This window comes from Littorina saxatilis, linkage group LG13 (assembly GCF_037325665.1).
Source record: "Littorina saxatilis isolate snail1 linkage group LG13, US_GU_Lsax_2.0, whole genome shotgun sequence".
Lineage (NCBI taxonomy): Eukaryota > Metazoa > Mollusca > Gastropoda > Littorinimorpha > Littorinidae > Littorina > Littorina saxatilis.
The window spans coordinates 37665112-37717611 of record NC_090257.1 but is presented as its reverse complement, the minus strand read 5'-3'; the positions used below and the strand labels follow the sequence as shown (position 1 = coordinate 37717611).

General features: G+C 47.6%; 2 protein-coding genes across 3 annotated transcripts; one reads left to right on the top strand and one right to left on the bottom strand.

The window, feature by feature from the left end:
• The first annotated feature begins 15009 nt into the window (after positions 1 to 15009).
• Positions 15010 to 27908, top strand: LOC138945655 (uncharacterized). The gene is made up of 4 exons (XM_070317137.1): positions 15010 to 15128; positions 21106 to 21899; positions 22954 to 23199; positions 27446 to 27908. The coding sequence occupies exons 2-4, from the start codon at positions 21584 to 21586 to the stop codon at positions 27670 to 27672; spliced, it is 789 nt and encodes a 262-aa protein (XP_070173238.1). The 5' UTR covers positions 15010 to 15128; positions 21106 to 21583; the 3' UTR covers positions 27673 to 27908.
• A 6384-nt stretch (positions 27909 to 34292) lies between these two features.
• On the bottom strand, positions 34293 to 41273 carry LOC138945654 (putative polypeptide N-acetylgalactosaminyltransferase 9). Of its 2 annotated transcripts, XR_011449061.1 has the most exons (3): positions 41135 to 41273; positions 38855 to 40477; positions 34293 to 38562 (listed from the first exon to the last, which is right to left on the bottom strand). XR_011449061.1 is itself a non-coding variant. In XM_070317136.1 (2 exons), exons 1-2 carry the CDS (start codon positions 41270 to 41272, stop codon positions 40289 to 40291), a joined length of 327 nt encoding a protein of 108 aa, XP_070173237.1. In that variant the 5' UTR covers position 41273; the 3' UTR covers positions 34293 to 40288. The 2 variants fall into 2 exon arrangements, 1 of the variants encoding a protein (XP_070173237.1); XM_070317136.1 differs by having other exon boundaries at positions 34293 to 40477.
• Between the last annotated feature and the right edge of the window lie 11227 nt (positions 41274 to 52500).

Sequence of the window (52500 nt, the reverse complement as noted above, 5' to 3'; positions counted from 1 at the left end):
TCGTCTCGATTCCCCCCTCGATGTTAAAACATTTAGTCATAACTTGACTAAATGTAAAAAGAAACAAATTCCTCTTCTGTAAGGTACCGAGTTCAATATCGCGTGCCTGTGGCTCTGCCCTTTGTTGGATCTCTTGTTTAGGCCAAAAAAAAAAAATTGTCTGTTTAGGGTAACCCGACCGACCCTATCGATTTGGCGCCGACCCAAAACTTTTTTTTTATTTCAAAAAAAAAAAAGAAAAAAAAAGGTAAAAATGCTAAAAAGAGACATTTGGCGTTTCTTTCTCTCCCTTTCTCTCTGTTTTATTTATACGTTAGTTTTGAAACATGTATTCATCAAATATAAGAAGTGAATGTTCAGCCAACATAGCATTTACACATACACACACACAAAAAAAAAAAAAAAAAAAAAAAAAAAAAAACCTACCTACCTACCGACCCTACTTTTTTTGGTTATGTTACCCTAAACAGACAATTTTTTTTTTGGCCTTAGTTTTACCCTCTAAGGAAGAATGTGTCTGTAGCGCAATGGTTAGCATACAGAGTTTCCATACGGTAGGTCGTAGGTTCGAGCCCCGTCAGCACTATTTTTTTGTTAATGTTATTTCATTGTTTCTTTACTCTGCTTTGTTTTGTTTTATTTTACTTTATTCATTTTTATTCCAATGCACTATTGGTGATCAATTGCAATACTGACCAACGCTCGCCAGGTACTGATTTGGTATTGATCACTGCGGAAATCGTTGCGGCCAACCACTGAAGCAACATGAATCACTCGACCCCATTTTTAAGACCTCCATACATCTGAGAAGTCATAAAAAGGAGGGAGTCTTAAAAGGAGGTTATGTTTACAGAAGGTATGAACAGAAAGTCTACAAAAGCAAGCCTTTAAAGGGGAGGACCTTAAATTGGGGGTGGGGTGGGGTGTCTTAAAAGGGAGGTTTAATTGTACACAAAAACATGGAAACAAACACAAAATAATGTGTTTTAAATGTTGCAAAACATAAGTCTACAGGGTTAGCATCGAATTAGTGCAGCCAGGCTGTGTATCAAATCAAATAGTAGCAATTGTACTTAATTATCTCAAATACGTACAGGTATTGAAGCTGCTGTGTATTAACATAAATACAAACGAAACAAGAACATTAGTATTACATTACCGTAAACTACATTGTATACGTCCCTACCATCGCCCCCCCCCCCCCACCCCCCCCCCACCCACCCCTCCCCGTTCCTCTCTCTCTCACACACACACACGCACACACACAGAATCTGCAAGCAAACCACGAAGGAAATATTGTTGTTTTATGGTATGTTAACAAGTTTATAACTTAAATAGTTAGTGATCTGTTGGACAGATTAATTCAGGTCTGCGTAGAACAAACCCATATCAACATTTTAACGTTAAGCAGATAAACACATTGTCACAATTACTTGTAGAATGATAAGTCACGTTTGTCTCGGAAACTAAATAAATATTTGTTGTCAGTGTGTCACCCAATGAGGGGAAAACTGTGTACGAGGGACAACGTCTTGCCTTCAAAGGCCGCGATAGAGGGTAAACAAACACAAGTCTGTTCATTCGTTATGTTCTAACTCCTTGAAGTCGACTTATCTATTCACTTCCAAATCTCAAACCAACTTTTTGTTTTTTACATTCTTCGGACAATGATTGTTTTTAATCTGCACTTTAAATCGCTGTATTTTAAGTTGAAACATTCACTGAAATAAAGAGAAATTATGGCCCTTGTGTATTATTTGCATTTTTGTTTTAAAGCACAGGTTAGTACAAGTGCACCATGAAAACAGTGTTTGCTCAAAACAGGGAACGCGCCTATTTGAAGAAAAAAATAAGTACACTTTATGAAAGAAATTTATTAAGAAAGTTGCACACATTGATTCGTAATAAAAAAAAATGATAATAATTGTGTGCAGCAAATTTCTTTTAAAGTGTCTAGTATTTCAGTTTTGATGTATAATGTTGAACATTTCTGCAAGATTTTGAACCAGACTATAGCTGTTCATCTGACTTCTTATGCCTCTTGTTAGTACCAACATAGCTCATGACAGTAACACAGCGAGCAGATTGTTTGAATCCAAGTAAAAGACAAGATGTTTACGCAAACATGGTACCTGTTTGTCATGAAACATTTGATTATCAGCATAGTCCATCAAAAATGTCTGTTTATTCACAACCGACCAAATATAACAATCAGCTTAGTACTGGCAAGACTATTACTGCAGGCAGTGAACACAAAAAGATGAACAGAACATGAAAACAACGTACCAAATCTGTTCAATGTGTATCTATTAATTGTGACCATGACAAGACACTGTTTGTCTCACATGTGCTTCTAATGTCAACAGTGATCATTCTTACTTTTCTTCACAACTTCAATGGCTTAAAGAACCGAATCATCTTTATAAATGCCTACACTTAGGTTTAGTAGGTTCTAAACTGAACAAGGTAATAGTTCTGACATAAGCTTTAAAACCAGTTTTGACAAAACTTGGCATGAAGTGATGGTGCCTGTATGTAATTCTGGTCTTCAGTCAAATTAAGCATCGCACTGCATGTTCCTTCTGGAAGAACGCTGTTTGTGCAAAAATCCCTGCATGTCCCTTTGTATATTTCTGTAACTGAAAATGAAGAGGAAATAGCATTTTCTTGGCTTTTCCCTGATGACTAGAATGCTTTTAATCATCTAAGGCCTACAGACATTTCACTGTCAATGTATTTGCATAAAAGACGGTTCAACATAGATAGAAGTCGAACTTACAGATACGATGTATTTCCTTCAGTCCACTGTAGCGTTTGATGCATTTCAGCTAAACTAAGTTGCTTCATTTTACATGCAGGTGAAATCTCCATTGGCTTCAGGAAATTTGAACAGAGTGTGTGCATAAGATCTCAGGAATGCTGGTGTCAACCCCGGTGTCTATGACACCTTATACTTGTCAGTAAAAAAAACACCAAGAGAACTGCCGCTTGTTTTTGTTATGCACTGTACGATGTACTTGCAAGGTTTAAGTCTCATGGACCACCTACCCTGTTCTACTACCTGATAAAGACATGCCCTGTACTGCAAAAGATCGCTAACAATAATTTCTTATTTTAACGCTTCATCACAAAGCTCGTTTTCTACAACAGTAATACCAAATCCGTTTAAAAGTGCAGCCAGGCCGTGTATCAAATCAAATAATATTAATTGTGCTTAATTATCTCAAATACAGGTATTGAAGCTTATGTGTAATAACATAAAGACGAATGAAACACTACAACATTAGCATTACCTTAAAATATACCGTAAAGTACCTTGTATACGCCCCCTCCTCCCCCCCCACCCCCCAATTTTGTTCAAAAGTTGGGGGTGGGCGTTTAATTGGTACTAAACTCTTTGCATGAGCGGTTCCTTTACTATAAATTAAATAAATAAGGATATTATGGTCAGTGTTCAAAGGATGCGTTATTGCACAAAACGTCCATCTCTCTCTCACACACACAAGCACACGCACAAACAGAATTCTGCAAGCAAACCACGAAGGAAATATTGTTGTTTTATTGTATGTCATTGTCAACAAGTTTATAACTGAAAAAAGCTGTCAATTTATTATTTAGATTTTGAAAAGTTAAGTCTAGCACCAAAACGAGGCGCCTGATTGTCCGTTCGGATAGTCCACGAAAATAAATTCTTTGAAAATGTCTCACGCTCGACAGAAAGCAGCCAGGATGTTCCCGTTCGGTGAGCGTTCAAATGGAAGTATCCTTGCACTGTATGTAGAGGCTAGGGAAGCTCAGTGATGGTTTCCGGGAGGCTTACTGTGCCTTTAATTGAACAATTTTATAAAGTGAGTCAAGAAAATGCTGCACGTAATTTTTTTCGAGATCTGTCATTGTGCTACGCCGCTGTCTATTTCTCGAATGCAAAGCGGTTTGAAAAATGAGGACACCTGTGTTAGACTAACGGTGAACGCCCTGTTTTTTGGGTGACGTTTGAAGAGATTTTCTTTTCTTTTTTTTCCACTTCTTTTCCTCTTCTGTTTCTGTACATTCGTCTTCGCTTCTCTTTTCTTCTCATCTGTTTTTTTCTCGTTTTTGTTATGTGGGTTTTTTCCGCTTTGTTGATTCTTCTCTTTACGGTTCATTTGAAAAATGTTCACGCATTTTTCTCACTTGACATTATAGCATTAAGCGTTTGAAAATAGCGGTTTCTTTGAGAACAAACATTCACACTTTAGAAATGTGTCAAGAGAAACACTAAATCACTGAAACTGATTCATATATGATGCTTATGATGTTGGTCTATATACGAGCCAACCTTCTTGATAAGATACGGGGTGTTACACCACAAGAACATCATAAATTGTATAAAGCGTATATAAAAAAAAAAGTCGCGTGAAGCGATATAAAAACATTCAGTCAATATGTCGGCATGAAACTAAAAGATAAACACCACAAGGAACTTAGTCGATAAATATCGACAGGGGGCGGACAAATGGTTTACATGTGAAACGTGTGTATATGGGTGTGGGTCTGAAACAAACAAACAAACAAACAAACCATGTGAACCCCCCCCCCCCCCCCCCCCCGGGCCGCAGGCCTTCGATGTAGTGATTGAAAAAAAAGGATGTTCTCAAATGGTTCTTCTTCTTCTTTTTCTTTGTTCACGGGCTGAAACTCCCACGTTCACTCATGTTTTTTCACGAGTGGATTTGTACGTGTATGACAGTTTTTACCCCGCCATTCAGGCAGCATACGCCGATTTCGGGGGAGTCAAATGGTTCAATTCTCATTTGGTCTGATTCTCAAATGGCCGCAGGCCTAGGATTGAAAAAAAATTAATTAATTAATTATGTATTTTAAACATTAAAAAAACTAATTAGAGTAAAACAAAACATTAAAACGTTCATAATAAATAATAATAATAAACAAGAATTTAACACACAAAAAACCAAAAGAATAGATATTCCGCCAATGCTTTTGTTTTGTTTTTGTTTTCTGAAGTAGCGATTTCTTCCAGGAGAGCTTAGCTACTTGGCAATCACGATAATAACGAACAACCACGCTAGTAAGCCGTCTCCAGAAGAACAAAAACACTCACATGTATTCGATTCACTGACACTTATTCTTATATCATGCTCATGGAGTTGATCTCTATCGTATGACAGAACACTAAAATAGCATCACACAACAAACATTCATTTATATTTGTGTTTTGAAGTAGCGTTCTCTTCGAGAAGAACGTAGCTCCTGACCAACCCAAAAAAAACCATCAGCGCCAAAAGAAGTTGTGTCCACAGAAACACGTTTGACACTGATTTTAGAGCTTAGATGAAACTAGAATAGTATCACACAGCACTTATATCTTTATTTGTGTTTTGAAGTTGTGATGTCTTAGAAAAGAACCGACCAATCACAAATACCTACACCAAAGGAGTTGTGTCCAGAGAAAGACGTTTGACACTGATTCATGTAGCAGGCTTATGAAGCAAGTCTATAAGAGAGACTTAAATAGCATCACACAACAAAAATATATTTATTTGTACTTGGAAGTAGCGATCTGTTCGAGAAGAACTTAGCTCCTGACCAATACCAAACACCCACACCAAACGAGTTGCGTCCAGAGAAACGCTTTTGTCACTTATTCATGTATCATACTTATATAGCTAGTATGTATGCTTATAGAGTTATTCTATAGTACCACACAGTTCAAATGTCTTTATTTGTGTTTTGAAGTAGCGATTTCTTCATAAAGAACCCACCAATCCCGAACACCCACACCGGAGACACACTCTTGAAACTAATTCATGTATCATGCTTTTAGAGATTAGGGGGAACTAAAATAGCTTCACACAGGACGTCTGTCTTTATTTAAAGTTGTGTCCAGAGAACCACTTTTGACACTGATTCATGCAGCATGCATATGGATCGATTTTATAAGCGAATTGTTCAGAGCATCACACAACACAAATATCTTTATTTGTGTTTTGAAGTGGCGATTTCTTCGAAAAGAACCGAACACCCACACCAAACGAGTTGTGTCCGGAGAAACACACATTTTTTACACTGATTCATGTAACATGCTCACGGAGCAATTTAATAATCGAAACGTAAGTAGCATCACAAAACAAAAATAATAAATGTTGTTTTGGAGGAGTGATTTCTTCAAAAAGAACATCCACGGTAAAAGGGTTGTGTCCATAAACAAATAGTTGATACTGATTCTTAGGTCGTGCTTGTTCTATATATTACTATCATGAAAAAATAAACATGTTATACATATTCAGAAATAGCTATTTCTTTGAGAAGAACACCAAAAGGAGTTGTGTCCAGAAAAAAACACTTGTCACACTGATTCATAAATCTAGCGAGCTATGACGCGTGCGTGCCTTTATTACAATAAAGAGCCACTATCTTTAGCTTTCCGGAGCCCTAAAAAATTGACCACGGTTGGTGAAAAAAAGACGCTTTGAACATTCTGGGACGACAGGATATATCAGTGCGAAACTGTTTTAAGAGAACCGGTGTACCGCCGTGACCTGTTGGATAATTGGATATGAACATATTTTTCTTTCTTTTTATCGCGCTGTTAGCTTTCACACAATTGAAAAAAATACTCTCTCTCTCTCTCTCTCTCTCTCTCTCTCTCTCTCTCTCTCTCTCTCTCTCTCTCTCTCTCTCTCTCTCTCTCTCTTTCTCTCTCTTTCTCTCTTTTATTTTCCAGCTTTTATTTAGTGAGCTGTTTCAAAACTTTGTTAAAGGACCCCGGCAATGTTATATGCTGTGAACAAGCTTGTTCTCTCGCGAAGACGTGTTGTTTTCTGCTTGGTAGTTGGCCTCTCTTCAGTTAGCTGTTAGGCCAAATTTGAGCGAATGAGCTTTGATGGACATGATTGTATTTAATAAACAATAAAATAATCCAGAATAATTCACAACTGGCCAATATTAGGAGCAATGAAACAGTTAAGAGACTATCACGTATCATCTTAATGTCACCCATTTGTAAAGCGCTATGAGTGATGGAGAGAGCGACAGGGAGAGTGAGAGAGGAAGTTACTTTCTTTAGCGCCATGAGATTGTTATATGGTGGTGAACAGTGCTATAGAAGAATGTTTTATTGTAATTATTTGTATTAAAATAGCATGATACAACTCGAATAAAAACAATTCAAATATGATTCAGATTTATCTATTTCAGTTAGATGAGATTAATATTTGAAGCACAAGAAGAGAAATACACACAAAATACAAAGAGAAAATAAAATCCCCTACTTGAAGTTATGTGTGCAGATCAAGGACCGAGCGAACAAGCAATTACAATTCTAAATGCACACACGCACACACACACACACACACACACGCGCGCGCGCGCACCCCCCCCCCCCCCCGACACACACACACACACTCTCTCTCTCTCTCTCTCTCTCTCTCTCTCTCTCTCTCTCTCTCTCTCTCTCTCTCTCACTCTCTTGTTGTTTAACTTCCTCTCTCACTTAGTCTCTCTGTCGCTCTGTCTCTCACACATATTTAAACGTTACCCATCACAGGACCTGACGGAAATGATCTCAGCTTTCTTGTCCGAGACGTGAGAAGTGTGAGCAAAAGAACGCATTAGCTCAGAGATCTTTCAGGTCAACTGTCTTATTACCGAGCAGGGGCAGGCCAACGGTTGGACGTTAAAGGCCAACTCCACCTCGCGTAAGCAGTTTAATCAATCAATATGAAGCTTATATAGCGCGTATTCCGTGGGTACAGTTCTAAGCGCTTGTCGAAGAGTTGTCAACACAGGACTAGCAAAGAAACTAACATCTACAGACGGACACAAACCCTATCACACACAAGCAAACCCTGATAAACATACAACAAACAACTGTTTAACAACAATGTACACATCAATAGCTAAGTCCAAACAAAATAATATCAAACACAAAGAAAACACCTCTCACAAGAATGTCTTTTGGGGCACAACACATCACTGTCGAACATGAAAGTCGCAGCCAGCTACGGGAAGAACTGAGTCTTCAACCTACTCTTTCCCCCCGCGGGTTAGGGGGAGTCCCATATTGGTTGGGACTAGAAAGAATTTACCCGATGCTACCCAGCATGTCGTAAGAGGCGACTAACGGTTCTGTTTCTTCTCTTTTTTTGTCTTATTTCTGCCTTACCAGTCCTTTCACCTAATATTTCCTTCCAAGAAAACTCTCCCTACTATTCCCTGCAGTTTTCCCATTCTTTTCTTGTTGTCTTATTTCTACCTGACTGGATCCATCACCTTTATTTCACTTACCAAAAGTCTTCTTTTCCACATCCTTATTTCTCTGCACCCCGCATGTCGTAAGAGGCGACTAACGGATTCTGTTTCTCCTTTTACCCTTGTTAAGTGGTTCTTGTATAGAATATAGTCAATGTTTGTAAAGATTTTAGTCAAGCAGTATGTAAGAAATGTTTAGTCCTTTGTACTGGAAACTTGCATTCTCCCAGTAAGGTCATATATTGTACTACGTTGCAAGCCCCTGGAGCAATTTTTTTATTAGTGCTTTTGTGAACAAGAAACACTTAACAAGTGGCTCTATCCCATCTCCCACCCACCCCCCCCCCCCCCCTTTCCCCTATCCCATCTCCCCCTTTCCCTCGTCGCGATATAACCTTCGTGGTTGAAAACGACGTTAAACACCAAATAAAGAAAGAAATAAAGAAAGAAAGAAACCTACTCTTGAACGCGTCAAGAGAGGGGCTCTGGCGAAGCTCAAGCGGCAGGGAGTTCCAGTTCGCCCCACTGTTTCAGATCTGACCAGGCTTTTTCATGGTATAAGACCATCCATACACTTTTTTTCTTTTTTTTTTAACAAACACGTCTTTAATTGCTTCAGTGTTAGTACGTTTCACGAGACAATTTTTGAAATTGTACATGATTGAAGATGATTGTTGAAGTTTCAAAAGAGAGTGTGTTTGTGTGTATGTGTGTGCTTGTTTGGGTGTGTGGGTGTCAGTAGAGGGGTAGAGAATCAGTAGAGGGGTATCTGACAGATGTAGCGGTACCGGGTGGCGCACTTTCCGTTACTGGTGTACCCGGGGTGTATGATCAGTAGAGGGGTATCTGGTAGATGTAGCGGTCCCGAGTGGCGCACTTGCCATCACTGGTGTACCCGGGGTGTATGGTCAGTAGAGGGGTATAGTATCTGGCAGATGTAGCGGTCCCGAGTGGCGCACTTTCCGTCACTAGTGTACCCGGGGTGGCCCCGGGTGTTCTCCATGCAGTGCTGGTCGCCATCCCTGTTGTCCGGCTGTCCGCTGTACCACGCGACCACCTGGGACCCGTCCAGCCAGCAGAACCATCCATACACTTGGTCACATACCAAAACTCAACACCCTCACTGCATGCTGTGGTAAGTTTGATTTTTGTATGAATTAATTTTCGAAAAAAGGTACCAGTGCTTTTAACGAAATCAATTTCTACAGCAACAACAGATAGCAGTGTGCACAGAGAACACCCAGGCTGTTTAGTTCTGATATGTGACCCTCCACCACGAAATGAGTCGCATGTCACCTTTGCATAATTTTCATATTTTTACATTTTCCTAAAGAATTTGTTATGCTCTATCCAGTGGAGTTATAAGCCTGTTACTAAGGTGACCCTCACACTGTTATCAGACACTCCCCGGACTTATATTAAGCCTAGCGCAGAACCGCGCGAGGTGACATGCGACTCATTTCGTGGTGGAGGGTCACATAATGTGACCAAGTGGCTTGATGGTCTTCTCCCATGTAAAAGCCTGGTCAGATCTGAAACAGTGATATCTATGCATATCTTAATTGTTTCTTGTTTGTTTTGGTTTGAAGAAATATGTGTCAAAGCCTCGTCGCAAGATATTGTAATCCGTATGATAAATTCTCCTGCTAGGGTCACCACCATAAGCTTGAGCTTGTTGTTGATCCTTAAACATGTATAATGTTGAATTATCTATGAATTGTTGAATAAACACTGTTTAACCCAAACAGTGAGGCAACCTGCTTTCGCGAGGCGGATAGGGCCTTTAATGAGGAAGTTAGGAGGGCGTAGGGGGAAGTGCCGGTGATAAAATCGTGTGAGTGAGAGCGAGGGCGAGGGACAGAGAGGGACACCTACATGGCTTTACAGTTGTCATCTCAACACACAAGTCGTCGCTTTGAGCGGGGTCAAGAGGATGAGCTTGAGCACTTGAGGTCAGCTGTCATGATAAAGACCAGGTAGATTGGCGGACGACGAAATATCTACCGGTGACGAAACTTAAGGAGAGAGAGAGAGAGAGAGAGAAAGAGAGAGAGAGAGAGAGAGAGAGAGAGAGAGAGAGAGAGAGAGAGAGTGAGTGAGAGAGAGAGAGGGTGAGAGGGAGAGAGAGGGTGAGAGGGAGAATTGAATTGAATTGAACTTTATTTAACAAGGATTAAGATTTAAGGCTACGCCTTTTCTTACAATCTGTCCTTGGGACGCATAGACACACAATTATATATTAAAAAATTAAAAAGTTAACCAACAAAAGGAGGTCGCAAAAATTCAGCACATGATAATAAAGATGACGATGATGATGATAATGATGACGATGATGGTGATGATAATGATGATGATGATGATGATGAAGATGAGGCATGAAGAGCATACATATGTGGTTATTCATAAAATCAAATGCATACTATGCAGGTAATTATAAGTACAAGCTGGTAGCAATCGAACATGTAGCAATAGTACAACAAAAATATGTTCAGAATATACAATGCACAGCATATCTTTGACGTAATACTAAATGTGGTAAATCAAAAGGCGTTAAACTACTCAGACATTAAGTGGTTTTTAACACATTTTTAAAAACTTTTTAATGACTTTAAGTGCTTAAAGGATGATGGAAGTGAATTCCAAACTGAAGTACCCGAAAAAGCAAGACTGGTCTTATACAGGTCAATTCGTGGAATCGGTGGGATCAAGTTGACCGACCCATATCTGTGGGTAGCTTTATTAAATAATGATGTAATGTAAATCGGCACTTTACCGTAATACAATTTATGCATGAAAATGGCTTTGTTTAACTTGAGATGCTTTTCCAGTGGAAGAAAGTTAAGCATTTTTAATTTCATATCTGTTGGGGCATTATCCTTTACGATGAGTTTGGCCGAACGACGATAGAGAGAGTCTAACATTTTCAAGTGGACATCAATGCTGCCATCCCAGAGCGCCGAAACATAATTAATGTGAGGCATTACATGAGCATGGTGGAACATTTCCAGAGTCCTTCTGTCCGTAAATTGCTTTAACTTGGATAGGAGGAAAACGTTCTTGGCTACTTTCTTGCAAATATGCTGTAATTGTGCCTGCCACTTGAATTCACAATCAATAATTACCCCTAAAACGCGATGCTGTTGAACTTGTTCAATTGATTGCGTACCAATAGTAAGATTTAGTTTGAGTGGAGAAATCTGGTGTTTTTGTCTGGTTGCAATTACCATACTTTTAGTTTTTATTGGATGGACAAGCATAGCATTAGCACTACACCAGTTATTTACATCGTTTAAAGCTGTTTGAAGGGAGGACTCTATTACTGGAACAGACTTTCCACTTGCATGAAGAGAAGAATCGTCAGCAAAAAAATCACTTCTTACATTACTATCAGAAATGTGCGCAGTGGCAGATCATTGATATGCAGAGAGAACAAGATCGGCACAAGCACTGAACCTTGAGGCACCCCGCATTTCACAGTCTCCTCAGTAGATATTTTACAGTTTAGGGCAGTATATTGAGATCTGTCATGTAAATAGGAAGCAAAGAAGTTACACACTGAACTGTTTCTGACATACAACTGTAATTTCTTCAATAGAATTGAATGATCAACAAGATCAAACGCTTTTTTAAAGTCGAGAAACACAGCACCACTGATTTCAGATCGGTTTGTTGCAGACAACCAGGTGTCGCATAGCGTGGTGAGGGCGCTGTGACGTTGACAAGAGTGATTTGTTCGAAAACCAGACTGAAATTGATGGAAAAGGTTTCTGCTTTCTATGTACGCGAGCAAATGTTTGTGAATATGTTTTTCCAATGGTTTGGATAAAATGGGTAATAAGGAAATTATTTGGGTCGGATAAATTTCCGCCTATATGGAGTGGAATTGCTTTTGCTCTCTTTAACAACCTAGGTACAGTATTTTGCTTTATGCAGAGATTATACACATAGGTGAGTGGCTCCACAATATATGGTAGAGCTAGTTTGGTCAAGTAAGGAGGAATCTTATCAGGGCCCATGAACTTTTTATTCTCAAGGCCTTCTAGCACCTTACCTACCTCATGCACTGCCATGTCTGGAATAGTAAAAAAATCGTCTGGTTTACATTTCTGATTACAAAAATCATGTAATTTTGAGAAAGAGACTTCAATGTCAGAATCAGGACTGTCGCATTTTGCAGATTCATTTAGCCTATTGGCAAGGGACAAAAAATGGTTATTAAAATCTTCAGGGGAGATGGTTGTGGCAGACCGATTTGAGTTCTGTTTAGATTTACCTAATAAATTATGTTATTAACAGCACGCCAATCAGTTGCAATATCTTTCTTGTCCTCGATTAATGTATTAAAATAATTTGCTTTTGCTTGACGTGTTAATTCTGTCACTTTATTCCTTTGTTTCTTAAAATCAGACTGCATGTTGTTTGCTTTGTAAATATCACGCAGGGACATGGCTTCTATAATCTGTTTCGTCAACCATGAGGGAAGAGATGGATATTTCACTCTGTGGTGACGTAGTGGGGCATGCTTATCCACTATAGGATAAAATATATCTAAAAGGGCGCCCAACGCCTCGTCAGCAACAACATGATTAAACACAGAGGAACATGGTGCTGAACTGAGATCAAAGAAGAACTTGGTTTCATCAAACGTTTTAAAGCTTCTATATTCAATAGTTGTATGGCCCTTGTGCACCGGCTTAGGTAACTTGAACGACCAAGAACAAAACATTGAACAATAGTCACTGATGCTTGAAGGTACAGTTTTCACGTTTGATACCATGGAGGTATTATTAGTGTAAATGTGGTCAATCAACGTTGATGTTGTATCAGTCAATCTGGTTGAGGTGTTCACAAGTTGATGGAATCCAAAGAGAGATGTTACTGAGAGAGAGAGAGAGACAGAGACAGAGACAGAGACAGAGACAGAGACAGACAGACAGACAGACAGACAGACAGACAGACAGACAGACAGACAGAGACAGAGAGAGACAGACAGAGAGAGAGAGACAGAGGCAGAGAGAGAGAGAGAGAGAGAGAGAGAGAGACAGAGGCAGAGAGAGAGAGAGAGAGAGAGAGAGACAGAGAGACAGAGAGACAGAGAGATAGACAGAGACAGACATACAGGCAGCGAGAGAAATAAAGAGAGAGGTAGACAAATAGTCACAGAACCAGAGAAAGAGAGAGTCAGATACAAATGGACAGAGAGACAGTGAGAGAGAGAAACACACACACACACACACACACACACACACAAACACACACACAAACACGCACGCACGCACACACACACACACACACACACACACACACACACACACACACACACACACACAGCTTAGCTGTACACGTCACAGGTAACCCGCCCACAGTGGTACAAGAATACACCTACAGTGACGCGAACAAGACTTCTCAGACCATCTCCATGAAAACGAGTCGTTTGGTACAAGAAACGCATAGGTGTTTTTTTCTTCACATTGTGAATTTTGTTGGCCATCTTAAAGAAGATCTGTTCTAGTTTAGAAAAGATTGAAAGTTACACGATATATGAAGATGGGTTAGTTAAGCGGTTCTTTTGGTAGAACATACCAGTACGTGTTAATTATAAATCGCTGGACTTATCCGGAGAATGCTATTTTGTTTAAAGGCTTACCAATGCAAGAATCTTAGATCTTCATCTTACCAAATTTAGGCAGAGCTCTATTTGAAGAAGTAATAATAATATCTATTGTTTTATTCTGATCACAAACATGATGTTAGCTTAGTGACAGGGAGCAGCTAGATAATGAAAATCATCTGACTGAACTTGCAGACATAAACAGATTGGAGTTGTGCGCCGGCTGAAACAGAATTTATATCATATGTATTACATATTCGTTACCTAACCTGTTACATTTTTCTTGACATAAAGTACACTCAGTGAGGAACAATCTCTTGCTCGTGGAGATACGAGACAGACGGGAAACACAATGCATTCTGGATAAAATGAGCAAAATAATGGCCTCGCAGTGAAACTTCAAAAACACATTGCATGTTACGATGTATGCTCGCCGACAGCCAGCTGTCTGCATTAATCTCCGCCTCTCCCCCCCCCCCCTCACCCCCCCCCCCCCCGACCCCCAACCCTTACCCCCACATTCCCGCATTTTTATTTTCATTTTTGTTTTCTTTATAAATACAAAGCTGGGTTTTCAAGTCTCACATGCCCATTTTGGCTTTGCATGTAAAGCTTAAACTTTCTTCTCACGATTTATGTTGCCGGAGATGGTCAAGGCAGTACACGTCAGGGCTTTTTTTAACACTGCTCCTTTCAGCGCGCGCGGTGCTCATAGGAAACGGACCTTAGGGGCTCCGCTCACCTATGTAACTTCAGCAGGACCGACGACGCACTGCAGATTATCCCAGCCGGCTACACGTTGCATGAAAGGAAAACAGGCCAAGTACTCGTCATAATCCCTATCGCGGCATAAATATTATGTAGTGCGTCATCTGTGCCGCTGAAACTGCGCAGGTATATTCTGCCTATTAGGGACAAATTATACCTGCGCAGAGTCAGCGGCACAGACGACGCACTGCAGAATATTGCGGTAATTCTTCTTTTTTCCCCAGCCCGCTACACGTTGCGTGAAAAGAAAACAGGCCAAGTACTCGTCAGAATCCCTATCGCAGCATGCAGCGCCGCTGACTCTGCGCAGGTATAATTTGCCCTTTATTAGCCCTTTTGGGGAAGTTAGGGTTGAGCTTCACAGTCGTCAAAATCTGGTGGTCCGGTGATGAGTAGCTTATATTGCTATCAGCGGTAGACGAGCGAAGTACGGTTATACATAGCCGTATGGATCAGGACTGCTCCCTGCTCGAGAGTGCTGCCAAACTGTCGGCTTGTCGTAAGTTGTTTTTTTAATGTTTTTTTTTTATTGGAAGCAATGTTCAATCCAGCCTTTGGTTCTTGCGAGCTTTGTTTGTTTGTTTTGGGGTTTGGGGGTTTGTTCGTTTGTTAGTTAGTTTGTTAGTTAGTTTGTTAGTTACTTCGTTTTGCTTGCTTGTTCGTTCGTTCGTTCGCTCGCTCGCTCGCTCGTTCGTTCGTTTGTTCGTTCGTTACGTTAGGCCGTGTGTTTGTTAGTTTGTTAGTTAACTAAGTTAGTTTGTAACTTAGTTTATTTATTTATTTGTTTGTTTGTTTTTGTTTTTTGTTTGTGTGCGTGTGTGTTTGTTTGTAATTGTTTTTTCATTGTCGTTTTTTCTGTCTTAGATCGGTTTAGTCTCTTGTTTGAATTCGCTTATTTCCTTCCTTATTACTTAACTCACAAATGACTTTGCTTACTAGCTGTAATTTATGTGTTTGGGTTATGTTGTTTTCTTCTTATGTATTTGTTTGTTGCTTTGTTCTTTGATTATTTCCTGTTCAGTCTGTACTTCTTTCCCTTTCTCTCTCTCTCTCTCTCTCTCTCTCTCTCTCTCTCTCTCTCTCTCTCTCTCTCTCTCTCTCTCTCTCTTTCTCTCTCTCTCCACCCTCTCTCTCTCTCTCTCTCTCTCTTTCTCTCTCTCTCTCTCTCTTTCTCTCTCTCTCTCTCTCTCTCTCTTATCTCTCTCTCTCTCTCTCTCTCTCTCTCTTATCTCTCTCTCTTTCTTCCTTTCTTCCTTTCTTTGTTCCATGTAAACTCCTTTTTTTCCTGTTAAACAAGCCAAAAACACTATGTTTATTAAAACTATCTTTGTTTAAATCTTCGTTCTCTGTGTCAGTCATTTTGTCTTTTTCTACCATGTAGCATGCATGGTGACGACGAAAGAATGTGACATGTTTTCCTCCATGGAGCATAGTGTGCACATGCTGCGATAGGCATGGATTTCTCAAGTTCAGGAACATTGTTTGTGTGAAACGCATATGTATCATCACAAAAAACACAATTACACTTTCTTGCAACAAAGCTGGATCTATGATATAACAGTACGTTTAGATGACTGTGTACAGGGGCGGATCCAGGGGGGGTTTCCGGGGGTTTTGAATCTGTTTGCGAACATTTTATTTTAATGACAACTTTAATGAGCAAACTCATTAATTATTTGTTAAGCCTCCAAGCTGAAATGCAATACCAAAGTCCAGCCTTTGTCGAAGATTACTTGACCTTTATGTCAACAAAATTGGTTGGAAAATGAGAGCGTGACAGTGCTGCCTCAACTTTCACAAAAAGCCGGGAATGACATCATCAAAGACATTAATCGTGCGATCATAGTTCGAGTCTTAGTCATCATCTTACGTATGTTTCTGTGTTGTACACTGACGTAATGCGTCACTGTCAAAACTGTTCAACGCTGTGCTGTTTCAAATGCCACAGAGAGATGGATATTGGTATTAAACTGCCCAACGCTGAACCACATCCATCATGTATTTCCTTGGCGTATGACTTGTGTGCACTTCAAGCTTGCTACTCAATCATTCTTTCCTGTTTTGTCTTGTATTTTGACGCTTTGGTTGAGCTAAACGATTAAAGACGAGCGCTTACTTTCCTCAACGTGTAAATTAAGTCTCTTGCAAAGCACCACAGATTTGTTCAAGATTTTACCCGGAATCAGAGCATCCTTGCACTGTATATATAATCCTACAACAAAACCAACAACACAATAACAGCCTGACTGCATGCTTTCTGTGCAGAATTTGAAAGTTTTGCTGAAGGGCTTTCGTGATTGACATATCTATGTCAATATGCTAAATTAATTAAGCAAAACAAATCCCACTCTGCCGAGCACTGACCAAGCTCCTATTTTTGGTGTATGATCTAGTGGAACGATGCTCTTATAAACAAAAAACACCTGTCTAAAGAGACCACTTTGGCTCAGTCACTTGGTTGGTCTCTTTAGACAGGTTCGACTTTACTGATGGCCGCAGGAGCGGTCATCTATTGGAATGCATTCGGAGAGGTGACATGTCACTGTTCTCACGAGATCAGTTACAGTTTTATCTCTCTCTCTCTCTCTCTCTCTCTCTCTCTCTCTCTCTCTCTCTCTCTCTCTCTCTCTCTCTCTCTCTCTCTCTCTCTCTCTCTCTCTCTCTCTCTCTCTCTCTCTCTCTCTCTGTATGTATGTCTTTGTCTGTGTCTCCCTCTGAGTCTCTCCGCTTCTGTCTTTCTATGTCTGTCTCTGTCTATGTGTGTGTGTGTCTCTCTCTCTCTCTCGCTCTCGCTCTCTCTCTCATCCGACTCCTGGCACACAGGTCAAAGCAGAGATTTACTTGAGTGCACGTGTACCTAGCAGGAGGGGGGTGATTCGGGTCAGAAGTGGGGTAAAAGCACTTTGGTCTTCAGTCTTTGGGTTATAGCTTTCAGTGGAGAAGATGCCAACATGGAATTGCACTATGCTCTACTATTTATTGTCCTTGTCTATCGGACACGAAGAAGGGAAGCTACAATCGCACCAGGCCATATATACTCTTTGTTTCCTGAGCCTGGACCATTGAGACGGTTACCTCATAGATCTGTTCATTCTTCAGTTTGTCGGTGTCAAAAGTTATACCCCCGTTCCACACAACCGTTCTTTGTCCCGTTCCCGTACCAACCAAGGAATGCTGTCACAATGTGTGCAATACTGGTTTCGGCTGTTAAAACAACCATGCTCTCGACTCTCAAAGATGGCTTACCTGTCTCTTTTGAATAATCACGACAGAGGGTCACACATGTCAAAGACCTTTTGTGCAAGTCTGGATATGGTTTCGTTTGGTTGTGTGCTGGGGTGGCAGATGAAAAGTTGTTTCTGGGAGACCTGAAGGAGACAATGAGGCACCAGTTTTCACAGGAATGGTTTACACGTCTGTCAGAAAGTACACGCCTTGAATTTTACCACAGTTTCAAAAGTTGTATTGGGCATGAAGAATACCTGTACATGATTCATGTGAGCCTTTGTAAAGTTGCTTTGTCCAGATTTAGACTGGGGGTCTCCCCATTCAATGCCCATCGACATCGATACTCTCACTCTGACACCAGTCGTGACTGTCCTTTCTGCCCGGATACTGCTGAAGACGAAAGCCATGTTGTTTTTTATTGCCCCACTTACGATGGCATCAGGCAGAGATATATTGGCAGAATACAGTATTTTTCAGACGAAGACTGTTTACGATATTTGCTCACTTGTACGGTGGAGGATCAGCTTGCATCCTTTGCAAAGTACCTGTTCTTGGCCTCACGAATGCAACAAAAAAAGACTTGCAGAAAACGAACCGCTCACGTGATTCTCGCGTTCCCTGTACGAACATATATCATGCTCTGGAATCATTGATGCATTCCCCGTAACAAGAGATTGACTTGAAGGTGCCGTAAACGTGAACTCCCTGGCATGTTACAACCTCTTCTTATTATGCATTTCATCTCGGAAAATATGTGCGTTAATTGGTGTGTGTGTGTGTGTGCGTGCGCGTGTGTGTGTGTGCGTGTGTGTGTGTGTGTGTGTGTGTCCGTGTCTGTACGTGTATATCTGTGTATATGTGTCTTGGTGTCGTTTGACAATGTTTGCTTAAGTTATATCATCTTTCCAAGCTATGTTTTCATGATTATGTCTCAACATTTGGCAGGCTCTTTCTTTATTTTGCCTCACTTATTTGCATGTGTAGGCTATGTTTTAAGCCCAATGTATATCACCCTTATTAATTTCGTTTTATGCACCAATTTCATTTGTCTAAAAATTGTCAAAATCAACTCATTGATTAGAACAATAAAACATCCATCCATCCATCTCTCTCTCTGTATGTATGTCTTTGTCTGTGTCTACCTCTGAGTCTCTCCGCTTCTGTCTTTCTATGTCTGTCTCTGTCTATGTGTATGTGTGTGTGTCTCTCTCTCTCGCTCTCGGTCTCTCTCTCTCATCCGACTCCTCGCACACAGGTCAAAGCAGAGGTTAACTTGAGTGCACGTTTACCTAGCATTCGGGTCAGAAGTGGGGTAAAAGCACTTTGGTCTTCAGTCTTTGGGTTATAGCTTTCAGTGGAGAAGATGCCAACATGGAATTGCACTATGCTCTACTATTTATCGTCCTTGTCTATCGGACACAAAGAAGGGAAGCTACAATCGCACCAGGCCATATATACTCTTTGTTTCCTGAGCCTGGACCGTTGAGACGGTTACCTCATAGATCTGTTCATTCTTCAGTTTGTCGGTGTCAAAAGTTATACCCCCGTTCCACACAACCGTTCTTTGTCCCGTTCCCGTACCAACCAAGGAATGCTGGCACAACAATGGAACGCTGCGCAAACGGCCGTTTTTTTGCATCTTTCAGCAGCGTCTGACCATAGTGGCAGCTGTCCTTGGTCGGTAAGGGAACGGGACCTAGAACGGTTGTGTGGAATGCGGGTATCAACTCAGTGTGTGAGAGCGCTACCGTTGTTTTAAGTTCCTTTAACGATCCAAGCGTTCCGTTACCGATGGGTTGAGGTTCCATTACCGTTCATTCTGACCGGGAGGGGAACGGCTAAAAATTTGAACATGCAGCCCAAACTCAGCCGTCCCTACCGACCCTTCCGTTCAAAGCAGTTCCGTTAACGATCAGTTACGTTCATTGCGGTTCTGTCCCGATCCCTCCCAAGCCCGCACCGTTCCTTGGTCGGTACGGGAACGGGACCTAGAACGGTTGTGTGGAAAGGGGGTATAAGACTCGACCACTTGGCTTATGGTGGAGACAGCTGGAAGATCTCTGGATATAATTGAAGAGGAGTAGTCTTCCTTTTAGAAAATGTGTACTCTGCCTTGCAGATTACAAATTTATGCTGTCGGGCTGGGTAAAGGGAGTGGAGGGTAAGGGGGTGAGGGGGTGGGTAAGCGAGGGGTAAGAGAGACGAAAGAAAAACTGGACAGGGAAAAGTCACTGCCTGAAGTATTCAATAAAGCCACACACACACACAAATAAATTACCACATATGCAGGTTTTCAATTCATATTGCAAAGTATCTGCACAAGCATGTGTGCCTCTGTGACTATGTTCGTGGCTGCTTTCATGGGGTGCCTGTATCCTCAGTAATTTGAGGATTTCTTTTATCTCTCTTTTTCTGACACCGTTGATTTAACGTCATTTTTACAGGACTGTTTTTTTCCTTTCAGTTATAAGTTGTAGTAGTTTGACGTTATTGTTTTAGGACAAGTAGAGCTCGTTCACCAGTAGCAAAAGACTCACTCAGTCCGTCAGTGTGCCTGAGTGTCGGTGTGATGGGGGGGGGGGGGGGGGGCTCTCCCGTGACCAGCCACCTGCAATGTACGGACTGGTTTGCACTGGCCCAAGGTGTCCGTTCATGAGAGGGACTGCTGTAACAGCAAAACTAGTGTGAAACATAAGTAATCAATTTATCCACTTGACTATCTTCACAAAAGGGACCTATCACTCTTCTTTGCATGTTTTTATGCCTACGGATTCTCAAATACTCTGCAACACATGTAACCCAAATTCAACATGTGCCCGTACAATACCGCTTCTTTTATGAAAACATTGCTTCGGCCATGTTGATTTTAATCAACCAATTTTCTTGTCTTTAACTGAAAGGAGGAGGGTACTTGTAAGTGTGTGCTCTTACTAATCCTAGCATACAAGTCTGAGCGCCAGAGCTTATTACTCACTCACTGTTCCGATCTGAAGTATAAACTGACGCTTACACCGAACTGAGACTTTAGCGGAAATAAAAAGGGCATAAAAGCTTAACTGAAACATTAACGGCAACATAAAAGAGACGTAAAACCTGAGCCTGAAACATCAGTAGAAACGAAAAAAGTAATAAAAACTGAATCGTGAAACTTTTCTGAAAAAGAATGGAATAAAGCAATGAAAGCGTACCCTCATAAATCTGATGTTACAGCAGATGCGGATGATACATTGCTTTGTTTTTGTTTTCAGACAAGATGAAAGGACATCTGCGTAGCTAGAAACTGTTTAACAAGAAGAAGACAGAACACGAGGAGGACACATCAAAATGCTTTGCCTGAAAGAGTGAGCGTGGAAATCCCAAAGGAACAAAAACAAGCCACTACCCTGACTATCACACAACAGCAACTGTTCAGGCCGGCGAATTCAGAGGCTACACCAACGGGCGGTGGCAACAGGAGTAGCAGTAAGATCAACAACCACAACAACAACAACATCAACAACAACAGCAACAGCAACAACAGCAACAGCAGCAACAACAACAACAACAACAACACCACCACCAACAAAAAAGGCAACATCAACGATACCAACGACAACAATTTCAGCAACAACCACCACCACCACAAAACGACGAGGAAAGTAACAACGACGACAGCGACAATTACAAAGCCAGCACGAACAACAACAACTACCGCAACTCAACCGCCAGTGCCGTTAGTCATCCAAAATGTCGTCAAATCAATCCAAAGCTTCATCTCTCTTCTCCCTTCTTCTCATCTGTATCCTCCATCTTGTAACGGAAGTGACATCAAAATCGTATTACCACAGTGACCTCGTTCTGGACTTCCTGTGCGAATCTCGCTCAATCCCAATCTTCGTACGAGATGTGCCGTGGGACTGTACGTCATACGTTGTGTGTGTCCAAGGGCAAGCCATACACACTCAGTGTCCGGCCACCAAACTGTTCAGCTGGACTGGTCAAGTCAGTAAGTGTATGCCTTCCGCTGAAGTGGACACTTCAAGATGCAAGGGGCAGATATGCGGTAAGTATCCACTTTTGAAATCAAGTCTATCAAACTTGAGTAAAATGTTCATAATTAAAGATGAGACTAATGTTCATGAAATCAAGATAATACATTTTCAGTTTCATGGAATGCCACTGTATCTGTGAATTTAGCTGCTAAAACAAACATACTGTTGGTTTTGATTGCGTAAATGGAAGAGAGCACAAAAGGAGTTTCTATAGATCTATAAAGCTTTGAAGAGAAAAGAACTGAAGATCATTTTGGCTTTCAAAAGTTAATTAACAAACCGTTAAAAGACAAATGAAGAGGCGAATGAATTAATATTAAGACAATAATCGTTAGATAACCTCTTCCTCGAGTTCGTGCCCTAAATGTTTGCTTATCATGGTTCCCTGATACCTAATTTCAGGATCGCATTGCAGGAACCTTTTTAGGTTATCATCGCAACAGAAACGAGAGAGCGCAACCCCAAAAATTACAATTTTAATAATAGGAATATTGGATCCTAGCCTATCCTCCTATTTCTAAGGAGGTCAGTTAGTGGGGTTAGGGGGGCGGTTAAAGAACAGGCAGCATCCGAGTAACACCCCCACACGCAGATCCCCCAACCCCCTAAATCCTATCCCTAACCGAATTTATTGTCGGCACTAGTGCGGAGTGGCCGTCATGGCACCTCTGCTAACCGCTGCTGAAAATGCAGCGGCAGAGCTTGCCTGGACAACCTTCTCATCTAAACTATTCCACTCTGCTACAGTCTGTACAAAGAAGGAGCATTGGTACTGCTCAACTTTTGCATCAGGGACTTTGTAGCCTCGGCTGTTGTTGTAGGAGTATTTGGCGATGATGTTGTTTGCCACGTGGTCAGAAAATGTCTTTGGGCGGATTTCCCTCTTGTTCTTGTCCGCCGGGGTCAGCCATTTCTCCGGGGGTAGAGCTGGAGTATGTCCCTCTATGATATTGTATAGGGGTTTGGGGCGCTGTTGTTTTTTGCGTTCCTGTAGTGTGGACAGTCCTAGCTAATTTGAATTCATTCTCGTTAAAAACGATTAATGTTACAATTCTCAAATTTCAGGCTACATCACAGAGATTTGCAAGGTCAACCCTACTGCCCGCATCCCCTGCCACGACAGCTGTAGTCGCTTTCTGGACTGCTCACTGAGTTCTGCGGGGACTCTCCCGTCGTCTGCAAATGAGGGGCCACAATTCGTAGATTACCTGCTGGAGTGCCCCTATCCCCTGCTCTTTTCACCTGCCACGGGGGCGTGCCAGCACCACAGCTTCGTTACCTGCAGGGACAAGTTTGAGCCCAAAGCACCCTGTGAGTAGATATTTGGCATGACACAACCCTCTTAAGGCCAAGATACACGATCGGTCTCGCGCGTACGTTTGAGGCGGACGGGTCAGACCTGGCCGTGTCAGAGGGACGGAACGCTTGCCACACCATGCTCCTGAGACGTACGAGGTGAAGGTCGTTTTACCCCACATTTGACGTGGAAGTCTGCTGCATGGACAGCAGGAACAGGTCTCGATGTTGCTGGTTTTTGTAGTTTTTAATTCCATGGCTACATGGATTCCAACTCGTCGCCAAGATTCAGGTTGATGAGATATTTCGATTCCGAATCGGTAAGTTTTTATGCTGAACTGACTGCCATTTGCAAAGTGGGTGTCGACTGAAAGACGTGCGCTCATTAGCTGGAGGATGCTTGCGATCCGTTCGGAATAGATCCAGCAGTATTTCGAACGGACGGGCCGAGGCGGATGCTGTCAAGCGTGTGAGACGTACGGTTCGGATGCCACACGATCGGGTTTGTGGTCAGTTTCGGGCGGTCGGTATCAAACGTACGGGCGAAACCAATCGTGTATCTTGGCCTTTAGTTATGTTAAGCCCGCTACTAACTACAGCCGAACCAAGCCAAACTAGGTCGCCGAACGTTCGCGAACGTTACACCGTGCCTGGTTCGGTGAACTAGGCCTAACTAGCGGCGAAATTTATCGGTGACACCGGTCACATGATCAAGAAATATCACGTGAGAAGACTCGTGATCGGCTCACAGCGTTATAGCCGTCATTATTGTCAATCTTCAAGAATGAATATACAAAAGTATTCAACCAATGAAAAGTCAGTTCGCCGATGACGCACCAAAGGTTTGCAGGATTGTATCGACGAACCGCGAACGTTACAGGTGCAACCCCAAAATAGGGGAATCCACTGATTTGATGACGTCGCCGAACTAGTTCGGCTTGGTTCGGCTGTAGTTAGTAGAGGGCTTTAGCGAATCATCCATTGCAGTTCCCTGATACATGATAGGCAAAGAACCTGTGGGACGGGAACCATCATCATCGCCCTCTTAGTCTCAATAAGAAATAAAAAATAAATTTAAATATTAACAAAACAAAACGTTACCTTTACGGTACAAAAGTGTGTGTCTGTCTCTATGTTTAAAAGACAACTGGGTCGACGTGCTGTTAAGGTAACGTTTTGTTGTGTGTGTCTGTCTCTATGTTTAAAAGACAACTGGGTCGACGTGCTGTTAAGGTAACGTTTTGTTGTGTGTGTCTGTCTCTATGTTTAAAAGACAACTGGGTCGACATACTGTTAAGGTAACGTTTTGTTGTGTGTGTCTGTCTCTATGTTTAAAAGACAACTGGGTCGACGTGCTGTTAAGGTAACGTTTTGTTGTGTGTGTCTGTCTCTATGTTTAAAAGACAACTGGGTCGACATACTGTTAAGGTAACGTTTTGTTGTGTGTGTCTGTCTCTATGTTTAAAAGACAACTGGGTCGACGTGCTGTTAAGGTAACGTTTTGTTGTGTGTGTCTGTCTCTATGTTTAAAAGACAACTGGGTCGACGTGCTGTTAAGGTAACGTTTTGTTGTGTGTGTCTGTCTCTATGTTTAAAAGACAACTGGGTCGACGTACTGTTAAGGTGTGTGTCTGTCTCTATGTTTAAAAGACAACTGGGTCGACGTGCTGTTAAGGTAACGTTTTGTTGTGTGTGTCTGTCTCTATGTTTAAAAGACAACTGGGTCGACGTACTGTTAAGGTGTGTGTCTGTCTCTATGTTTAAAAGACAACTGGGTCGACGTGCTGTTAAGGTAACGTTTTGTTTTGTCAGTAATCAAACGTTCTAATAACTACAGTTTGTTTTGCTTTTTATCCTGAGGTTGGGAACGTTGGTAGTCTATCTGGTTTTACATTAAGTAAAGTTTTGACTAAATGTTTTAACATAGAGGGGGAATCGAGACGAGGGTCGCGGTGTATGTGTGTGTGTGTGTGTGTGTGTGTGTGTGTGTGTGTGTGTGTGTGTGTGTGTGTGTGTGTGTGTGTGTGTGTGTGTGTGTGTGTGTGTGTGTGTGTGTGTTTGTGTGTGTGTGTGTCTGTGCGTGTGTGTGTGTAGAGCGATTCAGACTAAACTACTGGACCGATATTTATGAAATTTGACATGAGAGTTTCTGGGAATGATATGCCCGGACCCTTTTTCATTTTTTCGATAAATACCTTTGATGACGTCATATCCGGCTTTTTGTAAAAGTTGAGGCGGCACTGTCACACCCTCATATTTCAATCAAATTGATTGAAATTTTGGCAAAGCAATCTTCGACAAAGGCCGGACTTTGGTATTGCATGTCAGCTTGGTGGCTTAAAAACTAATGATTGAGTTTAGTCATTAAAAATCGGAAACCTGTAATTAAAATGATTTTGTTATTAAACGATCCAAAAACAATTTTATCTTATTCTTCGTCATTTTCTGATTCCAAAAACATATACATATGTTATATTTGGATTACAAACAAGCTCTGAAAATTAAAAATATGAAAATTATGATTAAAATTAATTTTCCGAAATCGATTTAAAAACAATTTTATCTTATTCCTTGTCGGTTCCTGATTCCAAAAACATATAGATATGATATGTTTGGGTTAAAAACAAACTCAGTAAGCTAAAAAGAATAGACATACAGAAAAGCGTGTTATCCTGCTCAGCGCGACCACTAACGCACTATTCTGCATGGCTTGTCGATTTCACTGCCTTTGCCACGAGCGGTGGACTGACGAAACTACGAGTATGTGGTCTAGGTGAAAAAAGCTGTGCGTTCAGTTTCATTCTGTGAGTTCGACAGCTTGACTAAATGTTGTTTTTTCGCCTAACGCGACTTGTTTGTTCTTCTTGTACCGCTGGTGGTGTAATGGAATAAGCCATTTGACTGAATTCGCATTATGTATTGAATTCAACATTATGTATTGAAACCTTGTGTTAACAACAGATACACATACATCGACTGCTAACGTTCCAAAATTCAGAGTCAAAAAACAAGACGTGTAAGTTATTGGAACGTGTAATAATTGACAAAACAAAAGAAAACAGTACATTTACATTAATGTTAATGATGATAAAGATGCAAATTAATGTAACATTTTGTTTTGTCAATAGTTAAAGGCACATTAAGCCTCCCGTAAACCATCACATATACTGTCAGGCTTTTACACACAGTACAAACACCCTTCCATTTGAACGCTTACCAAACGGGAACATCCTAGGTGCCCTACGTAAAGAGCGAGCAATTTTCAAAGAATTTATTTTGCGGATTGTCTCAGTAGACAATCGGACCATGGTGCGTTTTGGCGCTAGACCTAACTTTTAAAATCTTAATAATAAATTGACAGCTTGTAACACAAACATTCTTAAATCATGAAATAATTCTTTTTCATGAAGACAAGATCAGTACAATTCGAAGTTTTGAAAGTTTGAAAAAAGAAAAGCCCGGAAGCAGGGTCACGCAAGGTCGTGGTTCTTGTAGCAGACGACGGTTTATGCCTATCGCCAGTTCCTCTGAACAGTCAAAGCCATCGCTAGAGTTATTGTGAACCACAGCCGTTTGTTTCGTGCATAGTCAGAGGTACTTAATAACGTGCTATTGCAGATAAGCTCACAGCGAGTCGCATTCAAATTACTAACTGACGACTACATTGTGAAAAAGGGAAACTTGATCACACGGGTTCATGATGGCTCAAGGGAAAGATAAACCACGCAAAAATAAATTCTTTGAAAATTGCTCGCTCTTTACGGAGGGCACCTAGGATGTTCTCAAGCGGAGAGTGTTTAAATGAAAGGGTGTTTGTACTGTGTGTAAAAGCCTGACAGTATCTGTGATGGTTTACGGGAGGCTTACTGTGCCTTTAAAGGTTAATGTCATCTTTTCTTTTCTTTTGTCAACGCCCAAAAACCTACAGTTTGTGTTCTTTGATTCTAATAACAATGCGCGCTTCTGGGTGATAACGCGAGACAACTCCTGTGATCTTGCCGCGAGGTGGCACCAGTTACCAGCCGAAAGAAAGAAGGGGCATAACCTCACCAGAACCGACCATTGTCTGTTTACCGTATAAAATGCACGACTTACACACGAACTGTTACCAAACCGATATACTATTTGGGACCAATCCAAGTGTTTTTACCTTTCTCGTGTGATCTTGCCGCGAGGTGGCACCAGTTACCAGCCGAAAGAAAGAGGCGGCATAACCTCACCAGAACCGCCCATTACACATGAACATGTTATCTTGTTGCAGGCGATTACGCCCAGTACTTGCAGCTGTACAACTGTGCGGACCACGGCTGTAACGACTGCATCAAACATCATCCCAGCTGCCTGCAATTGTCTGACGGTGTCCACCCCGTGCCCTTGCGGCCTGACGTCATGATGAAATGTCAGCAAGAAAGGACTGTGGACTTTATCACGTGTCCGCCAGGATATCGGTTCGCTTCCAGAAATGCATCCAATTGTGTCAGATTTTAGTTACATCATTTTTATTTTTTATTTTTTTATTTTTTGGCATGGTTATGTTGCAATAAAGGACAGCTGATATGACCAACTAAATTTCGTGTCACGTGTCCGCCTGAATACCGGTTCCAGGCATTGCTCTCATGTTGTTAGATCTTAGTCACTGTTAGAACCTACCGTGACCATACAGACAATTGTGTATACTCTTTTTTTCTTTTTTTTTTTCTCTTTTTTTTCTTCTTTTTGCAGGGTTTTGTTGCAATAAGGGACATTTGATATGATCCACTATATTTCTGTTACAAGAGAGTACAGTTGACATTTTCCAAGTGCTCCTCTTGGTACCTGGGTTGAGGGGCATGAGGGGAAAGTGGGTGACACCCAACCGGGTGAGAACAAACTGCGGGGTCTGATTCGTTGAAATCACAACAAATATTAATTACCCCAACAAATGAAAAAGCCAAGACTAATAATGACGACCACCACGCGCAATGTCCCAAACCCTACTACAAGTCGTGAATAGAATCTAAAACGTCTGAGAGATCCACTTGACGTGAAAGTTAGAACTCTAAAATGACGTAAGACTAAGACTTATTTTATTTGCGTCATAAGTGATGATGTGGTTCCCTCTGCAACAAAAATAGAACACAAAAAGTCAACCGACACATATCTGAATAAGTTCCGTCTGATTTCTGCGCAAAAATGAGAAGAAAAGGACCGACTTGTGTTGTATGCGTCTGTGTGATGCTCTGCCTCTCTGGCAATGGTAAGTACGGCTTTGTTTGTTATACGTGCTACCATCATGCTCCATGAATTAAAGACTGTGAACGGTTTAGGTTAATACTGTCTTCTGGACAACTGCCCCAAGGACAACTCCCCCCCCCCCCCCCCCCCCCCTGGACAACTGCCCCCCGTGACAGCTGCCCGCTAGGACTATTTCTGCCCATTCTTTCGTGTGTCGACAGCTTTATGTCCCAAATTCTACAATCAATTTGCCTGTCACTGTCAGCCCTTCGGAAAACGGAGAAAACATTTATGATCTGTATGTGCATGCCTTCTGTTAGATTATTGACAAAGCGGAGAGGTCGAGCAATATTGGACGGAACAATGTTCTAGTTTCTTCAAGGTGTTTCTCAGGAATACGCACAATATTCTTACTCCAACTACACACACACACACACCACACACACACACACACACACATATATATATATATATATATATATATATATATATATATATATAAACACATACACACACACACACACACACACACACACACACACACACATACACACACACAGCAAACTAGTAAACATGGCTAATGGCATTTGTGTGTGTCCGTCTGTCCGTGTGTGTGTGTAATACTAAGGGTATTTATAGGGCGCAAATCCTAAAATAGTTCACAGACGGACACACACAAATGCCATTAGCCATGTCTACTAGTTTGCTGTGTGTGTGTGTGTGTGTGTATGTATTTTGTAGGGTACATCCTTTCAGGGGACATAATCCGAGAGGAAACCGAGGCGTGGATTGCGGGTCGCATGCATACGTTGACACAGATGACACTAGACGTCGAGCAACATTTGAATTGTCAGTATTTTGCTAATGTCTGTCTACGTCTATTTTGTCTTTTTCTCGGTCTGTCCGACTCTGCCTGTCTGTCCATCTATTGGTCTCTCTCTCTCTCTCTCTCTCTCTCTCTCTCTCTCTCTCTCTCTCTCTCTCTCTCTCTCTCTCTCTCTCTCTCTCTCTCTCTCTCTCTCTCTGTCTCTCTTTCTATCACACACACACACACATACACACACGCACAGAGATAGAGAGAGAGAGAGAGAGAGAGAGACAGACAGACAGACAGACAGACAGACAGACAGGCAGACAGAGAGACAGAGAGAGAGACAGAGAGAGAGACAGAGAGAGAGACAGAGAGACACGAAGACAGAGCAAAAAGAGAAATGACAGACAAAACATCTTGTGTAAATGTAACAAATGAGTATTGACTATTTCGCATTTATGTGTGCATGCATGAGTCTGGGCATCTTAGTGCTCGATTGTGTGTGTGTGTGTGTGTGTGTGTGTGTGTGTGTGTGTGTGTGTGTGTGTGTGTGTGTGTGTGTCTGTGTCTGTGTCTGTGTGTCTGTGTCCGTGTGTCTGTGTTTGTGTGTCTGTATGTCTATGCTATGCGCATTCTTTAGTTCGTTCATTCAGCGAGTTATTGCGTGCGTGCGTGTTTTTGTGCGTGATTGTATGTGTGCGTGTGCGTGTGTAACTGTGTATGTGTCAGTGTGTGCTTGCTTGAGTGTGTGCTTGCTTGAATGCGTGCGTGGGTGAGTGTAGGCGTGCGTGCGCGCGCGCGCGCGTGTGTGTGTGTGTGTGTGTGTTTGTGTGTAAGAGGGTGTGTGTGTGTGTGTGTGGTGTGTGTGTGTGTGTGTGTGTGTGTGTGTGTGTGTGTGTGTGTGTGTGTGTGTGAATGGTAACTTTATAATTTAACGACGGCGTTATGAATAGCGATAAGAACCTATTTTACCAACATACAGAGACAGACTTTGACTGTGTAAATACCCGTTTATCTGTGTTTCAGTTTTACATGGGAGTCTAAATCGTTCCAGATTGTCACGATGTAAGTCAAATGATTATCATTTAAATTATCTTGCTACTTTATGGCGCGTTAGAACTGACTCAAAACATGCAGAATCTAGCGCTATTCTAGCAGTGGTGTAACGGTATCTCGATAAATCTGAAAACAATATTGGCATTAGGCCAATGAGAACCCAACATTCTGGTGGCTTGTTGTTTTTGGTGGTGGTTTTGTAAGTCGTGTTGGTGGTGGTGGTAGTGTTGTTGTTCTTCTTCTTGTTCTTTTTCTTGTTTTATTGTAAACGAGCGTGCACTCCCTTTTCCCCCTCCTCATCATCGTCGCCATCATCGTCGTCATCATCGTTGTCATCATCGTCGTCATCATCGTCGTCATCATCGTTGTCATCATCATCGTCATCGTGATCATCATCATCATCATCATCATCATCATCATCATCATCATCATCATCATCATCATCATCATCTTCATCATCATCATCATCACCATAAGCACCACCACCACCACCACTTCCGTCACCAACAAACAAAAATCACATCTTTTTCCACAATTCAGGTGAGACAGGAAACCACACAGTGTTTCCCGACAAACTACCGACGATGGCCGTGACCTTCCGTGTGACCTTCAAGCACTTCTACTTGACCCCTCCTTGCGTGTCCTTGACCTTAGAAACGCTGAAGGTTAACAGTCAAGGTCACGAGGTGGCCACGAGCGCGCGTGAAGTGGACCAGAACGGATTCGACGTGGAGGTCAGTCTGGATCGTCAGGATCGAGTTCACATCATCACTGTGGCTTACATTGCTTGCTGTATGGACAGGTGATCGATAGCTCGGAGAGAGCGAGAGAGAGATAGACCCATAGACAAAAGAACACGGGCAAAAGCTCAGACGCAGACACACATACACATTGCGAGACAGATAGACAGACGCATACAGACCGCGCACTAAGACAGACAAATAGAAAGATAGACATACGCACACACACACACATACACATACACAAACACATACACACACACACACACACACACACACACACACACACACACACACACACACACACACACACACACACACACATACACACACACACACACACGCGCGCGAGCGCGCGCGCATGTACGCACACACACAAACACACACACACACACACACACACACACACACACTGACATGCGCGCGCGCATGTACGCACGCACACACACACACACACACACACACACACACACACACACACACACACACACATACACATACACAAACACATACACACCCGCGCGCGTGAGTGCGTATACCCACCCACCACCCATTACACGCACACATGCGTTTCATGCAAAATAACGCAGACAGACAGAGACACCCACATACAGCGCGTGCGTTCACCCACCCACCACCCATCACACACACCTACACAGTTCTGTTTCCATGCAAAATAACGACACTTTTTCCTAGATACATCCACATAATTCAATTTGAATTATGCCAGAAAAATAGTATCAAGCGTTAAAACAAACTGATCCGATAATCATCGCCGAAAGCCAAACATGTATTCAACAATGAACCAACTAGAGTGAAATGACGGTAAGAGAAAGACGATTAAATTTACAGGAGAACCCTATGCGTTTCTAACGTGAATCATAAGGCACTTCTGGAAATCTAACCGCATTTCTGGTCACAGGGTCAAAGACGTACCTCTTGTTCCAAGGTGTGTACCCAGAAGAACGGATTTGTTGGCAAAGTGTTTCTTACAGTTAAAGTGAAACACACTAAGAAACAGTCCCTGCAATGTTAATTTGATATGAGCAGGTTTGTTTAAATGCACAGAGGCATTGTTGAATGTATGCTTTTTCTCCTGCGCGTGTGTGTGTGTGTGTGTGTGTGTGTGTGTGTGTGTGTGTGTACGTTTGTGGGGGTGTGGTTATGGGTGTGTTTGTGTGTATGTCTGTGATGTTTATCTCTGTCTCTCTCTGTCTCTGTATCTCTGTGTGTGTGTGTGTGTCTCTCTCTCTCTCTCTCTCTCTCTCGTGTGTGGGGGTGTGGTTATGAGTGTTTTTGATTGTGTGTATGTCTGTGTTGTCTCTCTCTCTATCGTTAGCTCTCTCTTTCACCTCTCTATCTCTCTCTCTCTCTCTCTCTCTCTCTCTCTCTCTCTCTCTCCGAGTATCTCTCTCTCTCTTTCTCTCTCTATCTCTCACTCTTTCTCTCTCTCTCTCTCTCTCTCTCTCTCTCTCTCTCTCTCTCTCTCGCTCTCTCTCTCTATTTGTCGGTGTTACTCTCTGTCTGACAACAATAACCATTTGAAAGTTAACTTACCTTGACACATTCCTCTCAATTGATTCCAAATCCATTACTCCGTCTACTTCAAGAGAAAACCACTGACTTACTCAACCTTTCCTGTGTTTTCAAGCAGCGAAAATCCACAGATAAAAGGCACACTGACAAATGCACAGACGCAGACACACACACACACAGATAATTTCTCCCGCACAGCACACGACTCAGTAGAAAATATTGACTGCAAACTAAACTGCAGAAATGACAGCAGCACCGTTTACAGACCGTGATCATGCTGAGCTGAAGTGTTGTGTGAGCTTTTCAAACCTCTTTTTTGCTCTCCTAGTCTCACGCAGTAGACTTAATAAAGTGCACGCTTCCAACATGCTACTATCACTCGTGTTAGGTCAGGAACAAATGCTCTCATTGTTGAGCGTGTTTCGTAACGATGATTTTGCATTTTTGTGTTTGGTTTAAGCATTAACTGTTATCAGTCGTGTTTTCGTTTGGAGGTATTTGCTTTTATCGTTATCAAAGCTAATGAGTGGATTAGTCTTGGGTATGGAGAGTAGGGTGGTTGTGGTGGTGGGAGAGGGGGTGTATGGGGGAAGTTGATTTGTGTGTGTGTGTGTGTGTGTGTGTGTGTGTGTGTGTGTGAGACGGTGTTTGTGTTATTCTGTGCGTGTATGTGAATGTGTGCGTGTGTGTGTGTGTGCGTTTGTGTGTGTGTTGGGGGTATGTGCGTCATGCGTGGGAAATTTGTGGAAGGAATAATGTCCCTTTGCGAAGGTCTCACACACACACAATGTTATGATTATCGTCATTGCATTTCAGTTTTTAAAATGAATATTTTACAAAATGAGACATATGCTGATATCTGTCGAAATGCAATGAATTGCTAAGTGGTTTTCTGATTTGTTGTAGTCAATTTGCATCTATTTTAAAAGAGTTATGCGCTGTATGTGTACTAGATAACAATGCCATGAGAAAAAACATTTCGACTTTTGGAACTGATGCCGACGAAAGTCTTTACAAGAAAGAAGGTAGATAACAGCTCTTATGGTGGTCGCCTTAGATGATAGTACTGGTACGGTTTAGCTCCCTTTACAAGTAAACTGCTACTTTTATGAGTGATGGCATTGTTACTGTTCCAGGTTAAAAAAAATTGATATAAATGTTAAAATAAATAATTCAAACAACCGTGATTAAAGTGTTTCTTGTTCATAAAAGTCTTGAGAGTTTGTTCATGTAGAGATAAAACTGACTATAAGACATTGTAGGATGTGTTTTGGATGGGGTGGGGACGGGGGTGGTGGTTGGGGGCGGATGCGTGAGCGCGTTCCACGTACAACGCATCGGTTATTCACACACACACACACACACACACACACACACACACACACACACACACACACACACACACACACACACACACACACACAAAGACAAATACACACACACACACGCACACGCACACACACACACACAAATACACACACACCAGACACACACACACAAAGACAAATACACACAAAGACAAATACACACATACACACACACACACACACACACACACACAAACACACACACAAATACACAGACACACACACACACACACACACACACACACACACAAATACACTCGCACGCATACATGCACGCACGCACGCACGCACATAAACAGAGAGAGAGAAATAAAGACAGACAAACATAGACAGAGATAACTGATTGGGCCCTATAAAACGGGGGAAAAAATAGATCCAAAAGCATGAAATGCCTGTCAGTTTAATTAAAGTGCAAACACACACTTCTTCCGAGCAAGGAAGCCGAAGATAAGTTATCAATTCAGAAATAATGCTTGAAATCATCATATTGCACAAACACCATTACCACCAACAAATAAAGTAACACATAATCTTAATCATCAAGTCACAACCCTTTACAGCTTTGCACACATCAGACGGAGGCTATATGTGGTTGCCAAGTCCTTGGTGGTTGCATATATATCAAAGCTTGAAGCTGTCTGTCTCTCTGTCTGTGTGTCTGTGCCTGTGTCTGTGTCTGTCTGTCTGTCTGTCTGTCTGTGTCTGTCTGTCTGTCTGTCTCTCTCTCTCTCTCTCTCTCTCTCTCTCTCTCTCTTTCTTTCTCTCTCAAAAAATAATTGAAGAACAAGCCGGGTTCAGGTCAAGTTACAGTACTGTTGATCATATTTTTTCGTTATATGGCATTGTTCAGAAACATTTATTAAAGAAAACTAAACTGTACATAGCTTTTGTAGATTTTAAGATGGCATTTGACTCTGTGAACAGGAATGCATTATGGGAGGTTTTGAGGAAAAGTGGTGTAAACGGGAAAATGTATAAGGCCCTAACAGCCGTTTACACATCAGTGAAAGCATGTGTGCGTGACCGATGTAATTATTATGATTACTTTTCATAAGTCAAATGTGTGAAATATTGGCTTAAGTTAACAAGACTTCCGCAAACCAGAATTTGTAAACAGACCTATGAAATGCTCCTTTTGCAACATGAATCTGGCAAGCACAACTGGGTTTCCAAAGTTAAGAAGGTGTTAACTGAAAACGGGTTTGGCATTGTTTGGCTGTGCCAAGGGGTTGGCTACGATAAAGGTTTTGTTTCCCAGTTTAAAGATCGACTGATTTGTATGTATAAACAAAACTGGCATTGAGAAATGGAGACAAACGAGAAGTATCCATGGTGTTATTCTTTTAGAAGCGTTTTTCAGCCTGAGAAGTACATATTATGTATAGCAAACAAATGGAAAAGAGATGCGCTTGCTAGATTTCGGTTAAGAGCCTGTGGGCTGGGGAGCAATGCTCAGTGGTTTTTATTCAACAGGCACGCGACAGTGCATGCTCGATGTGTGATGGAGGCTGTGAAGACGAGGTACACTTTCTTTTCCACTGTAAAGCCTATGCTGATATCCGTGCAAAGTGTAACGTGTAAAAAAGTTGTTCAGAACCAGCCTCAATGAAAGATGTAACCAGTATCCTAGCCCTGGATGAAGAAAGTGTACTCGAAGCAACTGCACAATTTATTTCTAAGGCACTAAACATGCGCAAAAAGAAATACTATACCTTGCTTTTACCCTTATTCTTAGATATTTTTGTTTACCAATGGCTTTCGTGTCGGTGTGTTTGTTTGTTCGTACTCATAAACTAGTTTGCTATGTTTTTGTTGTTATTATATTTAGTCAAGTTTTGACTAAATATTTTAACATCGAGCGGGAATCGAAACGAGGGTCGTGGTGTATGTGCGTGTGTGCGTGTGTGTGTGTGTGTGCGTGTGTGTGTGTGTGTGTAGAGCGATTCAGACTAAACTACTGGACCGATCTTTATGAAATTTGACATGAGAGTTCCTGGGTATGAAATCCCCGAACGTTTTTTTCATTTTTTTGATAAATGTCTTTGATGACGTCATATCCGGCTTTTCGTGAAAGTTGAGGCGGCACTGTCACGCCCTCATTTTTCAACCAAATTGGTTGAAATTTTGGTCAAGTAATCTTCGACGAAGCCCGGACTTCGGTATTGCATTTCAGCTTGGTGGCTTAAAAATTAATTAATGACTTTGGTCATTAAAAATCGGAAAATTGTAAAAAAAAAATAAAAATTTATAAAACGATCCAAATTTACGTTTATCTTATTCTCCATCATTTGCTGATTCAAAAAACATATAAATATGTTATATTCGGATTAAAAACAAGCTCTGAAAATTAAATATATAAAAATTATTATCAAAATTAAATTGTCCAAATCAATTTAAAAACACTTTCATCTTATTCCTTGTCGGTTCCTGATTCCCAAAACATATAGATATGATATGTTTGGATTAAAAACACGCTCAGAAAGTTAAAACAAAGAGAGGTACAGAAAAGCGTGCTATCCTTCTTAGCGCAACTACTACCCCGCTCTTCTTGTCAATTTCACTGCCTTTGCCATGAGCGGTGGACTGACGATGCTACGAGTATACGGTCTTGCTGAAAAATGGCATTGCGTTCAGTTTCATTCTGTGAGTTCGACAGCTACTTGACTAAATATTGTATTTTCGCCTTACGCGACTTGTTAATGTTTTGTTCATTCGTCTTTTTACCCCTTTTATGAATGATGCAGACATTGTTGTTTTACCTTGTCTATAAGGCTTTTATTAGCTAATGACAATAAAGTGTCAAAGCGTCAAGCGTCTCTCTCTCTCTCTCTCTCTCTCTCTCTCTCTCTCTCTCTCTCTCTCTCTCTCTCTCTCTCTCTCTTTCTCTCTCTCTTTCTTCAGGGACAGATTATAGGACTACGCGTTAGCCTAAAATCCAGACAGCAATTCAGGAATACAGTAAAGCAAAACAGCTTCAACAAAAGAAAGTGTCAATATGTGACCGCAGAAGGTTCACTGTGCTGTTCGACAAACCCCATCCAACTTACCAAAAAGGTAGTTCAGAATCGCGCACGCACACATATATACACACACACACACACACACACACACACACGCACACACATACACACACACACGCACACACACACGCACACGCACACGCACGAACACAGAGGGCCCCAAAGGGTTTAAAATCGTGATCGTGATTGGCGTTTTTTGACCTTTCTGTGACCGTGATTGCCGAAATTTCCATTTCTGTGATCGTGATGGGACTTTGCCCGTGATCCGTGATGACAAAAAAATCAAGTCTCGTGATCGTGATCGTCATTTGTTTTCGTGATCGTGATGTGCATTATTGCAAAGCATTTTATTTTCAACGTACATTTTTCACAGCTGTATCACTCTATGATCCTCTATTCGTCAAGGAGCCAATCCCGATTGAAGGGAAGCAAGAACACATTCAGAAATATGATTTTGACAGCGATTGCTTCCCTTTAAGAGAACCAATCACACAAAAAAAGAGATCCAATCAGAAGGCAAATTGCAAAAGTCTCCCAAACTTCTACCAATGGAAGGGCATCGTGCAAAAGTTTTGAGTGCATTCAGTCAAATTCGAATTCGAAGATCAAAAATGGCGTGCAGCGGTACTGTCATCGAACTTCTGTTATATTTTGTGGATTCAAGCCAGACCAAAGCAGGCGGCGAGAATGCCTTCCTTGGTGGAAAGGTCAGGCTACGGGTCGGTCTTTCCGAAGACGAAATATCAAGTTATGTTGATCTATGTTGCTCTATGACTGTTCTGAATGTAAGCAAAGATCTTGAAATTTGTTCAAGGTCTTTGAGTTTGAGTGAGATCATTGACATTGTCGACATTGCCACGTCCGGCTGTCACTCGCTCAGTGTGACCTCGACTGGCTCGAGATCGAGTCTGCGTGTAGCCAAAACCGAAACTAGAAATGTGTTTTTCATCCCAGCAACGTGGACACGCTTGGCATAGATTATAATTGTCGCTTCTTTGCATTAAGCTTGGATTTATTTTAGCGCCTGTAAGTGTAAACTTTGATATCAACAATGGGTTAAATTCAGAAACAATGGCGGGGGAGACGTGCCAGTTTGGGTCACTTGATCCTCATGTCAAAGACGATCAAAGTCATGTTCGTTGGGGACTGATTTTGTCAGGCATGCTACTTTTCCGGTAATTGCCGGAAATCCGATAAAGCCGTTTTCAAAATCCGGTAAAGTCAAATTGAAGTTGAAAATTTTCAGCAAGAACGATCCGTGTGAATATCGCGCAACGCAACCGGGCGCCGGTCTCAATGAAGCCAGCGCACAGTAGTGTTGTTTTCACCAGTTTGGAGGTGTGTTGAATGGTGGTGGGGGGAGGCTAAAATGGGATTTTTAACAAGATCACAACACTATTACAGCCCTGAAAATGATGCCCAGAATGCACCAGACTGCACAGATTTTAACCGTTCTTTGAAAAAAAATTCGGGGGGGCATGCCCCCAGACCCCCCTAGTTGGCTCGCCTGCTTCGCAGGCTCAGGCTTGTGGCTTCGCCACTGGCACTGCGCGCTTCTTCAGGTAAAACCATTTTTGGCCTGTAGCATTCCTGTTTCTTTTTTAACACTTTCGCGACGGGAGGTGACTAAATTACTAAGGCCTAAAAACAAAATAGGTGTGGTTACGGTAACCCGACCTACTCTATTTTTAGGGGCCGACCCTATAACTTTTTGTTACATTTGTCAAAACAAAACAAAACACACAAGAAAACGAGTGCAGAAAACGCAATGAAAGCGAAATTGCCCGAGTCGCACACTTATTTCCCTGTCAAGTAGGGAAAAAAAGTTTAAAAAAAAAAAGTGATTGCCTACCTTCCTACCCTATTTTTTTGGGCTATGTTACTGTAACCACACCTATTTTTTTTTTGGCCTAACAGCGCTGACACGCCCATGGACGGGATGTGACTATTTGAGTAACAGACATACAACCAGACGATGGTGTACCTCAAATTGTATGGCAACAAGTTGAAAATAAAGAACCCATCACACATACATGTACTTTAATTTCGATCCACCCAATAGTTTTTGAGAAAATGGGTTTACAAGATTTAGCTCTGGAAATGTGAAATTGTGCATATATTCATGTGTGTGAGTTGAATGTGTATGAGTGGAAAGAGAGAGAGAGAGAGAGAGAGAGAGAGAGAGAGAGAGAGAGAGAGAGAGAGAGAGAGAGAGAGAGAGAGAGAGAGAGAGAGAGAGAGAGAGAGAGAGAGAGAGAGAGAGAAAACAATGAAAACAACATTCTTCATTCTTGTTACTGATTACAAATCATGATATGTATTTCTATGTGTGTATGATAATAAAAAAGTGCAACAGTTCTCACTTTGTGTTGAATAAACAATAGTTCCAGAGGAGCGAATTACTGTGTGGTTGTGTTCACTTTGACACGTGCTTTCTGTACATGCAACTTTTACCGTGACCGTGATTTGCCACTGGTGTTCGTGATCGTGAAAACAAAAATCAAGGTAACTGTGATCGTAAAAGCGAAAATTTTCCTTCCCGTGATCGTGATGATACCCCCCCTTTGGGGCCCTAACACACACACACACACACACACACACACACACACACACACACACACACACACACACACACACACACACACACACACACACACTCACGCACCCGCACACAAACACATGCTCTCAGAACTCAAACATAAAATTATTTACCCTACATCTTTGACTATCCACAGGGGTGACCTGTTACCATTGACCCCAAATCAATTCACATCCTCACGCCCTTGACTGTACACCCTTGACCGCCCATCCTTGACCCCACACCCTTGATCCTACCCTCGTGATATCACACCCTTGACCCCGCATCCTTGATCCCACACCCTTGATCCTACCCTCGTGATATCACACCCTTGACCCCGCATCCTTGATCCCACACCCTTGATCATACACCCTTGAACGCACAGCCTTGACTCCAATCCCTCGATCCCACACCCTTGACCCCAATCCTTCGACCCCACACCCTTGACCGCACAGCCTTGGCCCCACTTCCTTGATCCCCCATCCTTGACCCCACACTCTCGATCCCACATCATTAACCCCACACCCTTGACCCCACAACCTTGACCCCACTCCCTTCATCTCACATCCTTGGCTCTACACCCTTGACCTCACACCTTTGACCCCACTCCCTTGACCCCATACCCTTGATTCAACACCCTGACCCAACACCCTTAATACCTTGCCCTGACTCCATTCAATTCACATCCTCACGCCCTTGACCCCACACCCTTGACCCCACACTCTCACAACCTTGACCTCATAACCCCTCCTCTTTCCCCTCCAAACCCCCACGCTCTTGTATCACAACACGGGGATTCCAGCAGCCTCATCTTTCCGCCACGACGGCCCTTCAAGCGGTCTGGTCTCCCAGTCCCAGCGTTGGCGAGGATTGGTGGGGTCACAAGGGGACATCACTGGCTTGGCGGAGACACCGTCACCAGACACCTCTAAGCACAGGCCGCTGGTTTGGTGTTGTAGCTGTTTAATATCCTGCACATAGATCAACAGACTTTTAAAATCAATGGACACCAACTCTTGCCTGGGGGTGTCAGCCGTTCAATACCCTGCAAATAAAGCAACACGCTTTTTAAAATTAATAGACAACAGAACCATCGGAGTCGCCGTCATCTGACACCTCCAGCCCGCTGGCTTGGTGTTGTAGCTGTTTAATATCCTGCACGTGGAATAATACCCGTTTAAAAGCACTGGAAACCGACTCAGGAGTTGCCTAAACCTTACACTTTCAGGCATAGGCCCTTCGTCTGGTGTTGAAGCTATTTAATGTGCTGTTCATCATGCATGCCATATATGTACAGATTTCACACAACGGCGATTTATTATTGTTCTTGTATGTTGTGTGTGTGTGTGTGTGTGTGTGTGTGTGTGTGTGTGTGTGTGTGTGTTATTGTGTTTTTGTGTGAACGTGCGTGCGGGCTGGCGTACGTGCGAGCCTATGTGCGTGTGTGCGTGCGTGCGTGTGTGCGTGCGTGTATGTGTGTGTATGTGCTTGTGCGTGCGTGCGTGTGTGTGTATGTGCGTGTGCTTGTGTGTATATGTTGTTATTGTTGTTATTTCTTCCTTTTTTTCTCTGAGCTAAAATAATTATTAAAATAATTAAGTCGAAAGAAAGTCGGCCTAGCTAAATACCTTGTCGTATGTCCACATCTGATTTCCACCAAGTCCGTGGCACTGTACATTTTCGATGGTCTCTTTCCCAGAGAAGTCCAGGCATGTCCTATCCAGGTTGTAACTTTCCTGAAATATCGTCCACTCTCCTGGGTTCATGTTCCACTGAGAACTGTGATGCTGGAAGAGGTAGAAACGGCGAATATAATTATAGGAAGAATGTGTAGGCTTTGTCTGATGAGTAAACAGCAAAAACAACAAAGCAGTCGTCTTTCGGTACCTTGACTGTCGGAAGAACTTTCTTCACACACACACACACAAAATCAGAAAAATAATCAAAACATAAAAGCCTAAAACAACAATCTAAAACCTGAACAACGTTTGCCAATCCAAAGATCACGTTTAAAAAAAGATTATTTTTAAAAAAGGTATCCAGGGGAGGTTATCAATCTGCTGAAAGTGAAACTGTGATTTACCACTGTTGTCTCCCTTGGCACAGTAATTAACTTTTGGCGAGGCCTGTAATGCGTAAAGGATTTCATGCAGGTGAGTTTTTTTCATTTGAGTAATTTATCGGGGGAGAGGGAGCGGGAGGGGAAGAGGGAAGGGGAGCGGGAGGGGGAGCGGGAGGGGAAGAGGAAAGGGGAGAGGGAAGGGGAGCGGGAGGGGAAGAGGGAAGGGGAGAGGGAAGGGGAGCGGGAGGGGAAGAGGAAAGGGGAGAGGGAAGGGGAGCGGGAGGGGAAGAGGAAAGGGGAGAGGGAAGGGGAGCGGGAGGGGAAGAGGGAAGGGGAGAGGGAAGGGGAGCGGGAGGGGAAGAGGGAAGGGGAGAGGGAAGGGGAGCGGGAGGGGAAGAGGGAAGGGGAGAGAAGGGGAGTGGGAGGGGAAGAGGAAGGGGAGAGGGAAGGGGAGCGGGAGGGGAAGAGGGAAGGGGAGAGGGAAGGGGAGCGGGAGGGGAAGAAGGAAGGGGAGAGGGAAGGGGAGCGGGAGGGGAAGAGGGAAGGGGAGAGGGAAGGGGAGCGGGAGGGGAAGAGGGAAGGGGAGAGGGAAGGGGAGCGGGAGGGGAAGAGGGAAGGGGAGAGGGAAGGGGAGTGGGAGGGGAAGAGGAAAGGGGAGAGGGAAGGGGAGCGGGAGGGGAAGAGGGAAGGGGAGTGGGAGGGGAAGAGGGAAGGGGAGCGGGAAGGGGAGCGGGAGGGGAAGAGGAAAGGGGAGAGGGAAGGGGAGAGGGAAGGGGAGCGGGAGGGGAAGAGGAAGGGGAGAGGGAAGGGGAGGGGAAGGGGAGCGGGAGGGGAAGAGGGAAGGGGAGAGGGAAGGGGAGCGGGAGGGGAAGAGGGAAGGGGAGAGGGAAGGGGAGCGGGAGGGGAAGAGGGAAGGGGAGGGGAAGGGGAGCGGGAGGGGAAGAGGAAAGGGGAGAGGGAAGGGGAGAGGGAAGGGAAGAGGGAAGGGGAGCGGGAAGGGGAGCGGGAGGGGAAGAGGGAAGGGGAGAGGGAAGGGGAGAGGGAAGGGGAGCGGGAAGGGGAGCGGGAGGGGAAGAGGGAAGGGGAGAGGGAAGGGGAGAGGGAAGGGGAGCGGGAAGGGGAGCGGGAGGGGAAGAGGGAAGGGGAGAGGGAAGGGGAGCGGGAAGGGGAGCGGGAGGGGAAGAGGAAAGGGGAGAGGGAAGGGGAGCGGGAAGGGGAGCGGGGGGGGAAGAGGGAAGGGGAGAGGGAAGGGGAGAGGGAAGGGGAGCGGGAAGGGGAGCGGGAGGGGAAGAGGGAAGGGGAGAGGGAAGGGGAGAGGGAAGGGGAGCGGGAGGGGAAGAGGAAAGGGGAGAGGGAAGGGGAGCGGGAAGGGGAGCGGGAAGGGAAGAGGGAAGGGGAGAGGGAAGGGGAGCGGGAAGGGGAGCGGGAAGGGGAGCGGGAGGGGAAGAGGAAAGGGGAGAGGGAAGGGGAGCGGGAAGGGGAGCGGGAGGGGAAGAGGGAAGGGGAGAGGGAAGGGGAGAGGGAAGGGGAGCGGGAAGGGGAGCGGGAGGGGAAGAGGGAAGGGGAGAGGGAAGGGGAGAGGGAAGGGGAGCGGGAGGGGAAGAGGAAAGGGAGAGGGAAGGGGAGCGGGAAGGGGAGCGGGAAGGGAAGAGGGAAGGGGAGAGGGAAGGGGAGGGGGAAGGGGAGCGGGAAGGGGAGCGGGAGGGGAAGAGGGAAGGGGAGAGGGAAGGGGAGCGGGAAGGGGAGCGGGAGGGGAAGAGGAAAGGGGAGAGGGAAGGGGAGCGGGAAGGGGAGCGGGAGGGGAAGAGGAAAGGGGAGAGGGAAGGGGAGCGGGAAGGGGAGCGGGAGGGGAAGAGGGAAGGGGAGAGGGAAGGGGAGCGGGAGGGGAAGAGGAAAGGGGAGAGGGAAGGGGAGCGGGAGGGGAAGAGGCAAGGGAGAGGGAAGGGGAGGGGAAGAGGGAAGGGGAGAGGGAAGGGGGGCGGGAGGGGAAGAGGGAAGGGGAGAGGGAAGGGGAGCGGGAGGGGAAGAGGGAAGGGGAGAGGGAAGGGGAGCGGGAGGGGAAGAGGAAAGGGGAGAGGGAGGGGAAGAGGAAAGGGGAGCGGGAGGGGAAGGGGAGAGGGAAGGGGAGCGGGAGGGGAAGAGGAGAGGGAAGGGGAGCGGGAGGGGAAGAGGAAAGGGGAGAGGGAAGGGAAGGGGAGCGGGAGGGGAAGAGGGAAGGGGAGAGGGAAGGGGAGCGGGAGGGGAAGAGGGAAGGGGAGAGGGAAGGGGAGCGGGAGGGGAAGGGGAGAGGGAAGGGGGCGGGAGGGGAAGAGGAAAGGGGAGAGGGAAGGGGAGGGGAAGAGGGAAGGGGAGCGGGAGGGGAAGAGGGAAGGGGAGAGGGAAGGGGAGCGGGAGGGCAAGAGGGAAGGGGAGAGGGAAGGGGAGCGGGAGGGGTAGAGGAAAGGGGAGAGGGAGCGGGAGGGGAAGAGGGAAGGGGAGAGGGAAGGGGAGCGGGAGGGGAAGAGGGAAGGGGAGAGGGAAGGGGAGCGGGAGGGGAAGAGGAAAGGGGAGAGGGAAGGGGAGCGGGAGGGGAAGAGGGAAGGGGAGAGGGAAGGGGAGCGGGAAGGGGAGCGGGAGGGGAAGAGGAAAGGGGAGAGGGAAGGGGAGCGGGAAGGGGAGCGGGAAGGGAGAGGGAAGGGGAGAGGGAAGGGGAGCGGGAAGGGGAGCGGGAAGGGGAGCGGGAGGGGAAGAGGGAAGGGGAGAGGGAAGGGGAGCGGGAAGGGGAGCGGGAGGGGAAGAGGAAAGGGGAGAGGGAAGGGGAGCGGGAAGGGGAGCGGGAGGGGAAGAGGAAAGGGGAGAGGGAAGGGGAGCGGGAAGGGGAGCGGGAGGGGAAGAGGGAAGGGGAGAGGGAAGGGGAGCGGGAGGGGAAGAGGAAAGGGGAGAGGGAAGGGGAGCGGGAGGGGAAGAGGCAAGGGGAGGGGAAGGGGAGGGGAGAGAGGGAAGGGGAGAGGGAAGGGGGGCGGGAGGGGAAGAGGGAAGGGGAGAGGGAAGGGGAGCGGGAGGGGAAGAGGGAAGGGGAGAGGGAAGGGGAGCGGGAGGGGAAGGGGAGAGGGAAGGGGGCGGGAGGGGAAGAGGAAAGGGGAGAGGGAAGGGGAGGGGAAGAGGGAAGGGGAGCGGGAGGGGAAGAGGGAAGGGGAGAGGGAAGGGGAGCGGGAGGGCAAGAGGGAAGGGGAGAGGGAAGGGGAGCGGGAGGGGTAGAGGAAAGGGGAGAGGGAGCGGGAGGGGAAGAGGGAAGGGGAGAGGGAAGGGGAGCGGGAGGGGAAGAGGGAAGGGGAGAGGGAAGGGGAGCGGGAGGGGAAGAGGAAAGGGGAGAGGGAAGGGGAGCGGGAGGGGAAGAGGGAAGGGGAGAGGGAAGGGGAGCGGGAAGGGGAGCGGGAGGGGAAGAGGAAAGGGGAGAGGGAAGGGGAGCGGGAAGGGGAGCGGGAAGGGAAGAGGGAAGGGGAGAGGGAAGGGGAGCGGGAAGGGGAGCGGGAAGGGGAGGGGAGGGGAGAGGGAAGGGGAGAGGGAAGGGGAGCGGGAAGGGGAGCGGGAGGGGAAGAGGAAAGGGGAGAGGGAAGGGGAGCGGGAAGGGGAGCGGGAGGGGAAGAGGAAAGGGGAGAGGGAAGGGGAGCGGGAAGGGGAGCGGGAGGGGAAGAGGGAAGGGGAGAGGGAAGGGGAGCGGGAGGGGAAGAGGAAAGGGGAGAGGGAAGGGGAGCGGGAGGGGAAGAGGCAAGGGGAGAGGGAAGGGGAGGGGAAGAGGGAAGGGGAGAGGGAAGGGGGGCGGGAGGGGAAGAGGGAAGGGGAGAGGGAGGGGGAGGGGAGGGGAAGAGGGAAGGGGAGAGGGAAGGGGAGCGGGAGGGGAAGAGGAAAGGGGAGAGGGAGGGGAAGAGGAAAGGGGAGCGGGAGGGGAAGGGGAGAGGGAAGGGGAGCGGGAGGGGAAGAGGAGAGGGAAGGGGAGCGGGAGGGGAAGAGGAAAGGGGAGAGGGAAGGGAAGGGGAGCGGGAGGGGAAGAGGGAAGGGGAGAGGGAAGGGGAGCGGGAGGGGAAGAGGGAAGGGGAGAGGGAAGGGGAGGGGGAGGGGAAGAGGGGAGGGGAGAGGGAAGGGGAGAGGGAGGGGAAGGGGGGAGAGGGAAGGGGGCGGGAGGGGAAGAGGGAAAGGGGAGAGGGAAGGGGAGGGGAAGAGGGAAGGGGAGCGGGAGGGGAAGAGGGAAGGGGAGAGGGAAGGGGAGCGGGAGGGCAAGAGGGAAGGGGAGAGGGAAGGGGAGCGGGAGGGGTAGAGGAAAGGGGAGAGGGAGCGGGAGGGGAAGAGGGAAGGGGAGAGGGAAGGGGAGCGGGAAGGGGAGCGGGAGGGGAAGAGGAAAGGGGAGAGGGAAGGGGAGCGGGAAGGGGAGCGGGAGGGGAAGAGGGAAGGGGAGAGGGAAGGGGAGCGGGAGGGGAAGAGGGAAGGGGAGAGGGAAGGGGAGCGGGAGGGGAAGAGGGAAGGGGAGCGGGAAGGGGAGCGGGAGGGGAAGGGGAGAGGGAAGGGGAGAGGGAAGGGAAGAGGGAAGGGGAGCGGGAAGGGGAGCGGGAGGGGAAGAGGGAAGGGGAGAGGGAAGGGGAGAGGGAAGGGGAGCGGGAGGGGAGCGGGAGGGGAAGAGGGAAGGGGAGAGGGAAGGGGAGAGGGAAGGGGAGCGGGAAGGGGAGCGGGAGGGGAAGAGGGAAGGGGAGAGGGAAGGGGAGCGGGAAGGGGAGCGGGAGGGGAAGAGGGAAGGGGAGAGGGAAGGGGAGCGGGAAGGGGAGCGGGAGGGGAAGAGGAAAGGGGAGAGGGAAGGGGAGCGGGAAGGGGAGCGGGAGGGGAAGAGGGAAGGGGAGAGGGAAGGGGAGCGGGAGGGGAAGAGGAAAGGGGAGAGGGAAGGGGAGCGGGAGGGGAAGAGGCAAGGGGAGAGGGAAGGGGAGGGGAAGAGGGAAGGGGAGAGGGAAGGGGGGCGGGAGGGGAAGAGGGAAGGGGAGAGGGAAGGGGAGCGGGAGGGGAAGAGGGAAGGGGAGAGGGAAGGGGAGCGGGAGGGGAAGAGGAAAGGGGAGAGGGAGGGGAAGAGGAAAGGGGAGCGGGAGGGGAAGGGGAGAGGGAAGGGGAGCGGGAGGGGAAGAGGAGAGGGAAGGGGAGCGGGAGGGGAAGAGGAAAGGGGAGAGGGAAGGGAAGGGGAGCGGGAGGGGAAGAGGGAAGGGGAGAGGGAAGGGGAGCGGGAGGGGAAGAGGGAAGGGGAGAGGGAAGGGGAGCGGGAGGGGAAGGGGAGAGGGAAGGGGGCGGGAGGGGAAGAGGAAAGGGGAGAGGGAAGGGGAGGGGAAGAGGGAAGGGGAGCGGGAGGGGAAGAGGGAAGGGGAGAGGGAAGGGGAGCGGGAGGGCAAGAGGGAAGGGGAGAGGGAAGGGGAGCGGGAGGGGTAGAGGAAAGGGGAGAGGGAGCGGGAGGGGAAGAGGGAAGGGGAGAGGGAAGGGGAGCGGGAGGGGAAGAGGGAAGGGGAGAGGGAAGGGGAGCGGGAGGGGAAGAGGAAAGGGGAGAGGGAAGGGGAGCGGGAGGGGAAGAGGGAAGGGGAGAGGGAAGGGGAGCGGGAAGGGGAGCGGGAGGGGAAGAGGAAAGGGGAGAGGGAAGGGGAGCGGGAAGGGGAGCGGGAAGGGAAGAGGGAAGGGGAGAGGGAAGGGGAGCGGGAAGGGGAGCGGGAAGGGGAGCGGGAGGGGAAGAGGGAAGGGGAGAGGGAAGGGGAGCGGGAAGGGGAGCGGGAGGGGAAGAGGAAAGGGGAGAGGGAAGGGGAGCGGGAAGGGGAGCGGGAGGGGAAGAGGAAAGGGGAGAGGGAAGGGGAGCGGGAAGGGGAGCGGGAGGGGAAGAGGGAAGGGGAGAGGGAAGGGGAGCGGGAGGGGAAGAGGAAAGGGGAGAGGGAAGGGGAGCGGGAGGGGAAGAGGCAAGGGGAGAGGGAAGGGGAGGGGAAGAGGGAAGGGGAGAGGGAAGGGGGGCGGGAGGGGAAGAGGGAAGGGGAGAGGGAAGGGGAGCGGGAGGGGAAGAGGGAAGGGGAGAGGGAAGGGGAGCGGGAGGGGAAGGGGAGAGGGAAGGGGGCGGGAGGGGAAGAGGAAAGGGGAGAGGGAAGGGGAGGGGAAGAGGGAAGGGGAGCGGGAGGGGAAGAGGGAAGGGGAGAGGGAAGGGGAGCGGGAGGGCAAGAGGGAAGGGGAGAGGGAAGGGGAGCGGGAGGGGTAGAGGAAAGGGGAGAGGGAGCGGGAGGGGAAGAGGGAAGGGGAGAGGGAAGGGGAGCGGGAGGGGAAGAGGGAAGGGGAGAGGGAAGGGGAGCGGGAGGGGAAGAGGAAAGGGGAGAGGGAAGGGGAGCGGGAGGGGAAGAGGGAAGGGGAGAGGGAAGGGGAGCGGGAAGGGGAGCGGGAGGGGAAGAGGAAAGGGGAGAGGGAAGGGGAGCGGGAAGGGGAGCGGGAAGGGAAGAGGGAAGGGGAGAGGGAAGGGGAGCGGGAAGGGGAGCGGGAAGGGGAGCGGGAGGGGAAGAGGGAAGGGGAGAGGGAAGGGGAGCGGGAAGGGGAGCGGGAGGGGAAGAGGAAAGGGGAGAGGGAAGGGGAGCGGGAAGGGGAGCGGGAGGGGAAGAGGAAAGGGGAGAGGGAAGGGGAGCGGGAAGGGGAGCGGGAGGGGAAGAGGGAAGGGGAGAGGGAAGGGGAGCGGGAGGGGAAGAGGAAAGGGGAGAGGGAAGGGGAGCGGGAGGGGAAGAGGCAAGGGGAGAGGGAAGGGGAGGGGAAGAGGGAAGGGGAGAGGGAAGGGGGGCGGGAGGGGAAGAGGGAAGGGGAGAGGGAAGGGGAGCGGGAGGGGAAGAGGGAAGGGGAGAGGGAAGGGGAGCGGGAGGGGAAGAGGAAAGGGGAGAGGGAGGGGAAGAGGAAAGGGGAGCGGGAGGGGAAGGGGAGAGGGAAGGGGAGCGGGAGGGGAAGAGGAGAGGGAAGGGGAGCGGGAGGGGAAGAGGAAAGGGGAGAGGGAAGGGAAGGGGAGCGGGAGGGGAAGAGGGAAGGGGAGAGGGAAGGGGAGCGGGAGGGGAAGAGGGAAGGGGAGAGGGAAGGGGAGCGGGAGGGGAAGAGGGAAGGGGAGAGGGAAGGGGAGCGGGAGGGGAAGGGGAGAGGGAAGGGGGCGGGAGGGGAAGAGGAAAGGGGAGAGGGAAGGGGAGGGGAAGAGGGAAGGGGAGCGGGAGGGGAAGAGGGAAGGGGAGAGGGAAGGGGAGCGGGAGGGCAAGAGGGAAGGGGAGAGGGAAGGGGAGCGGGAGGGGTAGAGGAAAGGGGAGAGGGAGCGGGAGGGGAAGAGGGAAGGGGAGAGGGAAGGGGAGCGGGAAGGGGAGCGGGAGGGGAAGAGGAAAGGGGAGAGGGAAGGGGAGCGGGAAGGGGAGCGGGAGGGGAAGAGGGAAGGGGAGAGGGAAGGGGAGCGGGAGGGGAAGAGGGAAGGGGAGAGGGAAGGGGAGCGGGAGGGGAAGAGGGAAGGGGAGCGGGAAGGGGAGCGGGAGGGGAAGGGGAGAGGGAAGGGGAGAGGGAAGGGAAGAGGGAAGGGGAGCGGGAAGGGGAGCGGGAGGGGAAGAGGGAAGGGGAGAGGGAAGGGGAGAGGGAAGGGGAGCGGGAAGGGGAGCGGGAGGGGAAGAGGGAAGGGGAGAGGGAAGGGGAGAGGGAAGGGGAGCGGGAAGGGGAGCGGGAGGGGAAGAGGGAAGGGGAGAGGGAAGGGGAGCGGGAAGGGGAGCGGGAGGGGAAGAGGGAAGGGGAGAGGGAAGGGGAGCGGGAAGGGGAGCGGGAGGGGAAGAGGAAAGGGGAGAGGGAAGGGGAGCGGGAAGGGGAGCGGGAGGGGAAGAGGGAAGGGGAGAGGGAAGGGGAGCGGGAGGGGAAGAGGAAAGGGGAGAGGGAAGGGGAGCGGGAGGGGAAGAGGCAAGGGGAGAGGGAAGGGGAGGGGAAGAGGGAAGGGGAGAGGGAAGGGGGGCGGGAGGGGAAGAGGGAAGGGGAGAGGGAAGGGGAGCGGGAGGGGAAGAGGGAAGGGGAGAGGGAAGGGGAGCGGGAGGGGAAGAGGAAAGGGGAGAGGGAGGGGAAGAGGAAAGGGGAGCGGGAGGGGAAGGGGAGAGGGAAGGGGAGCGGGAGGGGAAGAGGAGAGGGAAGGGGAGCGGGAGGGGAAGAGGAAAGGGGAGAGGGAAGGGAAGGGGAGCGGGAGGGGAAGAGGGAAGGGGAGAGGGAAGGGGAGCGGGAGGGGAAGAGGGAAGGGGAGAGGGAAGGGGAGCGGGAGGGGAAGGGGAGAGGGAAGGGGGCGGGAGGGGAAGAGGAAAGGGGAGAGGGAAGGGGAGGGGAAGAGGGAAGGGGAGCGGGAGGGGAAGAGGGAAGGGGAGAGGGAAGGGGAGCGGGAGGGCAAGAGGGAAGGGGAGAGGGAAGGGGAGCGGGAGGGGTAGAGGAAAGGGGAGAGGGAGCGGGAGGGGAAGAGGGAAGGGGAGAGGGAAGGGGAGCGGGAGGGGAAGAGGGAAGGGGAGAGGGAAGGGGAGCGGGAGGGGAAGAGGAAAGGGGAGAGGGAAGGGGAGCGGGAGGGGAAGAGGGAAGGGGAGAGGGAAGGGGAGCGGGAAGGGGAGCGGGAGGGGAAGAGGAAAGGGGAGAGGGAAGGGGAGCGGGAAGGGGAGCGGGAAGGGAAGAGGGAAGGGGAGAGGGAAGGGGAGCGGGAAGGGGAGCGGGAAGGGGAGCGGGAGGGGAAGAGGGAAGGGGAGAGGGAAGGGGAGCGGGAAGGGGAGCGGGAGGGGAAGAGGAAAGGGGAGAGGGAAGGGGAGCGGGAAGGGGAGCGGGAGGGGAAGAGGAAGGGGAGAGGGAAGGGGAGCGGGAAGGGGAGCGGGAGGGGAAGAGGGAAGGGGAGAGGGAAGGGGAGCGGGAGGGGAAGAGGAAAGGGGAGAGGGAAGGGGAGCGGGAGGGGAAGAGGCAAGGGGAGAGGGAAGGGGAGGGGAAGAGGGAAGGGGGAGAGGGAAGGGGGGCGGGAGGGGAAGAGGGAAGGGGAGAGGGAAGGGGAGCGGGAGGGGAAGAGGGAAGGGGAGAGGGAAGGGGAGCGGGAGGGAAGGGGAGAGGGAAGGGGGCGGGAGGGGAAGAGGAAAGGGGAGAGGGAAGGGGAGGGGAAGAGGGAAGGGGAGCGGGAGGGGAAGAGGGAAGGGGAGAGGGAAGGGGAGCGGGAGGGCAAGAGGGAAGGGGAGAGGGAAGGGGAGCGGGAGGGGTAGAGGAAAGGGGAGAGGGAGCGGGAGGGGAAGAGGGAAGGGGAGAGGGAAGGGGAGCGGGAGGGGAAGAGGGAAGGGGAGCGGGAGGGGAAGAGGAAAGGGGAGAGGGAAGGGGAGCGGGAGGGGAAGAGGGAAGGGGAGAGGGAAGGGGAGCGGGAAGGGGAGCGGGAGGGGAAGAGGAAAGGGGAGAGGGAAGGGGAGCGGGAAGGGGAGCGGGAAGGGAAGAGGGAAGGGGAGAGGGAAGGGGAGCGGGAAGGGGAGCGGGAAGGGGAGCGGGAGGGGAAGAGGGAAGGGGAGAGGGAAGGGGAGCGGGAAGGGGAGCGGGAGGGGAAGAGGAAAGGGGAGAGGGAAGGGGAGCGGGAAGGGGAGCGGGAGGGGAAGAGGAAAGGGGAGAGGGAAGGGGAGCGGGAAGGGGAGCGGGAGGGGAAGAGGGAAGGGGAGAGGGAAGGGGAGCGGGAGGGGAAGAGGAAAGGGGAGAGGGAAGGGGAGCGGGAGGGGAAGAGGCAAGGGGAGAGGGAAGGGGAGGGGAAGAGGGAAGGGGAGAGGGAAGGGGGGCGGGAGGGGAAGAGGGAAGGGGAGAGGGAAGGGGAGCGGGAGGGGAAGAGGGAAGGGGAGAGGGAAGGGGAGCGGGAGGGGAAGAGGAAAGGGGAGAGGGAGGGGAAGAGGAAAGGGGAGCGGGAGGGGAAGGGGAGAGGGAAGGGGAGCGGGAGGGGAAGAGGAGAGGGAAGGGGAGCGGGAGGGGAAGAGGAAAGGGGAGAGGGAAGGGAAGGGGAGCGGGAGGGGAAGAGGGAAGGGGAGAGGGAAGGGGAGCGGGAGGGGAAGAGGGAAGGGGAGAGGGAAGGGGAGCGGGAGGGGAAGAGGGAAGGGGAGAGGGAAGGGGAGCGGGAGGGGAAGGGGAGAGGGAAGGGGGCGGGAGGGGAAGAGGAAAGGGGAGAGGGAAGGGGAGGGGAAGAGGGAAGGGGAGCGGGAGGGGAAGAGGGAAGGGGAGAGGGAAGGGGAGCGGGAGGGCAAGAGGGAAGGGGAGAGGGAAGGGGAGCGGGAGGGGTAGAGGAAAGGGGAGAGGGAGCGGGAGGGGAAGAGGGAAGGGGAGAGGGAAGGGGAGCGGGAAGGGGAGCGGGAGGGGAAGAGGAAAGGGGAGAGGGAAGGGGAGCGGGAAGGGGAGCGGGAGGGGAAGAGGGAAGGGGAGAGGGAAGGGGAGCGGGAGGGGAAGAGGGAAGGGGAGAGGGAAGGGGAGCGGGAGGGGAAGAGGGAAGGGGAGCGGGAAGGGGAGCGGGAGGGGAAGGGGAGAGGGAAGGGGAGAGGGAAGGGAAGAGGGAAGGGGAGCGGGAAGGGGAGCGGGAGGGGAAGAGGGAAGGGGAGAGGGAAGGGGAGAGGGAAGGGGAGCGGGAAGGGGAGCGGGAGGGGAAGAGGGAAGGGGAGAGGGAAGGGGAGAGGGAAGGGGAGCGGGAAGGGGAGCGGGAGGGGAAGAGGGAAGGGGAGAGGGAAGGGGAGCGGGAAGGGGAGCGGGAGGGGAAGAGGGAAGGGGAGAGGGAAGGGGAGCGGGAAGGGGAGCGGGAGGGGGAGAGGAAGGGGAGAGGGAAGGGGAGCGGGAAGGGGAGCGGGAGGGGAAGAGGGAAGGGGAGAGGGAAGGGGAGCGGGAGGGGAAGAGGAAGGGGAGAGGGAAGGGGAGCGGGAGGGGAAGAGGCAAGGG

Coding starts and splice junctions, on each gene's coding strand:
- LOC138945655 (XM_070317137.1), top strand. CDS start 21,584: ATGTCGTCAAATCAATCCAAAGCTTCATCTCTCTTCTCCCTTCTTCTC. Junction 21,900..22,953: donor ATGCAAGGGGCAGATATGCG/GTAAGTATCCAC, acceptor CTCAAATTTCAG/GCTACATCACAGAGATTTGC. Junction 23,200..27,445: donor GTTTGAGCCCAAAGCACCCT/GTGAGTAGATAT, acceptor ATCTTGTTGCAG/GCGATTACGCCCAGTACTTG.
- LOC138945654 (XM_070317136.1), bottom strand. CDS start 41,272: ATGAACCCAGGAGAGTGGACGATATTTCAGGAAAGTTACAACCTGGAT. Junction 40,478..41,134: donor AGATGTGGACATACGACAAG/GTATTTAGCTAG, acceptor ATCTATGTGCAG/GATATTAAACAGCTACAACA.